This window comes from Somniosus microcephalus, chromosome 14 (assembly GCF_052327205.1).
Source record: "Somniosus microcephalus isolate GS21.2 chromosome 14, FLI_Smic_1.0, whole genome shotgun sequence".
Taxonomy (NCBI): Eukaryota; Metazoa; Chordata; class Chondrichthyes; order Squaliformes; family Somniosidae; genus Somniosus; species Somniosus microcephalus.
Window position 1 is genome coordinate 38,378,793 of NC_141000.1, and position 71,444 is coordinate 38,450,236.

Sequence of the window (71,444 nt, forward strand, 5' to 3'; positions counted from 1 at the left end):
CGCTCAAGTCCGCTGTGTCCTGGGCCTTCTTCTCTCCCGCTCAGGTCCGCTGTGTCCTGGGCCTTCTCCTCTCTCGCTCAGGTCTGCTGTGTCCTGGGCCTTCTCCTCTCCCTCTCAGGTCCGCTGTGTCCTGGGCCTTCCCCTCTGATGTGCCTCAATAAATCTGAGACTCGATGTTAGCGAAACAAAACAAGGCTTTTATTGACTTAGAAGGTAACACACAGGAGAGAGTTATCTTCCATCCAGAGCTCTGCCGTACTGGATGTGCTGCAGGCTGGGCCAGCTTACATAGGGGCCAGGTATGGGCGGAGCCCTACACATAGTACAATACAATGGTGAGGAAACGGAACAGAGCTAAGGGAAATGAAACTGAAACCAACCACAGTCACAGGCAGTGATGAATGGAATATTTCATCACATTCACCCCTTCTATAGATTTAGTCTGTTCGGGGGTTTGATAGTCCTCTGCGACCGACCTGGCTGTTGTGGTGCCGCGGGTGTCGGATGTGTGTCCCCGGTGGCCTCCTGGGTCTCTGCCGGGTGTGCCGCCAGGGTTGTTGAAGGGGTAGTTGGTGGGGGTGCTGTTGGTCGATGTTCTTCCGGGGGTGATGAAAGAGTAGTGGGTGGGTAAGTGTTGCTGTGATCGTTGTTGCTACTATTGTCATGGTTGTTGTCGTTACCGGCTGGGGCGACGTCTTTTATTAGCACGGTGTCCTCCTTTCCGTCGGCGTGCCGGACAAACGCATATTGGGGGTTGGCGTGGAATAGGTGCACTGGCTCCACGAGAGGGTCCGTCTTGTGGCCCCTCACATGCCTTCGCACGAATACCGGACCTGGGGTGGAGAGCCATGACGGCATGGATACGCCTGAGGTGGATTTCCGGGGAAAGACAAACATTCGTTCATGAGGCGTGGCATTAGTGGCAGTACACAATAGCGACCGTATCGAATGGAGCACATCTGGCTTCCTGCCAGCGGGAGATAGGGAGGCCCTTGGTCCTTAGAGCTAGAGTGACTGCTTTCCATACTGTCCCGTTCTCTTGCTCCACTTGACCGTTACCCCGGGGGTTGTAGCTGGTGGTACGGCTCGTGGCGATTCCCCTGGACAGCATGTACTGGCGTAGCTCTTCACTCATGAAGGACGCCCCCCTTTCTGTATGGATGTAGCTCGGCATACCGAACAGGCAGAACAGGCTGTTGAGGCATTTAATGACTGTGGCGCTGGTCATGTCTGGGCAGGGGAAGGCGAATGGGAACCGGGAGTATTTGTCCACAATGTTCAGGAAGTAAACATTGCGGTCGACGGACGGGAGGGGGCCCTTGAAATCTAAGCTGAGCTGCTCAAAGGGCCGTGTAGCTTTGATTAAGTGGGCTCTATCTGGGCGGTAGAACCGAGGCTTGCACTCAGCGCAAGTGCGGCAGTTCCTGGTCAGAGACCGAACTTCCTCAATCGAGTAGGGTAAGTTGCGGGACTTTATGAAGTGGAACAGCCGCGTGACCCCTGGGTGGCAGAGGTCGTTGTGGAGGGTCTGTAGCCGATCCCCGGTGGCGGTGGCACACATCCCTCGTGAGAGGGCGTCAGGGGATTCGTTAAGGGCCCCTGGCCGGTAAATGATGTCATACTCGAAGGTGGAGAGCTCGATCCGCCACTTAAGAATCTTATCATTTTTGATCTTCCCCCTCTGTTTATTATTGAACATAAATGCTACCGACCGCTGGTCGGTAAGTAGGGTGAAGCGTTTGCCGGCTAGGTAGTGGCGCCAGTGGCGCACTGCCTCCACAATGGCTTGTGCCTCCTTTTCCATGGAGGAGTGTCTGATCTCGGGCCCTTGGAGGTTCCTCGAGAAGAAAGCTACGGGCCGCCCCGCCTGGTTGAGGGTGGCCGCCAAGGCAAAGTCAGACACATCACTTTCCACTTGAAATGGAGTGTTCTCGTCCACTGCCTATAGCGTTTCCCGCTCAATATCCTGCTTAATGCTTTTGAAGGCGGCGTGGGCCTCAGCAGAGAGCGGAAAAGAGGATGCTTTCAAGAGGGGGTGGGCTTTGTCGGAGTAGTTGGGGACCCATTGGGAATAATAAGAAAATAACCCCAGGCACCTTTTCAGGGCTTTGGGAGTGTTAGGCAGGGGCAGCTCCCACAGGGGGCGCAATCGGTCGGGGTCTGGTCCGATTTCCCCATTCTCCACCACGCTGCCTAGTATGCAGAGGCGCGTGGTGTTGAAAATGCACTTGTCCTCGTTGTAGGTGAGGTTGAGTTTTTGTGCGGTTTTCAGGAACCTCTCGAGGTTCGAGTCGTGATCCTGCTGGTTGTGACCGCAGATGGTGACATTGTCGAGGTAGGGGAAGGTTGCCTGCAAGTGGTGGTCATCGACCATGCAGTCCATCTCCCTCTGGAAGACCGAGACCCCATTCGTCACCCCAAAGGGGACTCTGAGGAATTGGTAGAGGCGTCCGTTCGCCTCGAAGGCGGTGTACGGGCGGTCCTCTGGTCTGATAGGGAGCTGGTGGTACGCTGACTTGAGGTCGATGGTGGAGAACACCCGGTATTGGGCGATTTGGTTCACCATTTCTGATATGCGGGGTAGCGGGTAGGCGTCTAGTTGGGTGTACCTGTTGATCGTTTGGCTATAGTCGATCACCATCCGTTTCTTCTCGCTACCCCTTACCACTACCACTTGGGCGCGCCACGGGCTGTTGCTGCATTCAATAATGCGCTCTTTCAGGAGCCTGTCTACCTCGGTCGCGATAAACCGCCTGTCCTCCCAGCTGTACCTCTTGCTTTTGGTCGCTATTGGCCGGCAGTTAGGGGTAAGGTTCGCGAATAGCGAAGGCGGCTTTACCTTCAGGGTAGCCAGACCGCACACTGTGAGGGGCGGCTGGGACCCACCGTACTTGAGTGTGATGCTTTGGTGGTTGCACTGGAAATCCAGGCCCAAGATCACGCTCGCACATAGATTCTTCGTGAATAATACTTTAAAATTATCGTATACAGTTCCGTTAACGGACAATTGTACCGTGCAGTAACCCAGAATGGTCGATGTCTGGGTTTTATCAGCCATAGAGATGGTACCCCGAGTAGGGACCACCTTTAGGGAGAGTTGTTCTGCCAGTTCAGGGTGGATAAAACTCTCCGTGCTTCCACTGTCAATTAAACATTTAACCCCGCACCCGTTTACCTCGATGTCCACCATTGATTTGGATAGCGGGTGCGGCCTGGTCTGGTCCACTGTGACCGATGCCACTGTAGGGCCCTGATCGAGACAAGATGGCGTCCACGCTGTCTGCTCATAAGATGGCGGACCCCACAAGGTCGGGCAAGATGGCATCCAAGATGGCCGCTCCCACGGCGCACACGCAACGGTGGTGGGTTTTCCGGCGGGGTTCCCTCTGCACACCTTCCCGAAGTACCCCTTCTTACCGCACTTAAAGCAGGTGGAGCCTTTCGCCGGGCACAGGTTTCTGGTGTGCTTTGGCTGCCCGCAGAAGTAGCAGTTGGGTCCCCGACGCGTCGCGGCTGTCATAGGGCTTCTGGGGGGAGAGCGGGGCCCCGACGGTGTCGGGCTGCCGGGCGGGGAAGATGCCTTCCAAGATGGCGGCGCCCTTGGTGCACACTTGGCGGCGTGGATGGCGCGGGCTGAAGAGTAGGCATCCGAGTTTCTCTGGGCCACATCCAGGGATCGCGCTGTGTCCGCAGCCTGTTTCAGGTCCAATCCCATTTTTTCCAGCAGTCTCTGCCGGATGTAAGTGGAGCTGAGGCCTGTGATAAAGGCATCGCGAACAAGCTCATCAGTGTACACTGCGGCTTTTACATCTTGGCACTTGCAGTCTTTGCCAAGCGTTTTCAGGGTGCCTAGGAACTCCTCCACCGATTCCCCAGGTCGCTGTGCGTGAGTAGCGAGCAGATGCCTAGCATACATCTCATTCGTAGGCTGCTGGTAATGCGCCTTTAAGATGTCACAGGCGGCCGGGTACGTGTCGGCGTCTTGGATGAGGGGGTAAACCCGGTGGCTTACCCAATTCCGCAGAATTCCGAGTTTCATACTCGCAGCGTCCGTAGCGCCTTTGACGACTGCGGAATTGTCCAGGAAGAATTCCATACACATAAACCAGTGTCCGAAGCATGCCGATGCGTCCGAAGCATGCTGGTCCAAATCCAAACGTTCGGATTTCAAGAGTTGATCCATTGTGTTGAAAATTAAGTCAATAAAATTGATGTGCCTCAATAAATCCGAGACTCGATGTTAGCGAAACAAAACAAGGCTTTTATTGACTTAGAAGGCAACACACAGGAGAGAGGTATCTTCCATCCAGAGCTCTGCCATACTGGATGTGCTGCAGGCTGGGCCAGCTTACATAGGGGCCAGGTATGGGCGGAGCCCTACACATAGTACAATACAATGGTGAGGAAATGGAACATAGGTAAGGGAAATGAAACTGAAACCAACCACAGTCACAGGCAGTGATGAATGGAATGTTTCATCACACCCTCTCTCGCTCATTTCCGCTGTGTCCTGGGCCTTCTCCTCTCCCGCTCAGGTCTGCTGTGTCCTGGGCCTTCTTGTCTCCCGCTCAGGTCCGCTGTGTCCTGGGCCTTCTCCTCTCCTGCTCAGGTCCGCTGTGTCCTGGGCGTTCTCCTCTCCCACTCAGGTCCGCTGTGTCCTGGGCCTTCTCCTCTCTCGCTCAGGTCCACTGTGTCCTGGGCCTTCTCCTCTCCCGCTCAGGCCCACTGTGTCCTGGGCCTTCTCCTTTCCCTCTTGGGTCCGCTGTGTCCTGGGTCTTCTATTCTCCCGCTCAGATCTGCTGTGCCCTGGGCCTTCTCCTCTCTCGCTTAGGTCCGCTGTGTCCTGGGTCTTCTATTCTCCTGCTCAGCTCTGCTGTGTCCTGGGCTTTCTCCTCTCCAGCTCAGGTCAGCTGTGTCCTGCGCCTTCTCCTCTCTCGCTCATGTCCGCTGTGTCCTGGGCCTTCTCCTCTCCCGCTCAGGTCTGCTGTGTCCTGGGCCTTCTTGTCTCCCGCTCAGGTCCGCTGTGTCCTGGGCGTTCTCCTCTCCCACTCAGGTCCGCTGTGTCCTGGGCCTTCTCCTCTCTCGCTCAGGTCCACTGTGTCCTGGGCCTTCTCCTCTCCCGCTCAGGCCCACTGTGTCCTGGGCCTCCTCCTTTCCCTCTTGGGTCCGCTGTGTCCTGGGTCTTCTCCTCTCCCGCTCAGGTCCGCTGTGCCCTGGGCCTTCTCCTCTCCCGCTCAGGTCTGCTGTGCCCTGGGCCTTCTTCTGTCCCGCTCAGGTCTGCTTTGTCCTGGGCCTTCTCCTCTCTCGCTCAGGTCCGCTGTGTCCTGGGCTTTCTCCTCTCTTGCTCAGGTCTGCTGTGTCCTGGGCCTTCTCCTCTCCCGCTCAGGTCTGCTGTGTCCTGGGCCTTCTTGTCTCCCGCTCAGGTCCGCTGTGTCCTGGGCCTTCTCCTCTTCCGCTCAGGTCCGCTGTGTCCTGGGTCTTCTCTTCTCCCGCTCAGGTCTGCTGTGCCCTCGGCCTTCTCCTCTCTCGCTTAGGTCCGCTGTGTCCTGGGCCTTCTCCACTCCTGCTCAGCTCTGCTGTGTCCTGGGCCTTCTCCTCTCCCGCTCAGGTCCGCTGTGTCCTGGGCCTTCTATTCTCCCGCTCAGCTCTGCTGTGTCCTGGGCTTTCTCCTCTCCAGCTCAGGTCAGCTGTGTCCTGCGCCTTCTCCTCTCCTGTTCATGTCCGCTGTGTCCTGGGCCTACTCCTCTCCTGCTCAGGTCTGCTGTGTCCTGGGCCTTCTCCTCTCCAGCTCAGGTCAGCTGTGTCCTGGGCCTTCTCCTCTCTCGCTTAGGTCCGCTGTGTCCCGGGCCTTCTCCTCGCTTGCTCAGGTCCGCTGTGTCCTGGGCCTTCTCCTCGCTTGCTCAGGTCCGCTGTGTCCTGGACCTTCTCCTCTCCCGCTCAGGTCTGCTGTGTCCTGGGCCTTCTCCTCTCCCGCTCAGGTCCGCTGTGTCCTGGGCCTTCCCCTCTCTCGCTCAGGTCCGCTGTGCCCTGGGCCTTCTCCTCTCCCGCTCAGGTCCGCTGTGTCCTGGGCCTACTCCTCTCCCGCTTAGGTCCGCTGTGTCCTGGGCCTTCTCCTCTCCCGCTCTGGTCCGCATTGTTCTGGGCCTTCTCCTCTCCCGCTCAGGTCCACTGTGTCCTGGGCCTTCTCCTCTCACGCTCAGTTCCGCTGTGTCCTGGACCTTCTTGCCTGCCGCTCAGGTCCGCTGTGTCCTGGCCCTTCTCCTCTCCCGCTCAGGTCCGCTGTGTCCTGGGCCTTCTCCTCTCCCTCTCAGGTCCGCTGTATCCTGGGCCTTCTTGTCTCCCCCTCAGGTCTGCTGTGTCCTGGGCCTTCTCCTCTCCTGCTCAGGTCCGCTGTGTCCTGGGCCTTCTCCTCTCCCGCTCAGGTCCGCTATGTCCTGGGCCTTCTCCTCTCCCGCTCTGGCCCGCTGTGTCCTGGGTCTTCTCCTCTCCCGCTCAGTTCCGCTGTGTCCTGGGCCTTCTCCTCGCTTGCTCAGATCCGCTGTGTCCTGGACCTTCTCCTCTCCCGTTCAATTCCGCTGTCTCCTGGGCCAGCTCCTCTCCCGCTCAGGTCCGCTGTGTCCTGGGCCTTCTCCTCTCCCGCTCAGGTCCGCAGTGAACTGAGCCTTCTTGTCTCCCGCTCAGGTCCGTTGTGTCCTGGGCCTTCTCCTCTCCCGCTCAGGTCCGCTGTGCCCTGGACCTTCTCCTCTCCCGCTCAGGTCGGCAGTGACCTGGGCCTTCTCGTCTCCCGCTCAGGTCCACTGTGCCCTGGCCCTTCTCCTCTGCCGCTCAGGTCCGCTGTGTCCTGGGCCTTCTTCTCTCCCGCTCAGGTCCGCTGTGTCCTGGGCCTTCTCCTCTCCCGCTCAGGTCCGCTGTGTCCTGGGCCTTCTCCTCTCTCGCTCAGGTCTGCTGTGCCCTGGGCCTTCTCCACTTCTGCTCAGGTCCGCTGTGTCCTGGGCCTTCTCCTCTCTCGCTCAGGTCTGCTGTGTCCTGGGCCATCTCCTCTCCTGCTCAGGTCCGCTGTGTCCTGGGCCTTCTCCTCTCTCACTCAGGTCTGCTGTGTCCTGGGCCTACTCCTCTCCCGCTCAGGTCCGCTGTGACCTGGGCCTTCTCCTCTCCCGCTCAGGTCTGCTGTGTCCTGGGCCTTCTCCTCTCCCGCTCAGTTCTGCTGTGTCCTGGGCCTTCTCCTCTCTCGCTCAGGTCCGCTGTGTCCTGAGCCTTCTCCTCTCCTGCTCAGGTCTGCTTTGCCCTGGGCCTTCTTGTCTCCCACTCAGGTCCGCTGTGTCCTGGCACTTCTCCTCTCTCGCTCAAGTCGCTGTGTCCTGGGCCTTCTCCTCTCCCGCTCAGGTCCGCTGTGTCCTGGGCCTTCTCCTCTCTCGCTCAGGTCTGCTGTGTCCTGGGCCTTCTCCTCTCCCTCTCAGGTCCGCTGTGTCCTGGGCCTTCCCCTCTGATGTGCCTCAATAAATCCGAGACTCGATGTTAGCGAAACAAAACAAGGCTTTTATTGACTTAGAAGGTAACACACAGGAGAGAGGTATCTTCCATCCAGAGCTCTGCCGTACTGGATGTGCTGCAGGCTGGGCCAGCTTACATAGGGGCCAGGTATGGGCGGAGCCCTACACATAGTACAATACAATGGTGAGGAAACGGAACAGAAGTAAGGGAAATGAAACTGAAACCAACCACAGTCAGAGGCAGTGATGAATGGAATATTTCATCACATTCACCCCTTCTATAGATTTAGTCTGTTCGGGGGTTTGATAGTCCTCTGCGACCGACGTGGCTGTTGTGGTGCCGCGGGTGTCGGCTGTGTGTCCCCGGTGGCCTCCTGGGTCTCTGCCGGGGGTGCCGCCAGGGTTGTTGAAGGGGTAGTTGGTGGGGGTGCCGTTGGTCGATGTTCTTCCGGGGGTGATGAAAGAGTAGTGGGTGGGTAAGAGTTGCTGTGATCGTTGTTGCTACTATTGTCATGGTTGTTGTCGTTACCGGCTGGGGCGACGTCTTTTATGGACACGGTGTCCTCCCTTCCGTCGGCGTGCCGGACATACGCATATTGGGGGTTGGCGTGGAGTAGGTGCACTGGCTCCATGAGAGGGTCCGTCTTGTGGCCCCTCACAAGCCTTTGCACGAATACCGGGGTGGAGAGCCATGACGGCATGGATACGCCTGAGGTGGATTTCCGGGGAAAGACAAACATTCGTTCATGAGGCGTGGCATTAGTGGCAGTACACAATAGCGACCGTATCGAATGGAGCACATCTGGGAGGACTTCCTGCCAGCAGGAGATAGGGAGGCCCTTGGTCCTTAGAGCTAGAGTGACTGCTTTCCATACTGTCCCGTTCTCTCGCTCCACTTGACCGTTACCCCGGGGGTTGTAGCTGGTGGTACGGCTCGTGGCGATCCCCCTGGACAGCATGTACTGGCGTAGCTCTTCACTCATGAAGGACGCCCCCCTATCCGTATGGATGTAGCTCGGCATACCGAACAGGCAGAACAGGCTGTTGAGGCATTTAATGACCGTGGCGCTGGTCATGTCTGGGCAGGGGAAGGCGAATGGGAACCGGGAGTATTTGTCCACAATGTTCAGGAAGTAAACATTGCGGTCGACGGACGGGAGGGGGCCCTGGAAATCTAAGCTGAGCCGCTCAAAGGGCCGTGTAGCTTTGATTAAGTGGGCTCTATCTGGGCGGTAGAACCGAGGCTTGCACTCAGCGCAAGGGCGGCAGTTCCTGGTCAGAGACCGAACTTCCTCAATCGAGTAGGGTAAGTTGCGGGACTTTATGAAGTGGAACAGCCGCGTGACCCCTGGGTGGCAGAGGTCGTTGTGGAGGGTCTGTAGCCGATCCCCGGTGGCGCTGGCACACATCCCTCGTGAGAGGGCGTCAGGGGATTCGTTAAGGGCCCCTGGCCGGTAAATGATGTCATACTCGAAGGTGGAGAGCTCGATCCGCCACCTAAGAATCTTATAATTTTTGATCTTCCCCCTCTGTTTATTATTGAACATAAACGCTACCGACCGCTGGTCGGTAAGTAGGGTGAAGCGTTTGCCGGCTAGGTAGTGGCGCCAGTGGCGCGCTGCCTCCACGATGGCTTGGGCCTCCTTTTGCATGGAGGAGTGTCTGATCTCGGGCCCTTGGAGGGTCCTCGAGAAGAAAGCTACGGGCCGCCCCGCCTGGTTGAGGGTGGCCGCCAAGGCAAAGTCAGACGCATCACTTTCCACTTGAAATGGAGTGTTCTCGTCCACTGCCTGTAGCGTGGCCCGCTCAATATCCTGCTTAATGCTTTTGAAGGCGGCGTGGGCCTCAGCAGAGAGCAGAAAAGGGGATGCTTTCAAGAGGGGGCGGGCTTTGTCGGAGTAGTTGGGGACCCATTGGGAATAATAAGAAAATAACCCCAGGCACCTTTTCAGGGCTTTGGGAGTGTTGGGCAGGGGCAGCTCCCGTAGGGGGCGCAATCGGTCGGGGTCTGGTCCGATTTCCCCATTCTCCACCACGCTGCCTAGTATGCAGAGGCGCGTGGTGTTGAAAATGCACTTGTCCTCGTTGTAGGTGAGGTTGAGTTTTTGTGCGGTTTTCAGGAACCTCTCGAGGTTCGAGTCGTGATCCTGCTGGTTGTGACCGCAGATGGTGACATTGTCGAGGTAGGGGAAGGTTGCCTGCAAGTGGTGGTCATCGACCATGCGGTCCATCTCCCTCTGGAAGACCGAGACCCCATTCGTCACCCCAAAGGGGACTCTGAGGAATTGGTAGAGGCGTCCGTTCGCCTCGAAGGCGGTGTACGGGCGGTCCTCTGGTCTGATAGGGAGCTGGTGGTACGCTGACTTGAGGTCGATGGTGGAGAACACCCGGTATTGGGCGATTTGGTTCACCATTTCTGATATGCGGGGTACCGGGTAGGCGTCTAGTTGGGTGTACCTGTTGATCGTTTGGCTATAGTCGATCACCATCCGTTTCTTCTCACTACCCCTTACCACTACCACTTGGGCGCGCCACGGGCTGTTGCTGCATTCAATAATGCGTTCTTTCAGGAGCCTGTCTACCTCGGTCGCGATAAACCGCCTGTCCTCCCAGCTGTACCTCTTGCTTTTGGTCGCTATTGGCCGGCAGTTAGGGGTAAGGTTCGCGAATAGCGAAGGCGGCTTTACCTTCAGGGTAGCCAGACCGCACACTGTGAGGGGCGGCTGGGACCGACCGTACTTGAGCGTGATGCTTTGGTGGTTGCACTGGAAATCCAGGCCCAAGATCACGCTCGCACATAGATTCTTCATGATTAATACTTTAAAATTATCGTATACAGTTCCGTTAACGGACAATTGTACCGTGCAGTAACCCAGAATGGTCGATGTCTGGGTTTTATCAGCCATAGAGATGGTACCCCGAGTAGGGACCACCTTTAGGGAGAGTTGTTGTGCCAGTTCAGGGTGGATAAAACTCTCCGTGCTTCCACTGTCAATTAAACATTTAACCCCGCACCCGTTTGCCTCGATGTCCACCATTAATTTGGAAAGTGGGTGCGGCCTGGTCTGGTCCACTGTGACCGATGCCACTGTAGGGCCCTGATCGAGACAAGATGGCGTCCACGCTGTCTGCTCATAAGATGGCAGACCCCACAAGGTCGGGCAAGATGGCTTCCAAGATGGCCGCTCCCACGGCGCACACGCGGCGGCGGCGGGTTTTCCGGTGGGGTTCCCTCTGCACACCTTCCCGAAGTGCCCCTTCTTACTGCACTTAAAGCAGGTGGTGCCTTTCGCCGGGCACAGGTTTCTGGTGTGCTTTGGCTGCCCGCAGAAGTAGCAGTTGGGTCCCCGACGCGTCGCGGCTGTCATAGGGCTTCTGGGGGGAGAGCGGGGCCCCGACGGTGTCGGGCTGCCGGGCGGGGAAGATGCCTTCCAAGATGGCAGCGCCCTTGGTGCACACGTGGCGGCGTGGACGGCGCGGGCTGAAGAGTAGGCATCCGAGTTTCTCTGGGCCACATCCAGGGATCGCGCTGTGTCCGCAGCCTGTTTCAGGTCCAATCCCGATTTTTCCAGCAGTCTCTGCCGGATGTAAGTGGAGCTGAGGCCTGTGATAAAGGCATCGCGAACAAGCTCATCAGTGCACACTGCGGCTTTTACATCTTGGCACTTGCAGTCTTTGCCAAGCGTTTTCAGGGTGCCTAGGAACTCCTCCACCGATTCCCCAGGTCGCTGTGCGCGAGTAGCGAGCAGATGCCTAGCATACACCTCATTCGTAGGCTGCTGGTAATGCGCCTTTAAGATGTCACAGGCGGCCGGGTACATGTCGGTGTCTTGGATGAGGGGGTAAACCCGGTGGCTTACCCAATTCCGCAGAATTCCGAGTTTCATACTCGCAGCGTCCGTAGCGCCTTTGACGGCTGTGGAATTGTCCAGGAAGAATTCCATACACATAAACCAGTGTCCGAAGCGTGCCGATGCGTCCGAAGCATGCTGGTCCAAATCTAAACGTTCGGGTTTCAAGAGTTGATCCATTGTGTTGAAAATTAAGTCAATAAAATTGATGTGCCTCAATAAATCCGAGACTCGATGTTAGCGAAACAAAACAAGGCTTTTATTGACTTAGAAGGTAACACACAGGAGAGAGGTATCTTCCATCCAGAGCTCTGCCGTACTGGATGTGCTGCAGGCTGGGCCAGCTTACATAGGGGCCAGGTATGGGCGGAGCCCTACACATAGTACAATACAATGGTGAGGAAATGGAACATAGGTAAGGGAAATGAAACTGAAACCAACCACAGTCACAGGCAGTGATGAATGGAATGTTTCATCACACCCTCTCTCGCTCATGTCCGCTGTGTCCTGGGACTTCTCCTCTCCCGCTCAGGTCTGCTGTGTCCTGGGCCTTCTTGTCTCCCGCTCAGGTCCGCTGTGTCCTGGGCCTTCTCCTCTCCTGCTCAGGTCCGCTGTGTCCTGGGCGTTCTCCTCTATCACTCAGGTCCGCTGTGTCCTGGGCCTTCTCCTCTCTCGCTCAGGTCCGCTGTGTCCTGGGCCTTCTCCTCTCCCGCTCAGGCCCACTGTGTCCTGGGCCTTCTCCTTTCCCTCTCAGGTCCGCTGTGTCCTGGGTCTTCTCCTCTCCCGCTCAGGTCCGCTGTGCCCTGGGCCTTCTCCTCTCCCGCTCAGGTCTGCTGTGCCCTGGGCCTTCTTGTCTCCCGCTCAGGTCTGCTGTGTCCTGGGCCTTCTCCTCTCTCGCTCAGGTCCGCTGTGTCCTGGGCTTTCTCCTCTCTTGCTCAGGTCTGCTGTGTCCTGGGCCTTCTCCTCTCCCGCTCAGGTCCGCTGTGTCCTGGGCCTTCTTGTCTCCCGCTCAGGTCCGCTGTGTCCTGGGCCTTCTCCTCTCCCGCTCAGGTCCGCTGTGTCCTGGGCCTTCTCTTCTCCCACTCAGGTCTGCTGTGTCCTGGGCCTTCTCCTCTCTCGCTCAGGTCCGCTGTGTCCCGGGCCTTCTCCTCTCCCGCTCAGGTTCGCTGTGTCCTGGGCCTTCTCTTCTCTCGCTCAGGTCTGCTGTGCCCTGGGCCTTCTCCTCTCTCGCTTAGGTCCGCTGTGTCCTGGGCCTTCACCTCTCCTGCTCAGCTCTGCTGTGTCCTGGGCCTTCTCCTCTCTCGCTCAAGTCCGCTGTGTCCCGGGCCTTCTCCTCTCCCGCTCAGGTCCGCTGTGTCCTGGGCCTTCTCCTCTCCCGCTCAGGTCCGCTGTGCCCTGGGCCTTCTCCTCTCTCGCTCAGGTCCGCTGTGTCCTGGGTGTTCTCCTCTCCCGCTCTGGTCCGCTGTGTCCTGGGCCTTCTCCTCTCCTGCCCAGGTCTGCTGTGTCCTGGGCTTTCTCCTCTCCAGCTCAGGTCAGCTGTGTCCTGGGCCTTCTCCTCTCCTGCTCAGGTCCGCTGTGTCCTGGGCCTACTTCTCTCCTGCTCAGGTCTGCTGTGTCCTGGGCCTTCTCCTCTCTCGCTCAGGTCCGCTGTGTCCTGGGCCTTCTCCTCTCCCACTCATGTCCGCTGTGTCCTGGGCCTTCTCCTCTCCCGCTCAGGTCCGCTGTGCCCTGGGCCTTCTCCTCTGTCGCTCAGGTCCGCTGTGTCCTGGGTGTTCTCCTCTCCCGCTCTGGTCCGCTGTGTCCTTGGCCTTCTCCTCTCCTGCTCAGGTTTGCTGTGTCCTGGGCTTTCTCCTCTCCAGCTCAGGTCAGCTGTGTCCTGGGCCTTCTCCTCTCCTGCTCAGGTCTGCTGTGTCCTGGGCCTTCTCCTCTCTCGCTCAGGTCCGCTGTGTCCTGGGCCTTCTCCTCTCCCACTCAGGGCTGCTGTGTCCTGGGCCTTCTCCTCTCCCGCTCAGGTCCTGCTGTTCACTCACGATGGCAAGGTTGTGCAGCATGCAGTATACCATGACAAGTCATGAGACCCACTCAGCTGAGTACTGAAGGGCTCCTCCAGAGCAGTCCAGGCAGCAGAAGCATTGCTTCAGGGCACCAGTGGTTTGCTCTGTAATATTCCTTGTGGCAACATGACTCTCATTGTCGGCCTGCTGTGCACGTGTGTGTGGGTTGTGAACTGGAGTAACGAACCATGTCGTAAGTGTATAATCCTTGTCGCCCAGTAGCCACTCTTTGATTTGCCATGGTTGTTGAAATACAACTGGCACAGAAGACTACCGCAGAATGAACAAATCATGACTGCTGCCAGGATATGGGGCATTGACCTGCATGATGCGCTGCCTGTGGTCGGACACCAGCTGCACATTGAGGGCGTAAAATCCCTTTTGGTTCAAGTAAATCGCCGAGTTGACATGAGACACAAGCAAAGCAATATGCGTGCAGTCAATGACACCCTGCACCATGGGGAAGCCTGCAATCCTAGCAAACCATTGTACTCACTCTACCTGCTTCTCTCTTGCATGAGTGAATGAAATGAAGCTGTCTCTCTTTGTATAGAGTCTCAGTGACCTCCTTTACACAGCAGTGCACTGCAAACTGAGAGATGTTGCATATATTTCCAGCAGCAGCCGGGAAGGAGCCAGATGTATAAACGTCCATGGTCACTTTCACAGCCACAGGCAAAGTGGGGTGCCATTGACTGCACGCACATTGCTTTGCGTGCGCCTCATGTGATCTCAGCCATTTACCTGTACTGAAAGAGATTCCACTTGCTCTGAGGTTGGAGTTGCGGGTGGCAGGTTTCAGCCATGACCTCTTTAGTGAAGCTCAGATGTCTCAAGCATTTGTCGTTGCTGAAGTTCAGGTAAGAAAATTGCTCCCTAAACATTCTCTGTAGATATAGTCTCCTGTTGAGAGCCCTCCTCCTCCTCCTCCCTCTTCTAGCAGCTTGTCCTGCTCTGTGTGGCCTCTGCTCATTCTCCCAGTCATGCTCAATGCAAAGATGAAGCCCTACTAGGCCACCCATGTCTGGAAGCAAATAATTTGGGCACAAGTTTTTAAGTCACTGAAAAAGTACTGCAGCACCAATCAGACCACTCCCTGTAGACGACTGACATTTTTAACAGGAATGGAAATGTCCCCAAAACGTGTAGAATTGCAGCAACAGCCAGAAAAAATAATCTAGCAACTAACCTGTAAATAGTTGATGATCCCTTTAAATAGCGCTGGTGTGGAGGGGGGTGGGGGGGTGGGGGTCCTTCATGCTGTTGAACATGTGTTCAGCTGTGAGAGGTTAAGAGAGGATGTTGGCTGGAGTGTAGAGCTCCAAAATGCCAGCGCTTAACATCAAGTCAGCGTTACACATTGACTGACGTCATGACCTGTCTGCTCTGCATGCTGCCGGTGGACGTTAGGTGCACGTGCTAATCCCTTTACAAGGATGGCGTCCACCGCACGTCCTGTTGGAAGTGTGCATGCACTTTGCGGATGCCATTTTCATCCAAAAAAATGGACACTACAGAGCACCATATCGCCCCCTATGATTCTATATTGGTCCCCTGAACGGTGCAAATGGTGACCACTGTGGCAGGAGAAGAGGGCAGGCATCCATTCCAAGGAAGCAGCCTGGAACCCTGAAGGTGATTATTTTTAAAGCCAACCACATGCGCTCCATAACAATATTTCTGGGTCCTGGGTCACATGTTGGGATGTGGTCCCCTGTAGATTTTTTTGGGTAGAGCCTTTCAACTGACTGAAATGTTGACTTGAAATGCAGACCACCTGCTTTGGGCAGCACACTGGCCATGTGGAAGTGCCTCTCCACCAGCTTAAAGTAAGACCAAGTATATCATTCAACATCCTTAGAAGATTGGTAAAGTCAGGCACAGGTCCCTTGCAGTCAGAATCAGGGGAATTTATAATGGGGAACAAAGAAATAGCAGACCAATTAAATACATACGTTGGTTCTGTCTTCACAAAGGAGGACACAAATGACCTTCCAGAGTTGTCGGGGAACATAGGGTCTAATGAGAGGGAGGAATTGAGTTAAATCAGTATTTGTAGGGAAATGGTTTTAGGGAAATTGATGGCATTGAAGGCCGATAAATCCCCAGGGCATGATAATCTGCACCCTAGGGTACTTAAGGAAGTGGCCCTAGAAATAGTAGATGCATTGCTGGTCATCTTCCAAAATTCTATAGACTCTGGAATAGTTCCCATGGATTGGAGGGTAGCTAATGAAACCCCACTATTTAAAAAAGGTGGTAGAGAGAAAATGGGGAATTATAGACCGGTAAGCCTGACATCAGTAGTGGGGAAAATGCCAGAGTCCATTATAAAAGATGTAATAGCAGAGCACTTGGAAAACAGTGACAGGATCGGACAAAGTCAACATGGATTTACAAAAAGTAAATCAGGCTTGACTAATCTGCTGGAATTTTTTGAGAATGTAACTGATAGAATAGATAAGGGAGAACCAGTGGATGTGGTGCATTTGGACTTTCAGAAGACTTTCGATAAGGTCCCGCATAAGAGATTGGCGTGCAAAGTTAAAGCACATGGGATTGGGGGTAAGGTACTGACTTGGATAGAGAACTGGTTGGCAGACAGGAAGCAAAGAGTTGGAATAAATGGGTCTTTTTCCGAGTGGCAGGCAGTGACTAGTGGGGTACCGCAGGGATCGGTCCTAGGACCCCAGCTATTCACAATATATATTAATGATCTAGATGAGGGAACTAGATGTAATATCTCCAAGTTTGCAGATGACACAAAGCTGGGTGGGCGTGTGTGCTCTGAGGAGGATGCTCAGAACTCCAGTATGATTTGGACAGGTTGGGTGATTGGGCAGATGCATGGCAGATGCAGTATAATGTGGATAAATGCGAATTTATCGACTTTGGTGGCAGAAACAGGAAGGCAGATTATTATCTGAATGACAATAGATAGGGAAAAGGTGAAGTGCAATGAGAACTGGGTGTCATTGTGCACCAGTCGCTGAAGGCAAGCATGCAGGTGCAGCAGGCGGTTAAGAAGGCAACTGGTATGTTGGCCTTCATAGCGAGAGGATTCGAGTACAGGTGCAAGGATTTCTTGCTGCAGTTGTACAGGGCCTTGGTGAGACTACATCTTAAGTATTGTGTGCAGTTTTGGTCGCCTTATCTGAGGAAGGATGTTCTTGCCATGGAGGGAGTGCAGCGAAGATTCACTAGGGATGACAAGAATGACGTATGAAGAGAGATTGAGTGAAATTCTCTACCACAGAAGGCACGGTGGCATAGTGGTTAGCACTGTTGCCTCACAGCGCCAGGGACCCGGGTTCGAATCCGGCCTCGGGTGACTGTCTGTGTGGAGTTTGCACATTCTCCCTGTGTTTGCGTGGGTTTTCTCCGGGTGCTCCGGTTTCCTCCCACAGTCCAAAGATGTGCAGGGTTAGGTTGATTGGCTATGATAAAAATTGACCCTTAGTGTTAGGGGGATTAAATACGTGGGGTTACGGGGATAGGGTGGGATATGTGTTGGTGTAGGGGTTACGGGGATCGGGTGGGATATGTGTCGGTGCAGACTCGATGGGCCGAAATGGCCTCTATCTGTACTGTGAGGTTTCTGTGATTCTGTGAGATTCCCTGCTACCATTGGCTCTCCATAACCCACGTGATCCCAAGGGACGCTTCGAACTAACTGTGCCCCTGGAATACTGCGCGCCGGCAGTTGGAGGAGGCCCAGGATCGGAATCCCACGCGGGCCCAAAGCACAACGGCCAGCGTGCTAGGTAAGTGCAGGTCGGAGGCTTGCACCCGCGGGAAGCCTCCGACCTGAATTTCTGAGCCAATAACTTAAATTTTTGAAAAAATTAATTACAGTTTGTAGCGGGGCTAAAAATAAACTTAACTTTCTTTAAAGTATTTAAAAATAATAAACCTGTGGGAAAAATGTTTTAATTTTACTTAATTCACCACTTACCTTGTTAAAAGCAGGCTTTGCGCCTGCTTTTTAAACACGCAGCTGCTAGAGAGTTACCCTCCCGGAGAAAGCTGCAGAAAAAACAGAAGTTCCAGGCGTACGAGCTGCCTCTCCGGCTCACGCTTTTGACCTGTGAATCCCTTCCTTCAAGGGAATGGAAGTTCCAGTTTCCAGCGCATGCTCAGTGCATGCACGAAACCGACACTTTCGTTGGCCCTACGCGTGAGTACACAGCACGTACTCACCCGTGGGGACCCGAATTTCTGGCCCAAGTCTTAACTGATCATAACCCTGTGTGACCCTGTCTTTTTAAACCCCCAACATTCTGTTTCTAGTAATTAGCAAAAAATATTCAAAGCAAAAACTTAATGCAAACAAAAATATACTTTTGTCATAGTATGTGATGTAGGTTTTATCATGGATGACTTCCTTCTGACGTGTTCGCACTGCGAGGGTGACTAGTTAGCTGGAGCACAGTTAGGGTTGCCATGTTTCCTATTTTTGACTGGGCAATCTGTTGTGTCAGGGTTTGGTTTTGGGGCTGTACTTTCCCCTAATAAGTGGACGTGCTGTCATCTAGTTATCCCTCCATCTGGAACACCAAAATGCTGTGGGCCATGCAAACCCTGTTCTAAATCTTCCAATTCCTTGCAGCAGTTGCCCTTCCTGCTTCCTCACACTCTCCCTTTGCAAACCTGTGAGTCTGAAAACTGTTGAAGATGACCTTGAGTTAATTGCGAGCATTAAATTCAAGGCCGTGTGTTTCTGCTTTGATAGTGAAAGCAGGAGTTGAAGGGACTAGGGAATTAGGTTGGGATAGTTTCTAGGTAACTGCATCTAAATCTGCAGATCTTGGTGGAGTGCAGCAGGCAGCAAGAACCACTCCTGGACTCAGTCCTATTCTTGAGATTGTTGTAGGAATGGCAGGAAATTAGACGGCAGACCATGTCTTCAGTCGCTAATCACCCCACTGTAGCTCCAGAGCCACCCCTGAACCTGTTCAGGATTCTGGTTGGGAGACCGTCCAGGAAACACCACTGTTATCCCAGGGTTGGTCACATCTTCAGGAGATTGGCCCCACATTCCCACTCTGCAAAGGGGATTCCATAATATAACAAAACATTTTCTAACCTAGAAGCAATGAAAATGACAATGTGCAGCAGTTCACTCAGGAGCCTGGAGTAGTAAAGCTGATAATTCCCTCACATCATAACAAGTGAAATATTATCATAACATTCGGCTAAGAACATAAGAAATAGGAGCAGGTGTAGGCCATTCGGCCCCTCGAGCCTACTCCGCCATTCAATAAGATCATGGCTGATCTTCGACTTCAACTCCACTTTCCCGCCCGATCTCCATATCCCTTGATTCCCTTAAAATCTATCGATCTCTGTCTTGAAAATACTCAATGACTGAGCCTCCACAGCCCTCTGGGGTGGAGAATCCCAAAGACTCACCACCCTCTGAGTGAAGAAATTTCTCCTCATCTCAGTCCCAAATGGCCGACCCCTTATCCTGAGACTGCGACCCCTGGTTCTAGACTCCCCAGCCAGGGGAAACATCCTCCCTGCGTCTACCCTGTCAAGCCCTGTAAGAATTTTGTATGTTTCAATGAGATCACCTCTCGTTCTTCAAAACAAGTTAGCCTGTGATGCAGCACTCCATGACATCACATTGATAGAATCATTTCAACTCCATGGTCTTGAAATTTGATTGTGCCGCACCCACTTTTCAGGCACAAAATGGATGCTTAAGGATCCAATCTGGTGGGCTTATTATGTGCAAGAAGAATGCTGCCCGCCATATTGGTAAAGGCAGAAAAAGAGCCGACCAGGCCCAAAACAGTACATGCAAATAGGCGGCCTATCATCTGTTTGAGGCCCCCTGTATAAAATTGAGCTGCCCTGAATGTGGCTGAGGGTGGGTCAGCTGTGTTCAGGAAAACGTAGTCTACATGCAGCCTGATGCACTATCAACAACACCAAAGACTACGAGTTGAACTTATACGAAGTAGGCTTTTATTGACTAAGAACTGGAGCATGCCTCTGCTAGTGGATCCATCCTAAGAGCTCCCGGGGGAAGGGTGGTAAGTCACCTTTATACCCGGGCTTAGGGGTGGAGCCAGGGGCGGAGACATGCCCGGACCTGTACAGAGTTAACAGTGGTTTACCACACAGACATGTACAGAGTTAGCAGTGGTTTACCACACAGCCTAACCGGCAGTCCTTACCTAAATGTGGAAACAGGCAGTGCAGGAGTTCTCCTTCTGACACCACTGCAGTACTGAACGCCTTTACCGGGCCTGCTCGGCCCCTGGAAATGGCCAGCAGGCATTGGCAGCTTGCCGGGCTCATGTAAATGATGTCAGAGGCCCAATATCGGGTGCACCTCGGACCTACCCGTTCCGGTTCAGGTATTGCCGCCAACCAATTTTTAGGCCCATATGCCCCAACCCCTGACCCAAACCTGTCTGCTTTTCGACTTGGCAAACACTCTTTGTAAAGATACATCTTATTTTAATATCTTCTTGGGATGTGGACAACACAGGCAAGTTACACTTATTGCCCATCTCTAGTTGCTCTGTGATGGTACTGGTGGGCCTTCTCCTGCAGCCCTTAAGCTGATGGCACTTCCACAGTGCTGTAAGGTAGAGAATTCCAGGATATTGACCCAGCGATGGTGAATGAACGGCGATATATGTCCAAGTCAGTATGGTGTGTGACTTGCAGAGGAATTTGGAAGTGATGGTGTTCTCCAAATCCTGCTAATCTTGTTGTTTTTAGTGGTAGAGGTCACGGAGCTGGGAAATATTTTCGAAGGAAGCTTCGTGAGTTGCTGCAGTGCATCCTGTGGCTAGTACGTACTGCAGCCACAGTGTGTCACTGGTGGAATCCAGTGGCGGGACACCGTACAAGTTGTAAGATTCTCAAAATTCACAGATCCCCTAAAACTCAGAGAAAAACCCTAAAGAAAAGGACTTTGGACTCTTTTCTAACCACTTCAGGGTGATAAATTGTATTGGGCCTAACAGAGGGAGATTCAAGGTCAAAAACCAAGATTTGGCATTTAAAAAAAGGCATGTTTTGGCTTGTAAAGAAAGAAAAGGCTGCAACAGGAAATGGGATCAACCTATATAATAGACAGTTTGAGTATTGGACTTAATCAGTTAATCAAGCTGTCTGGGGAACTGTCTAACATCACTCAGCCCCTATCAGGCAATTTACATTCTAACAATAGACCCACGGAAGAACAGCCTCACCCAAAATACAGGACCCATCCAAAAACATGCATAAAACAAATCACTTCGCCAACCTACAAAGAATCTCAGGCCCCACAGGAAACTCAAAGCCTGAGGATAATTCACTACAATCAAGTAAGAGTTCAACAGCTCATGAAACCATCCTGAAACCACTTCACACATTCTTAAAACTTCAACAGCTCATGGAACCATCCCGAAATCACTTTAAACAACTTAATATTAATGAGCCCGCCAAAATCTAACAATAAACCAGGGTTGATTTGGCGCGCAGATTAGGAGGCACCAATTAGTATAATTCAAGGCCTGTTTTCTCAAGAAGTTTTCTTCAAAAGAGTCTTTCCTGGAGGAGGCAGCCAGCGGGGACAGTCTGAGTGCCATGCTGCTTCAGGAGTAGCACGGCCGGCTGAGACCGGTGGTTTACTCCTCCAGGATACTCACCGATGTGGAGAAGGGCTATTCCAACTGTGAGAGGCACCTCCTCGCCACTCACTGGGCTGTGAAAAGATCATTGATCTTCACAGGTACATCTCCCATCACCCTCCTCACCCATCACACGCCCACCCAGATGCTCCTAGATGGGAGAATTAAAGATGGGACTGTGAGCAGTGCCCGCATTTCTCGCTGGACCCTGCTTCTCTCCCAGATGGACCTAAAGGTGAAAGGTCTCTGCGAGCTGAAGCTCGTGGCCAACATGATTTACCCAGGGACAGTCCACCAGTGTTCCATTGAAGGTGTATGGGATGTCAACATAGGTTTTCGGGCCGGGATACACCCCACAGGCCGCGAAATCTATGTGGACGGTTCAAGCATAGTATCTGCTGGCAAGCGACTTACAGGGTGTGGATTTTAAGACCCGGGGCAGACATTGCCCTGGCAATTAAACTCCCCAGCACCATGAGCGCCCAGCAGGCTGAACTATCCGCGGAAGTGTACGTGGTTACACACCCCGAGAAATTCCCTACCCCGTACATGATTTGCTCGGACAGCATGTTCACATGCAATTCGTGTACGGAATACCTGGCCAACTGGTCCTGTCGCGGATATAAAAATGGAGACCAGGGACTGATGATCAGTCAGTAGGGTGAATTTCTGCCCGTGCAGATAGTGATTGAACTTCTTCACCCCCCACACCAGGCTGAGGGCCTCCCTGTCAATCTGGGCGTAGTTACGCTCGGCTGAGGTTAACGAGCGCGATGCAAAGGCTATTGGCCTCTCTGAACCGTCAAGGAATTTGTGTGACAGCACCGCTCCGATGCCGTAGGGAGATGCATCACATGCTAACCGAATCGGTAGTGTTGGATTGTAGTGGGCCAATACTTCTTTTGAAGTGATTAGGCATTTACATTTCTGAAAGGCACGCTTACACTCATCACTTCATTTCTATGTTACTCCAGTTTGCAACAGGGCGTTCATTGGGTGCAGAATTGTAGATAAATTCGGCAAGAACTTATGGTAGTAGTTCACCAACCCGAGGAACGACCTCAGTTGCGACACATTTTCCGGTGCTGGAGCCTTGACTCCAGCCTCAATCTTGTCCGGCGACTTATGCAGCCCTTCCTCATCAATCATGTGGCCACAATACGAGATTTCACAGAATCACTGAAACCCCACAGTGCAGATAGAGGCCATTTCGGCCCATCGAGCCTGCACCGACACATATCCCACCCGATCCCTGTAACCCCTACACCAACACATATCCCACCCTATCCCCGTAACCCCACATATTTAATCCCCCTAACATTAAGGGTCAATTTATCATAGCCAATCAACCTAACTCGCACATCTTTGGACTGTGGGAGGAAACCGGAGCACCTGGTTCTCCTGAAGAACTCGCATTTGGGGCGGTTGGCTCGTAGCCCATATTCCTGTAATCTCCTGAGCACCTGCTCCAGGTTGGCAAGGTGTTCACTGTCATTTTCGCCCGTAACCAGGATGTCGCCCAAATAACACTGGGTCCCCGGGATCCCTTGCAGGACTTGTTCCATCGCCCTCTGCCAAATAGCCAGGGCTGATGCTACCCCGAATACCAGTCGATTGTACTGGTAAAGGCCTTTGTGAGTGTTTATCGTGAGGTATTTCCTAGATGCTTCTTCCACCTCCATTTGTAGATACGCTTGGGCCAGATCAATCTTTGTAAAGCGTTTCCCTCCAGATAGTGAGGCGAAAGTATCTTCTATCCGTGGAAATGGATATTGTACTGTGTGCAGGACTGGGTTCACAGTTACCTTGAAGTCCCCACAGATGCGAACCTTCTTCGGTTCCCCAGGCGTGCTGCTCAATGATTTCTTCATTACAGGCATGATGGGTGTGGCCCACTCGCTCCAGTCCACCTTGGACAGCACACCCGAATGCTCCAGACTCTCCAGCTCTGCTTCAATGGCTGGGTAAGGTATTTCCACAGCTCCCCGTGCTGCTGCTTCGTAGGATACTACCACGCTGAAAGCCTGTTCTAGCGTCAGGTCCTTTTCCGAAAGTAGTCGTTTCTGTGTTCCTTCACTCTGGAGCCCGCAGACAAACTTAGCCCGTAAGCTGTCTGCCAGTCCTGCTCCGAACTGGCAGTGCTTCGATAACTTGCGTAGTTCTGTAAGATAGTCAGCATTGCTCTCATCTTTGTGCTGGTTTCTTTTATGGAACTTGAATCTTTCTGCTATCAGCAGCGGTGTAGGGTTTAGGTGTTCCTGTAAGATATTAACAATTTCTTCAAAACTTTTCTCCATTGGTTTAGCTGGGGTAATTAAATTCCGCAATAGGCCGTACGTTCTCGCGCCCATCAAATTTAATAATACCGACGCCTTCTTTCCATCGGCCACCTCATTTGCCTTGCAGTACACTTCAATTCTTTCCACATACATGGTCCAGTCTTCTACCTCGTTGTCGAAAGCAGTGATACTGCCACTTTTCGGCATCTTGGGTGATTTAAAATGGCGCCTCCCGTGCTTTTCCTTCTTCACCAATGGATTAAAATGGCGCCTCCCGCGCTTTTCCTTCTTCCCCAATGGAATAAAATGGCGCCTCCCGCGCTTTTCCTTCTTCCCCTTGCTGCCACGCTGCTCCTAGCATTCTGCAGGGTAATGGCGGCGACCCGTGGCTTCGGCGCGTCTCACTTTTCCTTCCCCTTGTTTTATTTTTGCTACGCTGCCTGGTTCTTGAGCACCGACCGCGCCCTGTGCGCACCACCCTCTGTCTCTCTCTTTTCCTTCCGACGACGCTGCACGGCCCCTTTGCAGAGCTGCTCGATCGAGCTCGAGCCCGCCACAGTCCGGAAGGGTCAGCACGATTTGCTGGAACACCTTGACTGGGGAGCCAAGCCCAGCTCTCCACAGCCTCTCCTGCAACTCTCCAAACTCCGATGGATCCTTGGGCGGTTGCCCGCGGTCGACGCCCGTTGTTCTGACTTCGACCTCCAAGAAGCTTCTTCTCAGGGAAAGATCCCCGTGAGGTGATGCAGTACTGCAGCTGAGTTCGAACCTGTTCGTCGCCAATGTAGTGTCCGAGTATAAATAATACACGGACTGCAGGAGAACAATAATAACAGGTATTTACTGAACAGATGGTAACTTAAGACTGAAAAACAGAAGCCTGCTATGGCTTTATATACAGGGGTGGTCACTGCCGGTACTGCAGTATAGAATCAGTTCTTCTCTTAAAGGTACATACACAACAGCCTACAACCCGCAACCCGCAGTCATTGGGTCATGTGGAGCGTTTAAACCGTACCATTAAAGAAAGGCTGCATAAGGAGATGGGAGACTCACCCAAGAATTGGGTAGAAGTCTTACCGTTGGTACTAATGGGGATCCGAGCCAGCCAGTCGAAAAGCACGGGGTATTCCCCACACGAGCTCATGACTGGTAGGATTATGCGGACCCCCACCCATGTGCTAGCCCCGGTGCTCATGGAAGGTCAACTTAGAGAGGTGAACCGGGACAGCTTCGTCAGGAATCTGTTTGAACACCTTAAACAGGTTCACTGGCAGGCTGCTAGCAACATGGGAAAACAGCACCGGAGTAACCGATTGCTGCTAGAACCCCGCAAGCACCACGAGTGGGACCCCAACCAACATATCCAGCGAACCCCGAAACCGCGAACCAGCCCAACTGTCAAGGATTCGTTTGGTGAGCATTATCCCTGGTCCTTTAGAGTCCAAATTAGTGAGTAAGGTGGGATTGGGAGGGGTGAGGTATTTTTCTACTGTAATTCCCTCATGTGTATTGAAGTGTTCCCCATTTTATTAGAGTGTTAAGATTATTGTGTTGTATTTTCTTTCTCAAATAAAGATCAAAGTTTTCTTGCACCAAACCCAGTTGTCTGCTGCACTTTTGTTACAACCCCCAAATAAGTCCAACGTCTAGAGCCAAGGGAGGGGGAGCGATTCGAACCGCTCATAAGTCAGAGGCAAAGCTGATCCCAAACACCACCCCCTACAAAGTGCACGGCTCTGCCCTGGACGATGTCGAGCTCCTTCAGCTGCACCCGTCCAAGCGAGTGAGATGGGCAGCACCAACAACATTCATCCCTTTGCAATTTGTTGTGTATGTACCTTTAAGAGAAGAACTGATTCTATACTGCAGTACCGGCAGTGACCACCCCTGTATATAAAGCCATAGCAGGCTTCTGTATTTCAGTCTTAAGTTACCCTCTGTTCAGCTGCAAGCACGAGCAGAGGGAGCAGCCAGACTTTGGAGAGTGGATTAAAGTGGTGGTCCCCTGACCAGGAAGAGGAGGAGTACGTTGGACCACCACCACCACCAACTCCACCATCATTACATCAACTGAGGTGCCTGGAGAGAGAGGACAGAGGAGGAGAAGGAGAAAGGAGGCCTACATCAACATCAACCAGGGGAGAGGCCTTTCTATCACTGCCTCCCCAAATTGGCCTCCACTTCAGGAGAGGGAGAGAGGGGAGAGAAACCAACTGCTTGAAAGGAGGGAAGAAAACTTCATCCGGAACATCTACAGGTGGGTGTTATTTGGGGCACTCTCCCAAGACTTTGTATTTTAGGTGGGGGGAGAAAAGAAGAAGCAAGGCCGGATCATCAAGGGGTGCAGTGTGTGTGTGTGTGTGCTCTTGTTAAAAGCTAGGCCACACACACCACTAATTAGCATCCCTTCTATTGCCTGCCCTGGGAGAGCTTGGAGCTGCCCAAGGTGAAGTCCTTAATTTAATTTAATTACATCGTTAAGACCTGTTGCAGGACTAAGCCTGGGCTTCTCCAGCTTTTCCAGGTGAAGACGTCTTCTCCCCCTGCCAGAAGACCACCATCACCAAAGACTTTTTCCATCGGAGAGTGCAACCCTGCCAACACCCACCCACCATCCTGAGTGGCAACACTGCCCTTTGCGGCCTCCCTCCTTCCCACCCCCCCACCTCTCTCTCTCTCTTTGTCTCTCTCTGCCTGTCTTTCTAAGGCACCTTAGTTTCATCTATTTTATTAATTGCCAATTGAGCAGAGGGGAGAGGGCTCCTCTCCCAATTTAAATCAATAAGGAGAGAGGTGTGTCCTCATTTTAATCAGCTCCCGCTGCTCAATAGAGGACAAAAAAATATATATATATACACCGAGGCCATTAACACCTTCAGGCCTGTGACTTGGGGTGAGTGTAGCCCTTAAAAAAAGCACCCCAGAATGGCGACTGCGTCTTCGCCGGTGGCGGGGCCAGCTGGGACCTATGCGAGAGTGGTAGCCACAGCCACAGCTGCTCCCGCTGTTCCTGCTGCCCCGTCACCTTTTCGATTAATAACAAAAAAGCTTGGGGTGAAGAGCTACACTCACCCCACTATGACCATCGAGGCCTGCGTCAAGGCCATGGCTGGGGTTGTCGGCCCCTCAGCCATCGTCGCGGCCTCGAAAATGTATGGGAAGGCTGTGTTCTTCCTGGGGTCGGAGCGGGCGGTGTCCCTGGCTGTCGCCAAGGGGCTCACCATGGGCGGGACCTTCCTGCCGGTGGATCCTCTCGAGGCCACCGCGCAGAGGATCATTATTTCCAACGTCCCACCCTATGTTCCTGGTGAGCTCCTCCTTCCCCATTTGCGACAACTTGGGGAGGTGAGGTCGGGGATCACACCCATCCCGCTCGGCTTCCGGGAGGCCAGCCTTCGCCACGTCTTCTCCTTCCGGCGCCAGCTGTTTATCCAGCTGGCGCGGGAGGAGGACACTGAAGGGGCGTTCGTCGTCCTCCACGAGGGGACCGCCTACCGCGCCTTTTGGACGTCGGACGGTGTGAGGTGCCATGCCTGCAGGGAGGTGGGGCACATCAGGAGGAACTGCCCTGCCTCCAAGGCCGCCGGATCATCTCGTGCGGCCGAGGCTGGCGCCGCCGCCGCCGCCCTTCCCCCCGGATCTGCCCGCGCGTCAAGTACGTCTGATGCGCGGTTGATGTCGGGAGCCGATGCCACCAAGGCCTCCGGCGGGGGGGAGGGAGCGTGTCCGGCCGGAAAGAAGGCGCGGGAAAAAAAGAAGCACCTTAGGGCAGGTCCCCCCGTGGATGGTGAGCCCTTGCCCCTTGAGCCCCTTACACCTGCGCTCCTCGCGGAGTTGATCAGGGCAGATGTGAGCGGGAGGGCCCCGTGCCCGGGCCTGTGGCCGCAACCGCCGCAGCGGTAATGCCAATACCTGCGGCCGGGCTCGGGCCCGAGGAACCCGACAAACCTGCTCCGCCGGAGGGAGTCGAGGAGGAGGCCTTTGCAGACATGGAGGTCTCCCTCGCTCCCTCCGTGCTAAAAAGAAGGCGCGACCCCCTGGATGAGGAGGAGGACCGGGAGGAGGAAGGTCCCTCCGAGCAGGGGGAGTCGTCGACCGCCGCGGGTACTGCGCCCCCCCCCCCCCAGCGCTGTCGTCATCACCAGCGATCGGCAGGGGTCGCCTGTCCCTCGGGAGGCTGAGGCAGATGTGTCTGTCCAGCACGTGCCTCCCGGGGATGGGGATGAGACCCTGCCCGTGGGGGGGGTTGCGGAACAACCCGCGGCAGTAATTGAAGTTGACCTTTTATCGGTGTCGTTACCCCTCGCCGGGTCGGGCAGCCTGGGGGCTGGGTCGGGCGAGCTCGAGGATAATGAGCTCGCCCAATGCGACCCGGACATCTCCCAGGGGATGCTCGTCCTGGTAGAGCTTTTAATTCAAAACCCCCCGTCCGCTGGGTCGGAGGTTGGTGGCGGGGAGGAGGATGGCCCCCTGGCTGCGTCTCTGGTGCCGGACGTACTGGAGGAGCTGGAAATTGTTCTCTCCCTGGTTTCTCCGGTCATTCCGGCGTCTGAGGCGGAGGGGAGCTCTGAACCGCCGCCGTCTTCTGGCCCGGCACCCCTAGAGGAGCCCAGGGAGAAATCCTCTGCCGCCGATCCTGGGGGTGGGATCCGGGCGGAGGCGGGGCTGGCTGGCGCGGCCGAGTCGTTCGCTTCGCACTGCGCGGCGGACGGGTCGGCCGCTGGTGACGACCCCCTGGAGGAGGATGGGGACTCGGTGATGGGCACGGAGGACGATTCGGACTCCAGCGCCGACGTGGCGATGGATGACCTCGTGCCCCTTGCCGAGTCTCCCCTCATTTCCGTAAGGGAACTCCGGGATTTTATGGCCACGTGCCTGGGTCAGCGCAATAAGGTCCGGCTGGCCCTCGACAGGTGGTCGGAGCTGGCGCTGCTCATCGATTCCGTCCGCGCCGCCGTTAAGATCTTGGGCGCGGACGAGGGTGTGAACCCGCTCGAGCTGCGTCGGCTCACAACGTTTCTCACTGGGCTGCTGAGGAAGTGGCGGCGGACCAGCGGCTGCGCTTCCTCCCCCCGTTAGGTGTAGGTAGAGGTTGCACTATGCTTCTGACATGAAGATAACCATAGCCAGCCTCAACATCAACGGCAGCAGGGAGGCGCGCCGCAGATTCAATAGCTTCTCGGTCCTTCGGGACGGGAAGTATGCGGTGTGCTTCCTGCAAGAAACCCACACCGTTCCGGGAGACGAAGCCACGTGGCTCCTGGAGTGGCAAGGAGGGGTCAGCATGAGTCACCTCTCCAACAATTCCAGCGGGGTGGCTATCTTGCTGGCCCCGCATTTTCAGCCGGAGATCTTGGGGGTCAAGGAGCACGTGCCGGGCCGCTTGCTCCAGGTCACTGTTCGCCTGTGGGGCGTGCCGCTCCATCTAGTGAACGTGTACGCCCCTCAGACCAGTGCGCAGCAAGTGCGCTTCTTCGAAGAAGTGTCCGCTCTCTTGGGCTCCATCGACGTGGGCGAGTGCGTCATCCTCGGGGGGAATTTTAACTGCACCCTCGAGGTGAGGGACCGTTCGGGTCCCCCGCGAAGCCCGGCGGCGATGGAGAAGTTGAGGGACCTGGTTGGGTCCTTCGACTTGGTGGACGTCTGGCGAAATCTCCACCCCGACTCCAGCGCCTTCACTAGCGTGAGGTCTGGGGGAGGAAGGTCCAGAATCGACCGCCTCTACATTTCCCGGGCGTACGTCTCCTGCATTCCGGCAGCTTCCATGCGGCCGGTGCCGTGCACGGACCACCACCTGGTGTGGGCGGAGCTCGCTCCGCTGCGCGCGCGGGGGGAGTCCATGTACTGGCATTTTAACAACCTGCTGCTGGAGGACGCACGGTTCCGGGATTCGTTTCGTCGATTCTGGGCCGACTGGAGAAGGAAGCAGGGGGGCTTCCCCTCCTTGAGGCTATGGTGGGATGTGGGCAAGGCTCACATCCGTCTCTTCTGTCAGGAGTACGCGAAGGGGTCGACCAAGAGGCGGGAGGCCCGGGTCGGGCGGTTGGAGAAGGAGGTGCTCGACCTGGAGTCCCGTCTCGGTCAGGTCGTTGAGGACCCGGCCCTGCGGAAGGTGTACGAAGAGAAGAAGGGTGCGCTGAAGGACCTGCAGCTCGTCGGGTCCCGAGGCGCGTACGTGAGGTCGCGGATCCAGCTCCTGTGGGACCTGGACCGCGGCTCCCCCTTCTTCTACTCGCTGGAAAAAAGACGGGGGGTCCGTAAGCAGCTCTTGGGGCTGCTGGCCGACGACGGATCTCTGGTCTCGGATCCGGAGGGAATCAGCGCGGAGACCCGCGCCTATTACGGGGCTCTGTTCTCTCCGGATCTGTCCAGCGAGGATGCGCGCAGAGTTTTGTGGGAGGACCTGACGAAGGTTGGCCCGGAGGGCGCCGAAAAATTGGACGCTCCGCTAAGTCTGGCGGAGCTGACCGGCGCCCTCCGCCAGCTCTCTAGGGGAAAGTCCCCGAGGCTGGACGGGCTGACCGTGGAGTTCCACAGGGCGTTCTGGGACATCTTGGGGGGCGACTACGTGCGGGTCCTGGGGGAAAGTTTGGCGACCGGGGAGATGCCCCTCTCTTGGCGCAGGGCGGTCATTGTCCTGCTGCCTAAGAAGGGCGATCTCCGCCTCCTTAAGAACTGGCGCCCGGTCTCCCTCCTCAGCATGGACTATAAAATCTTTGCCAGGGCCATGTCTGCTCGCCTTGGCACCGTGCTGGCCCACATGATCCACCCCGACCAGTCCTACACGGTCCCGGGCCGGACCATCCACGATAACATCCATCTGGTCCGGGACCTGGTCCACCACTCCCAGAGGGCTGGTCTGTCGGTCGCCTTCCTTTCCCTGGATCAGGAGAAGGCGTTCGACAGGGTGGATCACAAGTATCTCTTCGGGACTCTGCGCGCATTCGGGTTCGGGACGCATATCGTCGCCCGGATCCGACTTCTGTACGCCGCCGCGGAGTGTCTGATTAAAGTTAACGGGTCCTTGACGGTGCCCCTTCGCTTCGGGAGGTGGGTGCGTCAGGGATGCCCCATGTCCGGTCAGTTATATGCCATTTGCGTGGAGCCTTTCCTGCGCCTCTTGCGGAAGAGGTTGACGGGACTGGCTCTGCAAGGGCCGGGCGTGGAGGTGGTCCTCTCGGCTTACGCCGATGACGTGCTCCTCATGGTCACAGATCCCGCTGACTTGCGGAGGATGCGGGAATGCCAGCAGATTTACTCGGACGCATCCTCCGCCAAGATCAACTGGGAGAAATGTTCCAGACTCCTGGTGGGTCAGTGGCGGGTGGACTCCCTGCCAGAGGAGTTCAGGCCTTTCGCCTGGAGCACCGCGCACCTCCTCTATTTGGGAGTCTACCTTAGCCCTGCCGAGGACGCTTGGCCGGCGAACTGGCATGAGCTGGAGGCCAAAGTCACCGCTCGCCCAGGACGCTGGACAGGACTGCTCCGAGTGTTGTCCTACAGGGGTCGAGCGCTGGTCATAAACCAGCTGGTGGCCACCATGTTGTGGTACCGGTTGGTCACTTTGATCCCTCCCCCTGCGTTTGTCGCCAAGATTCAGAAGAAGCTCATCGACTTCTTCTGGGACAAAAGGAAGCACTGGGTCTCTGCCGCGGTTCTGTGTCTCCCGCTTAGGGAGGGCGGTCAGGCGCTGGTGTGCCTTCGCACCCAGGCTGCGACTTTCCATCTTCAGACGCTGCAGAGATACCTGTACGTCGAGAATCCTCCGAGATGGTGTGCGCTGGCGACGTTTTTCTTCCGCCAGCTGCATAGCCTCAATTACGACACGCAGCTCCTGTTTGCGAAAGTGGGCAGCAGGCATGCTGGCCTGCGGGAGCTGCCTGTCTTCTACCAGGAACTACTATGGGTTTGGAACTACGTCGCTTCCAGGCGGAGCTCTCCCCCGCCAGGAGCGGCGGCTCTCCTTCGGGAGCCGCTGCTCAGGAATCCGCACCTCCACGAACACGGGTTCGGGCGGCTGGCGGAGGGTAGGGCTGTGGCTGGCAAGGTGACCAGAGTTGGGGACCTGCTCGATGGCGGAGGAGCGGGCTGGATGGCGCCGGAGGAGCTGGCGCGGCGCCTGTCCTGGGCCAACGTCCAGCTCGCGGTCGAAACCATCGAATCGGTAAAAGCGGCACTGGGCCCCGAATCCACTAGGTGTATCGAGGCGGCTCAAGCACGTGGGGCGATCCCGTCCGAGCTTACCCCCGTTCGGACGGAATTCCTCATCGGCGCCCGGCCCCGAAACTCCCCTCGGGAACCGGCGCCTCACAACTTGAGCCGTCTCGAGGAAATACCCTCTGTGCCTTTTCATTCCGCGCGGAGGGGTTTCCTGTACGGGCTGCTCCTGCACACTCTCCACTTTGCCATCTTCGTCTACCGTCCGGACACGCCTTGGCGTGGCGTTTTGCCGACCGGCGGTAGCGGAGGTCCCCAATGGAGGGCTCTCTATGCGGGAGTCCTCCCTTGTTCCATCGGGGACTTGGCCTGGAGGGTGTTGCACGGAGCGGTCCCGTGCAATAAGGTTTTAAGTAGGTTCACGGACTCCCAGGCCGCCTGCATTTTTTGCAGCCTGGAGGAGTCCGTGTTTCACGTTTATATGGATTGTGAGAGGTTGCAGCCCCTCTTTCACTACTTGAAGGGGCTGCTCCTCCATTTTTGGTTGCACTTCAGTCCCACGCTCTTGATCTACGGTCACCCGGTGCGGAGGGGAGCGGACAGGTTGGAGGACCTCCTTGTGGGCCTGCTCCTGGGCCTGGCTAAAAGAGCCATCAATTGGTCCAGGCAGCGGGCGGTCGAGGGGGTCGTCCAGCCGGATTGCCTGCATCTCTTCCGCGGCCATGTTCGCGCCCGGGTGGCCCTGGAGATGGGGCATGCGGTGTCCGCCGGTGCGCTTGAGTATTTCCGCGACCGGTGGGCGCCGTGGGGACTGGAGTGCATCATCAACACGGAAAACCAAATTTTAATTTGATTTGTTAAGCTTTAGTTGAACTTTTGTTTATTTACAGTCGAATTGGTTTTTTTTGGGTCCAAATAAAAGAATACCCTCTGTTCAGTAAATACCTGTTATTATTGTTCTCCTGCAGTCCGTGTATTATTTATACTCGGACACGACATTGGCGACGAACAGGTTCGAACTCACCTGCAGTACTGCATCACCTCACGGGGATCTTTCCCTGAGAAGAAGCTTCTTGGAGGTCGAAGTCAGAACAACGGGCGTCGACCGCGGGCAACCGCCCAAGGATCCATCGGAGTTCGGAGCATTGCAGGACAGGCTGTGGAGAGCTGGGCTTGGTTCCCCAGTCAAGGTGTTCCAGCAAATCGTGCTGGTAGCAGGCAGTGCGCTGACCCTTCCGGACTGCGGCGGGCTCGAGCTCGATCGAGCGGCTCTGCAAAGGGGCCGTGCAGCGTCATCGGGAGGAGAAGAGAGAGAGAGAGAGGGTGGTGCGCACAGGGCGCGGTCGGTGCTCAAGAACCGGGCAGCGTAGCAAAAATAAAACAAGGGGAAGGAAAAGTGAGACGCGCCGAAGCCGCGGGTCGCCGCCATTACCCTGCAGAACGCTAGGAGCAGCATGGCAGCAAGGGGAAGAAGGAAAAGCGCGGGAGGCGCCATTTTATTCCATTGGGGAAGAAGGAAAAGCGCGGGAGGCGCCATTTTAATCCATTGGTGAAGGAGGAAAAGCGCGGGAGGCGCCATTTTAAATCACCCAAGATGCCGAAAAGTGGCAGTATCACTGCTTTCGACAACGAGGTAGAAGACTGGACCACGTATGTGGAAAGAATTGAAGTGTACTGCAAGGCAAATGAGGTGGCCGATGGAAAGAAGGCGTCGGTATTATTAAATTTGATGGGCGCGAGAACGTACGGCCTATTGCGGAATTTAATTACCCCAGCTAAACCAATGGAGAAAAGTTTTGAAGAAATTGTTAATATCTTACAGGAACACCTAAACCCTACACCGCTGCTGATAGCAGAAAGATTCAAGTTCCATAAAAGAAACCAGCACAAAGATGAGAGCAATGCTGACTATCTTACAGAACTACGCAAGTTATCGAAGCACTGCCAGTTCGGAGCAGGACTGGCAGACAGCTTACTGGCTAAGTTTGTCTGCGGGCTCCAGAGTGAAGGAACACAGAAACGATTACTTTCGGAAAAGGACCTGACGCTAGAACAGGCTTTCAGCGTGGCAGCATCCTACGAAGCAGCAGCACGGGGAACTGTGGAAATACAACAGAAACCACAAGGATACAGCGCTAACGAAATGGCGTATGGAGCAAAAAAGTGCTATCGCTGCGGCAGAACAACCCATGATCAGAAGGACTGCTGGTTTAAGTATGCAGGCAATGTGGGAAAATGGGACACATAGCAAGATTCTGCAAGTCGGGAAAGTAAACCAACACTACAAGAACTACTAAGGAAAAGTACAAGAAAGTGACGAAATTGACAGACAGTAGTTCGGAAGATCAGGAGAGTGATAAGGACTCCGGGAGCAGGAGACTAAGTTGTCTAAAGTTACACAATGTGATCGCAAAGGAGGATCACCGAAACATTTGGGTCACCCTCATGATAGCAGGGTCCCCAGTAAAGATGGAATTGGACACAGGATCAGCCCTAATTGTCATGAATCGACAAGACTATGAGCGTCTATTCGCACACATACCCTTGAAGGACACGTCCATTGTATTGAAGACATACACGGGGCAAAAAGTCTACCCCAGAGGAAAAATAAGGGTGCCAGTCGAATACAATGGCAAGGAAACACAGAAACTGTATCTATATATACTACCAGATGGAGGACCACCATTATTGGGACGTGAATGGATCCGAAAAATACAATTGGATTGGCATTCCATTCAGGCGCTAACTGTGACTGATAAAAAGGATGATGACGTCACACCTGGACGACTGTCAAAAATTCTAACTGACGCGAAAGAGGTGTTCCAACAAGGACTTGGGACTCTAAAAGGAGTAACGGCAACGATAACAATCGAAGATAACGCAAACACAAAATTTTTTAAGACCTTACGTGATCCGCCCAGCCGTTGAAGCTGAGCTGGAGAGTCTGGAGTGTTTGGGTGTGCTGTCCAAGGTGGACTGGAGCGAGTGGGCCACACCAATTGTTCCTGTAATGAAGAAATCATTGAGCAGCACGCCCTGGGAACTGAAGAAGGTTCGCATCTGTGGGGACTTCAAGGTAACTGTGAACCCAGTCCTGCACACAGTGCAATATCCACTTCCACGGATGGAAGATACTTTCGCCTCACTATCTGGAGGGAAACGCTTTACAAAGATTGATCTGGCCCAAGCGTATCTAAAAATGGAGGTGGAAGAAGCATCTAGGAAATACCTCACGATAAACACTCACAAAGGCCTTTACCAGTACAATCGACTGGTATTCAGGGTAGCATCAGCCCCGGCTATTTGGCAGAGGGCAATGGAACAAGTCCTGCAAGGGATCCCGGGGACCCAGTGTTATTTGGACGACATCCTGGTTACGGGCGAAAATGACAGTGAACACCTTGCCAACCTGGAGCAGGTGCTCAGGAGATTACAGGAATATGGGCTATGAGCCAACCGCCCCAAATGCGAGTTCTTCAGGAGACAAATCTCATATTGTGGCCACATGATTGATGAGGAAGAGTTGCATAAATCGCTGGACAAGATTGAGGCTGTAGTCAAGGCTCCAGCACCGGAAAATGTCTCGCAACTGAGGTCGTTCCTCGGGTTGGTGAACTACTACCATAAGTTCTTGTCGAATTTATCTACAATTCTGCACCCACTGAACGCCCTGCTGCAAACTGGAGTAACATGGAAATGGAGTGATGAGTGTAAGCGTGCCTTTCAGAAATGTAAATGCCTAATCACTTCAAAAGAAGTATTGACCCAGTACAATCCAACACTACTGATTCGGTTAGCATGTGATGCATCTCCCTACGGCATCGGAGCGGTGCTGTCACACAAATTCCTTGATGGTTCAGAGAGGCCAATAGCCTTTGCATCGCGCTCGTTAACCTCAGCCGAGCGTAACTACGCCCAGATTGACAGGGAGGCCCTCAGCCTGGTGTGGGGGGTGAAGAAGTTCAATCACTATCTGCACGGGCGGAAATTCACCCTACTGACTGATCATCAGTCCCTGGCCTCCATTTTTAACCCAAAGAAGGGCGTTCCGATGATGACGGCTGCAAAGATGGCCACTTTTTCTAGGGACACATCAGTACGACATAGAGTACAAAGGTACGAAACAGCATGGAAACGCTGATGGGCTGTCGCGCCTACCGTTGCCTATGGTAGAGGAAGCACCTGCAGTGGACCCTGTTGAGATATTCCATGCGACCATAGTCGAATGTCTACCTGTTACAAACTCAAGTATAGAGAAGGAAACCCGAAATGACCCGACACACTCTCGGGTCTATGATTTGACGGTGAAGGGATGGCCAGCACATGGCGACTCACTGTTGCCAGCATTCTCGCCAAGGAGAGAACAGCTGTCAGTGTGCCGGGGGACCTTGATGTGTGGATCCCGAGTGGTAATTCCACCCAAGTTGAGAGATAGAGTGCTCAATGAGCTTCATGAGGGTCATCTGGGAGGGGTAAAAATGAAGAGCCTAGCCAGGGCGTTTGTGTGGTGGCCGGGAATCGATAAAGAAATTGAGGATATGACCAAGAGATGCACAGGATGCCAGAAGGTCCCAAACGCTCCACCACAGGCCCCGCTACATCCATGGGAGTGGCCCTCATCTCCATGGCAACGGGTACACGTTGATTTTGCTGGTCCATTTATGGACTCAATGTTCCTAATCGCTGTGGACGCCCATTCAAAATGGCCAGAGGTCATCAAAATGTCCTCCACCACCACGGAGAAAACTATTGCAGTCCTACGGACCATCTTCGCCAGGAATGGCTTGCCAGAACAGATTTGCTCCGACAATGGGCCACAGTTTGTGTCCGAGGATTTCCGGAGGTTTCTGAGGAATAATGGGGTGAAACATTACACATCTGCCCCATATCATCCAGCCACAAATGGATTGGCTGAGAGGTTTGTTCAGACCTTTAAAAAGGCAATAAAGGCAATGTATAATGACGACATACCACTACAACACAAGGTGGATAATTTCTTGTTTGCTTACCGGAATGCGACACATGCAGTCACCAACCAAGCTCCAGCCATAATGTTCTTCAACCGAAGGCTAATATATCGCCTGGATTTGCTCAAACCAAACATAAGATGAGATGTTGAGGATAAGCAATTCCAGCACATAAATGAGAAGCCAACCAGGAGCTTCAAGATAGGGCAACCAGTCTTGGCCCGCGACTACCGAACAGAAAAATGGCAGCCAGGAACGATATGCACACAGCAGGGACCACTAATGTACACAGTGGACGTTGGAGAGAGCATCGTGAGACGCCATGCTGACCAGATTCTAGAGTCACAGGAACAAGCCAAACCTATACCACGAGCAGGTGCACCTGGTAATTAACCCGAAGTACAGATTGCGTCTACCTCAGAAACAGTGGTATTGGAAGCTGACGAACCAACCAATGACAATGAGCCAGAATCAACTCCGCCGCAAGAACAGGATACTCGAGAAAGGCGCTATCCAGTCAGGATCAGGAAGCCTCCTCAAAGACTGAACTTATAAATGATTATTTCAGTTGATGTATATAGTACAGAGAAAATTGTAATTGTAATTAGTTATTATTTAGTTGTTAAATGAATGTTATGTACTGTTTATCTAAAAGGGGAGGAATTGTTGTGTATGTACCTTTAAGAGAAGAACTGATTCTATACTGCAGTACCGGCAGTGACCACCCCTGTATATAAAGCCATAGCAGGCTTCTGTATTTCAGTCTATTGTTCTCCTGCAGTCCGTGTATTATTTATACTCAGACACTATACAATTTACAGCAATTTCTTGGAAGATTGCCTTTAGCATCCAACTTGGATCAGCTGACAGAGTGCATAGTGTTGGCAAGCTTGGCCTGTGCCCACATCGATTGCTGGAAACCAAACAAGGAGCTGCATTTTTCTTTTGGAGAACCACACAGTGACATGAAACAAAACGGAAGCACATTTATGTCAGACATTACGTTGAATAAGGATTAGAGCTAGAGGACTGGGACAAATATTTAACACCTTCTTAATCAATCAAATGGCGACTAAAGCTATTGGCATGGCAGCCTGTAATGTTGATTTGCAATCCATGAATCCATGGATTAGCATAACCATTCATCAAAGAGGATTTCTTAACATATTGCAGAGCCACTACAGGCTGATACTGTGTTTAAACAGATCAACACCACCACCCCTTTTAGGCTGGATTATCATTGCCCTTTAAAACAATATTCATCGTATTTTATTTCTGTTACATGTAAATTACATTTAATTATTTACTGAACAGCAGAAAAATCCCGTGGTCCTTCTTCACAGATTTATTATGAATGTTTTCACAAAAGGGGCAGTGATGGACTACAATGTGGCGGAGCCACTAAAGGACTCAGATCGTTTGTATATAATTCCCTTTAACAACATGTTAGCTACAGCCTGAGTCTGTATCTTTATTAATACTGTTTACTTGTACAGAGCGTGATTACTTTAACAGCGCGGGTAAACGCGATGATGTCACGCCGTACATCATGTGATCCCCCACTGGCGGGAAGAACGTGATGATGTCATGACGTCAACCACGGGACCAGCCAGCAGTCCTCGTGGAGCCTCTGAACTGAACAGACCTACACTCGATGTTCACAGAAATCACAGAATCACAGAAACCCCACAGTGCAGATAGAGGCCATTTTGGCCCATCGAGCCTGCACCAACACATATCCTACCCGATCCCTGTAACCCCTACACCAACACATATCCCACCCTATCCCCCTAACGGTCAATTTATCATAGCCAATCAACCTAAGCCGCACATCTTTGGACTGTGGGAGGAAACCGGAGCCCCCGGAGAAAACCCACGCAAACACGGGGAGAATGTGCAAACTCCACACAGACAGTCACCAGAGGCCGGATTCGAACCTGGGTCCCTGGCTCTGTGAGGCAACCGTGCTAACCACTATGCCACCGTGCTGCCCAAAGGGATTGTTGATGAAGTGCTGTGACCTGATCAACGTTCCCTCCATTATCTTTTTTTCATTTTGAACTTTGCAGCGAGCATTGATTCGGACAACAACTAAATTAGCACAATTTATGGCAGTGGTGGGATTCGAACCCACGTCCCCGAAGAGACTGGAGCCTAAATCCAGCGCCTTAGACCGCTCGGCCACGCTACCACTACCTTCTCCTGCAGTTACTTGTTTAAACCTGTTAGTTTCCATTAAACTTCATTTTGTTTGAGCGCCTGAGTGGACCTCAGTCTTTGGATAGGAACTAGACATTTCTACATTGGTGACCCCGACTTTTGCGAAAGGTTTTCGCAGAAGATACTCAACATGGAAGCGAACGCCGTTACCTTGAAGCTACCGCAGTTCTGGGAGCAACAACCAGCCGCGTGGTTCATCCAGGCTGAAGCCCAATTCGCCATCAGGGACATCGTTGCGGATCAGACCCATTATTATTACGTGATCTCCGCCCTCGACAGCGCCACAGCCTCGCGGATCGTCAGCCTACTCGGTAGTCCGCCTACTGATCGCAAATATGACACATTAAAGGCGCGGTTGCTGCAGGTCTTCGGGCTCACGAAGTCGGAGCACGCCCGACGGCTGCTCGCTATGCCCGGCCTCGGGGACTCCAAGCCGTCCGATCTCATGAGCCAGATGCTCATGCTCCTCGGTTCCGAGCCGGAATGCTTCCTCTTCAAGGAGCTATTCCTCAGCCTACTCCCGGAGCAAGTTCAGGCCGCCCTAGCCAGGTCCGAAGTCACAGACTGCGCGGAGCTTGCTGCCGAAGCGGACAAGATTTTTGCGGTGACACAACAGCACTGCGCGGCCATGAGGTGTCCATCCCCCACAGACGCTGCTCCAGCTCCTCAGTCAGCGGGGTTGTGCTTTTACCACACCTGTTTTGGCGCGAAAGCAAGATGCTGCCGCCCTCCCTGCAGTTTTTCGCACAAAAAACCCCATCTACAGCCACCCTGGCGAAAGAGGACCGGGTCTAACAAGCACCCCGCGGCTGCGATGGCCATTGGAGATTCAGGGAAGCTTTTCTTCATCACCGACTCCCTATCTGGTCGACGTTTCCTTTGCGACACCGGGGCGCAGTGTAGCATCCTACCTGCGTCAAATCTCGATATACTAGCTGGGGGCCACGGCCCCGCCCTCGTGGCGGTTAATGGCGCAGCCGTTTGGACTTTCGGAAGGCGGCGGGTCCAGGTGTGTTTCGGCGGCCAGCGCTTCCACTGGGAATTCATCACAACCAAAATCACGCAGGCCATCCTTGGGGCGGATTTTTTGTGCACCAATGGCATCCTGGTCGACGTCAGGCACCGCCGGTTGATCAATGAGGCCACGTTCTACTCCATCCTGTGCCACCGCGGTAACGCATGCCGCGCACTGTCTTCTGTGCGTTCCCACCTCCAGACGACTTCACTCGGCTCCTCGGAGAGTTCCCAGATCTGACCAGGCCCACTTTCTCCTCCTCTGCCACTAAACATGGTGTAGAACATCTCATCACCACCACCGGCCCCCCGGTTTACGCACGGGCCCGACGACTCGAACCCGGCAAACTCACGGCTGCAAAAGCGGAGTTCGACGCGATGGAGCGGCTGGGGATTATTCGCCGGTCGAATAGTCCCTGGTCTTCGCCTCTCCACATTGTTCCGAAACCCGGCGGCGGATGGTGGCCATGCGGTGACTACCGACGCCTGAATGACGCCACTACTACTGATCGGTACCCGATCCCGCATATCCAAGATTTCTCGGCCCATTTGGTGGGAAATACCTTTTTTTCAAAAGTCAACCTCGTCCGTGGTTACCACCAGGTCCCCATGCACCCGCAAGACGTCCCGAAAACCGCAGTCATCACCCCATTCGGCCTGTTTGAATTTCTGCGGATGCCGTTTGGCTTGAAGAACGCTGCACAGGCTTTCCAGTGCTTGATGGACTCCGTGCTTCGGGACCTAAAATTCCTCTTCGTCTACCTCAACGACATCCTCATCGCCAACCCTAGCAAAGAGGAGCACTTCTGCCATTTGCGCACCCTCTTCACACGCCTCAGTCAACACGGTTTGATTATCAACCCGGCCAAGTGCCAGTTCGGCCTGCAGTGGATTGATTTCTTGGGCCACCGGATCACATCAGACGGTGCAATTCCCTTACAGATGAAGGTCGAGGCGGTTACATCTTTCCCGCGCCCGCAGACCGTCAAGGCCCTACAGGAGTTCCTCGGGATGGCCAATTTTTATCACCGGTTCGTCCCTAAGGCGGCTCTGCTTATGCAGCCCTTGTACGAGGCCCTCAAGGCCAAGTCCGGTAAGGATCCGATCAGCTGGACGGCCGAGATGGACCGGGCGTTCGTCGACACCAAAGGCGCCTTGGCCAAAGCAACCATACTGGCACACCCGCTTCCAGGTGCCACCATTGCCCTTACCACCGACGCGTCGGACTACGCAATCGGCGCAGTGCAGGAACAGTGGGTGAATGGGACGTGGCAACCGTTGGCGTTTTTCAGCCGTCAACTATGGCGAAACGAAAGAAAGTACAGCACTTTCGACCGGGAGTTGCTGGCCCTTTTTCTAGCCATCTGCCATTTACGGTTCTTACTAGAGGGACGTCTGTTCATGGCTTATGTGGACCACAAGCCACTAACATATGCTATGGTCAAGACCGCCGAACTGTGGTCAGCTCGGCAACAACATCACCTGACGTTCATTTCAGAATTCACCACGGACATTCAGCATTTGTCCGGCAAAGACAACCTGGTGGCGGATTGCCTCTCCCGTGCGACTGTTCACGCAGTCCAACTTGGAATCGACTATGCCCTCATGGCTGTGGATCAAGCCTCGGACCAAGAGGTCCAAGCATACAGGACCAGTCCCTCTAGCTTCCAAGCGGCCGACGTCAAATTCCATGCCACAGGCACCACGCTACTTTGCGACGTCTCCATGGGAGCTCCCCGCCCTATCGTTCCAGTCGCCTGGCGCCGAAAGGTGTTCGACGCCATACACGGGTTGTCACACCCTGGCATGAAGGCCTCGCAAAGTCTGATGTCATCAAAATTCATCTGGAGGGGTATGCACATGGATGTCCGCGACTGGGCCAACACCCGCGTGGTCTGCCGAAAGGCCAAGGTACAGCATCATGTAAAAGCTCCATTGGCCACTTTTGCTGTTCCGGAGCATCGATTCGACCACATGAATGTGGACCGCGTTGGGCCGCTTCCACCTTCTCAAGGTTTTACACACATCCTCACAATGGTAGACCGCACCACTAGATGGCCAGAGGCAGTTCCTTTGGTTTCCACCACTTTGGCAGACGTGGCCAGAGCTTTCATCTCCTCTTGGGTTGCTCGTTTCGGAGTACCGGCGGACATCTCTTCCGATCATGGAACGCAGTTTTCCTCTGAGCTCTGGAACGCTGTGGCTCAGGGGCTCGGCACCAAACTACATCGCACCACCGCCTATCATCCACAGGTGAACGGCCTGTGCGAGCGATTCCACAGGTCACTCAAAGCCGCTCTGCGGGCCAGTCTTCAAGGAGCGGAATGGGTGGACAGACTTCCCTGGGTCCTTTTGGGTCTTCATACGGCGCCCAAAGAAGATTTACAATCATCCTCGGCAGAACTCGTATATGGCCAGCCACTATGAGTACCAGGGGATTTCCTCCCATCTCCAACAGAGCCATGGTCCGCATCCCAGCAACTCGTCAGCCACCAGGAAGCGGCCAGATGTTTCGCTCCAGTGCCTACGTCGCATCACGGCTTACAGAGCTCGCACGTCCCAACTGAGCTGAAAAGCGCCGAGTACGTGTTTATCCGCCACGACGCTCATCGGGACCCGCTCAAGCCTCCTTACACTGGTCCCTTCTGCGTCATAGAGCCGGGAGACAAAACCTTTTCAGTCGATATCTGAGGTAAACCGGACCACATATCGGTTGACCGGCTGAAGCCGGCACACTTAGACCTGGACCACCCAGTCGAAATCGCTCAACCGCCAAATCGGGGCCGGCCGCCCACAGTCGCCATGCCAGATCCACCACAACTGCCCACCAGCTCGACCACCGTCCATCAGCTTCCACTTCAGGGTTACAGAAGTTGCTCGGACAGGCTTGTTAGGCCTCCTCGCCGTCTCACTTTTGCTGTTAAAGACAATTCTGGGGGGGCGCATGTGGCGGAGCCACTAAAGGACTCAGATTGTTTGTATATAATTCCCTTTAACAACATGTTAGCTACAGCCTGAGTCTGTATCTTTATTTATACTGTTTACTTGTACAGAGCGTGATTACTTTAACAGCGCGGGTAAACGCAATGACGTCATGCCGTACATCACGTGATCCCCCATTGGCGGGAAGAACGTGATGACATCATGATGTCAACCACGGGACCAGCCAGCAGTCCTCGTGGAGCCTCTGAACTGAACAGACCTACACTCGATGTTCTCCTGCAGTTACTTGTTTAAACCTGTTAGTTTCCATTAAACTTCGTTTTGTTTGAGCGCCTGAGTGGACCTCAGTCTTTGGATAGGAACTAGACATTCCTACAACAACACACATTGTTACACACACAATGCACATGCCTTGGTCCATCATTGCAAATGCCCAGCTGTGGGTCGTCTTGAAATGAAGTATGAGTGCTTTCTCTGAGATCTACTAGCAGGCAGTATCTATAACCATCCATGTAAACTCTACAGAGCTTCAAAAGTGGCCAAGGTGCATGCAAAGACTTTCAGCATGCAGAGGAACTACTTAACAAAGGAAACCAGAGAGGATTGTGGTGCTAATGAGAGTGGTAGGATAAGAAAGAAAGACTTTTCGCAACCTTGGTGTTATATTTGACCCGAGATCAGCTTGCAACCACATATCCATGCCATCGCTAAGACCGCCTATTTCCACCTCCGTAACATCGCCTGACTCCACCACTGCCTCAGCTCATCTGCTGCTGAAACCCTCATCCATGCTTTTATTACCTCTAGACTTGACGGTTCCAATGCACTCCTGGCCAGCCTCCCACATTCGACCTCCGTAAACCTGAGGTCATCCAAAACTCTGCTGCCTGTGTCCTAACTTGCACCAAGTCCCGTTCACCCATCTGTCCTGTGCTCGCTGACCTACATTGGCTCCCGGTTAAGCAGCATCTCGATTTCAACATTCTCATCCTTGTTATCAAATCCCTCCATGGCCTCGCCCCTCCCTATTTCTGTAATCTCCTCCAGCCCTACAACCCTCTGAGATATCTGCACTCCTCTAATTCTGGCCTCTTGAGCATCCCCGATTTTAATCGCTCCACTATTGGTGGCCGTGCCTTCAGCTGCCAAAGCCCTAAGCTCTGGAATTCCCTCCCTAACCCTCTCCACCTCTTTCCCTCTCTTTCCTCCTTTAAGATACTTTTTAAAACCTACCTCTTTGACCAAGCCTTTGGTCATCTGCACTAATATCTCCTTATGTGGCTCAGTGCCAAATTTTGTTTGACAACGTTTCTGTGAAGTGCCTTGGGGTGTTTTACTACCTTAAAGGCGCTATATAAATACAAGTTGTTGTTGTTCTTTATATTGCGCCTTTCACGGCCTCCGGATGTCCCAAAGCCAATGAAGTACTTTTGAAGTGTAGTCACTGTTGTACTGTAGGAAATCATACATAATAGGACAATCACACAGGAGCAGTGGCACAAAGCTGAAGCATGGCACTGGATCAACATGCTAAATGCTTGTTCTTCCTTTCTATGCAGGAGAGGCTGGCAGTCAAGAGGAAAGGGCATTGAGGCTGCCATTAGCCAACAATCTCCACTAAACCCCTGTGATAAAAATGAAGCAGTTCTTTCTTCATATAGCTTTGCAGAGGTTCCTTCAATGGACAGTGTGAGCAGTCAATGAGTAAGCGAGGTCACCCAGAAACCATCCATCCACTCGTTGTTTGCTCCTGAAGAGGCCTGGCAGACATGATAGTTTGAGGATGAATGTGTCATGGATTACCAGTGGTCACATGTATGATTTTCATGAGTATGGGCTACCACTTGAACATTAATGGAAACATTTTCCTTTACATCCATGAATGGCTACATGGGTATAATCAATCACACCTTAAAGCTTGAACAAGCCATTATTGAGGAAAAACACCCTTTATGCGCCTGAAGCTGATAGACCTGGATGTAGATGGCTGAATGTGCAGAAAATACACCTGTGATATCCCTCATGGAGCATCGCAGATTGGTCCAGGCGAGATACTTCTTCTGGCATGGACTGGGAACTCCCCATTATGTAGACATCTGGTGTGGTAATGCCTGTAAGTGCCAGTAGGACATCAGTTTTAAAAGCACATCTTCATTTGGCAGTTCTGTTCATGCAACAAGTTTATCCTTGGCCGTCTGGCATATTTACACACATATATCCTTGTGTGAATTTGTGGTTCAAAGTGTCACTCTCATCGCTGTGTCAGAAGGTTGTGGGTCTAAGTTCACTGTGATTATTTGCACAAACATCTTTGCGGTCTTCTGCGCATGTGGGGAGTTTTCCGGAGCCATGCCACGCATGCACAGTACCCAACAGTTGTGGCCTGAACCTTGGGCCACGCTCTCCTTGGCTCCGTTGGTGGTCAGGGGTGGGGGGAGGGGGAGAGAGAGGATCGAAAGGGGAGAGAGGAGATTGGAGGAAGAGAGAGAGTGAATGGGAGTGGGGAGAGAGAGGAGGGGGAGAGAGAGAGAATTGGAGGGGAGAGAGAGAGAGGATCGGAGGGGGAGAGAGAGAGGGAATCGGAGGGGGAGAGAGAGAGAGGATTGGAGGGGGGAGAGAGAGAGGATCAGAGGGGGAGAGTGAGAGAGGATCAGAGGGGGAGAGAGAGAGAGGATTGGAGGGGAGAGAGAGAGGATCGGAGGGGGAGAGAGAGAAAGCATCGGAGGGGGAGAGAGAGAGAGCATCGGAGGGGGAGAGAGAGAGAGAGGATCGGAGAGGGGAGAGAGAGAGGATCAGAGGGGGAGAGTGAGAGAGGATCAGAGGGGGAGAGTGAGAGAGGATCAGAGGGGGAGAGAGAGAGAGGATCAGAGGGGGAGAGTGAGAGAGGATCAGAGGGGGAGAGAGAGAGAGGATTGGAGGGGAGAGAGAGAGGATCGGAGGGGGAGAGAGAGAAAGCATCGGAGGGGGAGAGAGAGAGAGCATCGGAGGGGGAGAGAGAGAGAGAGGATCGGAGAGGGGAGAGAGAGAGGATCAGAGGGGGAGAGAGAGGGGATCAGAGGGGGAGACAGAGAGAGGAGATCGGAGGGGGGAGAGAGAGGAAGGGTCGGAGGGGAGAGAGAGAGGAGATCGGAGGAGGAGAGAGAGGAGATCGGAGGGAGAGAGAGGGGAGATCGGAGGGGGAGAGAGAGGGGATGGGAAGGGGAGAGTGAGAGAGGATCGGAGGGGGAGAGAGAGGGGAGATCGGAGGGGGAGAGAGAGTGGGGAGAGAGATGTGGGGGAGAGAGAGAGGTGGGAAGAGAGAGAGGGGAGAGAGGGAATCAGAGGGGAGAGAGAGGCAATCGGAGGGGGCGAGAGAGGAGAGGGAGGAGAGAGAGAGGAGTTGAGAATGAGAGAGAGGAGGAGAGAGTGAAGGAATTGGAGGGAGGAGAGAGCGGGAATCAGGGGGGAGAGAGAGAAGAAGGGGGAAAGAGAGAGGAGGGGAGAGTAAGAGAGAGGAGGGGAAGAGAGAGGAGGGGGAGAGAAAGAGAGAGGGGGAGAGAGGGAGGGGGGAGAGAGAGAGAGGGAGAGAGGGAGGGAATTGGAGGGGGAGAGAGAGAGAGAATTGGAAGGGGAGAGAGGGAGAAGAGAAAGAAGGGGAGAGAGGAGGGGGAGAGGAAGGGTAGAGAGAAGCAAAAGGAAAGAGAGGATCGACGGGGGAAGAGATTGGGGATCGGAGGGCAGGGGAGAGGAGGTCAGAAACTCGGGGAGAGAGAAGGTCAGGAACTCTGGGGGTGTAAAGAGCACGGAGCGCACAGTGGAGCTGGGGAAAGAACATGATCCAGCTCTTAAAGGAAGAGGGGCATGAGAGCTAGAGTGTGATCCAAATGGTAAGATGGATCATGTCCTTCCAACCCCACCCCCTTTATACCCGCACTACATTCTCCCTCTCCTCCCTCTAGACCTGGTTGATTTCTCGGAAAGCTGCTTGGTGCGTGTGTGGCAAGTGACATCATTGGATTGGATTACTTGCCTGGATGAGTGCAGCTCCAACAATACTGAAGAAGCTTGACACCATCCAGGACAAAGCAGCCTGCTTGATTAGCACCCCATCCACCACCTTAAACATTCAATCCTTCCACCACCGGTGTACCATCGCTGCAGTGTGTACCATCTACAAGATGCACTGCAACAACTCGCCAAGGCTTCTTCGGCAGCACCTCCCAAACCCACGACCTCTTCCAACTAGAAGGACAAGGATAGCAGGCACATGGGAACACCACCACCTCCAGGTTCCCTTCCAAGTCACACACCATTCTAACTTAGAAGTATATCTTCCAATCCTTCATCGTCGCTGGGTCAAAATCCTGGAACTCCCTACCTTCACCACACAGACTGCAGCGGTTCAAGGAAGCAGCTCACCACCCCCTTCTCAAGGACAATTAGGGATGGGCAATAAATGCTGGCCTTGCCAGCAATGCCCACATCCCATAAACAAATAATTTTTAAAAATCCGGAAGTCATGACACTGTCACTACTCACTTCATACCCAATAAACTTGTTAACAACCTGTGACCCACACGCAATGCTCCATCTATGGGGGAGAAGGTCAGGAACTTGGGGGGAAAGGTCAGGAACTTGTTGGGGAGGGAAAAGGTTGCAAGCTCGGGGGGTGGGAGGAAGGTTAGGAACTTTTTGGGGGGTGCAGGAACCTGTTTGGGGGGTGGGAGAAGGTCTTAACCTGTGAAGGTGAGCCCTGTCTGTTCTATGTGAGCTCTATTCTCTCTGGAGCTTGGCAGTCAGAATGGCTCACATTACACTTTGCAAAGTACTTGATTACTTAGGCAGGCAGGATCTAATTACACATTCCAGATAAACTGCTGGGTGTGTCTTGTCCTCCAAGGGGACCAATCAGAAATAAGGTCTTGTCCTCCAAGGCGACTAGTCAGAAATCTGGTGCTGGAAATAAACGCAGCCATCTAAGCTCCACTCCATAGACCTGAGCGCATAATGTAGGCTGACACTTCAGTGTCACACACCAGACCCCATTTTGGTGAGGGCGTTAGCGTCGGCACCGGGGGAGTGCACTGGACGAATGCAGAGTAGGCAGATTGTGACGTCAACCAGTGTGGAATGCTGATTTGACGCCATCACTACCATTTTCAATCACAACGCTGGAGCTAACACCCTGTCTTAACCTTGCACAGCTGAACATGCGTTCAGCATCAGGAAGGAAACTCACCAGTGATATTTAAAGGGATTATTACCTACTTACAGGTTAGTTGCTGATTGATTTCAAGTAGCTGTTGCTGAGTTTGTATGAGTATTTGATGCTTTCCAGACTTCTTTAAAGTTGGCAAACTCTACAAGGCATGGTGTGGCATGTGCTCAAGGACTTGGTCTGACTTGCAAAGGGGTTTGCTCAGACCGAAACGGGTGCAATAGTTAATGTCCCCCTTGGTCTGCAGCATGACAGGGATTTTGAGCAGAGGCAACACAGAGCAGGACAAGCTGCTAGAAGAGGCAGGAGGAGGAGGGGGTGAAGAGCAGGAGGCCATATCCACCCAGGGTCTTCAGGAAACAATTCCTCCCTCAGTCTCAGTGAGGAACAGTGTGTGTGACGTTTCCTTTTTACTAAGGAGGTGCTCAGAGAAATCTGTCACTAGCTGCAGGCTGACTTGCGGCCTCAGTCCAGGGCGAGAATGGCATTGCCAGTGGATGTAAAGGGGACCATGGCATTGAACTTCTTCACGTCGGGCTCCTTCCAGCCTGGAGCAGGCGACATCTGTAGCATCTCCCAGTTCGCCATCCAGTCCTGTATAAGGGAGATGAGTGAGGCTCTGTATGCAAAGAGAGCTGAATACATTTCATTCTCTCTTGCCAGAGAAAAACAGGCTTCGCCAGGATAGCAGGCTTCCCCATGGTGCAGGGTGCCATTGACTGCACACACATCGCTTTGCGAGACCCGCATCTCAATTCGCAGATGTACCACAACCAGAAGGGATTCCACTCCCTCAATGTCAGCATGCATATAACAAAAGCCATGCTGCCACACGGAATGCGATAGAGCAGACCACTGGCACCCTTAAACAACGTTTCTGCTGCCTGGACCGCTCTGGAGGAGCCCTGCATTGCTCTCTAGAGCACATCTCAAGATTCGTGGTCTGCTGCATTCTCCACAACCTCGCCATCATGAGGCAAACAGCGACCAGCTGAGGAGACTGAGGAGGCTGAGGAGGAGAAAGCAGAAGACAAGGAGGAGGAAGAGGAGGGAGGAGGCAACCCATACAACCCCTTTCTGCCCAGGCTGTCTGTGATCTAATCATCTGACTGTGGTACCAGTGAACACAATCACAATTGCCCATTCAACAATAGTCCCACATCTTACCTTCCCTCTGTTACTGAGTAAAGTGGGTGACGTAAGAAAACTACTAGGCACTTGGTCTAAGCATTAAACAAAGCTTTAATCAACTGTTTTACAACATGGAGGTCTAGTTGTGTCCTTTACTAGTTCCTGTTAAGAATGTCCTGCGCAAGCTGGGCCTGTGCCTGAGTATTTATGACAGCGCCACCTGTAGGCCACTCAGTATTATTTCATAAGTCTTTCTTTCATGAATGATTGATTCATGCCAGTGGGGTGGTGAATTGAGCAGTGTGTGAGTCTAGTGGTTCAGTTGTAAGGATATGGCATTTGAAGATGAATTCACTGACCTTGACCATGTGTGTGAGGTCATCAAACTTCTTGTGGCACTGCACCCAGGTCCTTGGGGCTACACTGTTTGCATTGACTGCAACGGCTATCTGGTCCCTTCTCACAGTTTGTCTGCCGGGCCTCCTGGCCCTCTGTGGATAAAGGGCCTCTCCTCCTGTCCACCTCCCGCACCAAGGCCTCTAGTGCTGCAAGTGAAAACCAGGGAGCGCTCTCTTTCTCTGTCACATTGCACCCACTCAGTTTTCTTGCTCCTCAGTCTGCTTCCCAGCCACTTCCACTACCTGCTGAAGCCAGAATGCACCTCCCCTTTAAGAAGTGCAGGCTGCCTTTAAGAAGGGGTGCTAGCCTCGCACAAACTTGGGCCCCCTGCTGAGGCGCTAAGCTACTGAATGCTGCAATCATTTTAATTAGCAGACAGCACAAAGTTTGCGTGCTGGCTGCATCAGACTCAATGGACTAACCTGCGCCAGTTTTCGGGCCTTATCCAATTTCTAGCCAAAGCTGTTTCTTTCTTTCTCTCTAACCCTGTATGTGCTTTTTTCCCCCCTCTCTGGCCTGGATAGTAACAGAAGCGGGTTACGTGGCAGGGGGTGGGGGAGCAGGTTAAATCAGAGGCTGCCAGCCTCCTTAAAATATTTAAATTGCCAACCTGCCTCCTGGTGTCGGAATCTCAGCTCAGGGTCAAATACGACGCTGAGGTTGTGAACAGTCTGGTTCAACCGTAGACAGTGGCTGGGGAGGGGGATGGTATTGGTGGCTAGGAAACGGAATTTGTGGCGGGGGCCGAAGACAATGGGCTGGATTTTGATAATGGAGGTGTGTAGGAGGCGGGACTACAACTTTCGGGGTTGTAGTCCCGCCTCCATCGAGTTGTGGCCTATCCATGCGATTTTCACTTGATTGACCTTGTTGAGCCGCCCAGTGGGCTCAGCAGGCTAATTAAGGACCACCCGGCAACAGGTGACGTCACAGATTTTTGACAGATGAAATATCAGCGTTTGACAGCTCCTTGAAGCTGTCAAACACTGACAATCTGTACACCAAGTTAATTCCTTCCTCTCAGGCTGATTTAGAGATCTCTCCGGAACAGAAAGCTGAATGCTGCAACTTTTGACAGCTTGCGGCCATTCTGCTTTCTGTGCCGGTGAGATGAGGGACTCCCGAGACCTGAAGGAAGGAAGGCTGTAAAGGTAAGTAAAGGTAAATAAAACTTCTTTAAACACTTTACACACACCAAACACACTTACCTCTGCACTCATGCACCCATCACTCACCTGAACACCGGACATCTCGAACCCTCCAAGCCCTTCAGCCCGACAGTCCACCTCGCTAACTTGGCGTGGTTTGGAGCCGTCGGGAATCCCACACTTCAAGAATAAAAAAAGGGATTAGACTAAAAACTGCCTGTTAACTACCTGTTAACAGGCAGTTAATTGGCACTAATCCCCTTCCCGCCTCGGGGAGGCGGGTCCCAGCACATGTCGGGTATCCGCCGCCTTTGAAACTGGCATGGAGGTGGGTTGGGGGCGGGATGGGTTTGTGCCCCCCGATTTTGAGATTTTAACCTCCCACACGCCTCCAATCCCGCCTCCACGGCCCAATGAAAATCCTGCCCAATGGCTTTGGTCTTCCCAATATTTAATTGGAGGGAATTTCTGCTCCTCAGGACTGGATGTCAGGCAACCAGCGTGACAAATCAGAAGCAGTGGAGGGGTCAAGAGAGGTGGTGGTCACACCAATTTACATGGATCCATCAACCTAGTATATGGTGTTCGCTGCTCATGATGCGGTCTCCTCTATGACAGGGAGACCAAACGATGATTGGTTGACAGCTTTGGTGAACACCTCCATTCAGTCCGCAGTTGTGACCCAAAGCTCCGTGTCACTTGCTACTTCCATGCCCTGTCCCAGTCCCACTCTGACCTCTCTGCCTTTGGCCTTTTACACTGTTTTGACGTGAGCTCAAAGAACAGCACATTATCTTTCTACGAGGCACTTTGCAGCCCTCAAGATTTGCTGTATTTTCAGCATATTCCCTTTATGTTTCATATTTCCAGCATCGGCAGTTTTTTGACTTTTATGCCCACCAATAGTTGTGCAGAAATATTAACACTTCCCCTAGCCTAAAGCCCTTGGAACTTAAGCTGCAAAAACAAGTTCAGTAAGGAGACAGCAGTAGTCAGCAGGGAGAGAAAAGCATTTCGCTTGGAAATTTGCAAAAAAATAATGCAAGTTTTGTAAAGTCTGTGGGTTGTGCAGTAAATAAATACACAGACTTTTGAAGTACAAACAAACAGGTCTTTACTATTCAGAGGTCAGGGCGAATCTGCCCTAGTTATCCTGTAACATCACTTATATACTGGTGTGGTCACTGTCGGTATTACCGTATACAGAAGCCAATCAAATAGTGCCACACCTAAAGTAGTTCTCTTAAAGGTGAACGGTTACACTCAATCGTTCCCTTAAAGGTAGACGGGTACATACACTACAATCCTCCCTTTTTAGCTTATTACTTACAGGGTCCCCGTTAAACATACATATCTTCAACTTCACATAACAATTTACAGATATACTCTCGGTGGAGAACAAACAATTTACAGAGATAATTCCGGTGGAGTCAACGTCATATAAAACAGTTTACAGATATACTTTCGGTGGGAACAGTTCACAGGTTCAGTCTCTGCGGAAACAGTTCATAGATTCAGTCTCTGATCTTGACTCATTCCGAACAGCATCTCTTTGGTGTAGCCGGTTCACATGGCTAGCGTGACTCCTCCATAGCCTTTTTCTTAACGTAACAGCTTGACCTTCCGTCCTGTTGAACCAGCAGTGCGGACTTTTACAACCAACTGGCTGTCTTGATAATTTTCGGGTTTTCAACTAATTTAGCTCCTTTCATGGTGTCCCGCCTGAGATGATAGTATTTTAGACAGTTATTATCTCCTGCTTCTTCTTTTTCTTTTCTGCCTTTTTGAAACTCTCGGAGCTCCTTTCTCTGCGGCCATCTGTAGCGCCACCAACTCTCTATGTTCCTTAGACCTTAAGTGCTTCATGCGGATTTCTGTACTTTGGGAGTTTTCATCACAAACTGGGCAGACCAGATCCTAGTAATATTCAGTGTCACTCAATAGGTCATGATAGTATTCGGGGTCGTCCTGAGTTAGGCCAGTGAGGGGCCCTTCTACTTCCTTCTTATCCAACTGGACGTTAGCCGACGGTGGTTCCTTCTCTGACCATCTTTCTTGAAAAGACTTCTTCAAGCATTCATATTCATCCCGCTCTTCCTGGGATGTCTGCCATTCCTTCACGCCTGGCCTCATTTGTGAGTTCAATACCTTCCCTTCCATCGGGGATTCCGTTATCAGGCTATTTAATCCTTCTACTGAAGTAGCTGTTTCCGCATTCTTCTGTTCCCCTTGACGTAATTCAGCATACTTTTGACATCCATGTGCAAGCTGTGTTGCCCCCTCAGCTCTCTCCGTGACTTTTGGAAGCTCCGAATTCTTTCCCTTTGAAACCTGAAACTCGTGTTCCCATTTTGGAGTCTTGTCCCTCAGCGTGTATAAGAGTTGGCTGGCCGTTAACTCTTCTACGGGGACACTGTGGATTAGCGCCTTCTCCATTTCATCCACCTTTCCCTCCAATGTTTTCACCTTCCTTTCCTCCGGTCCTTTGGTTTTAAGCGCTCGAAGAAATTGCGCCTTGGTGTTCTCTAACTCCTGATCAGGGGCCATTCCTACAGTCTCTGTGTTCCTTCCATTGGCCTTTCCTTCCACTGCCCGGATTCCGAGTTGAATATGTTCTTCAAGTTGTTGGACCTCTGCCATTGCTGCCTCATATTTGTCTTGGGTTTCCTTCAATAATTTAACGAGTTCTTGGACATCTTGAATTTCACGTTCTGCTATGTCTTCCACCTCTAATTTTCCATCTACGGATGGAATCTCTACCGATGAATCTGTCTTGGCCTGGAGCTCGTCAAACATTTCCTGCAGCCTTTGTAATTCTCGCTCATGTTCAAACTTTAGTTGTTCATATGCTTTCACTAAAACTAGCTTTTCGGAGGTTGCCGAGTTAACCCCTTCCAGGATTGTAGTCTGGGCCCGTTCATACTGTTCCTTCAACTTGTTACACTCTGCTTGCAACGAGTCGTAGAGATGAACTGGGATAAAATCCTGGCTTCCTGAAGATTCCTCTTCCTTTAGGTCGTTCTGTAAATAGTCTAGTTCCTGAACAGTTTCAGGGAGATGTGATCGGTACTTGGCCACGATGGCTCTATGGTCGCTCTTTTCTCGAGCTAGCTGTCTCTGTTGTCTTTCCAGGTTCTCCCATTCAGTGTCCCAGAACTTTTCCATATTTTTCATCTCTTGTACGAGACGGTCACTCCACTGTTCTAATTGTTGTCGTACTTTGACATAAGTTTGAGTCCGAGCTCGGTGTTCTTCCGTCGTGGATGAATCCTTAGCTTGAACAGGCTCAGAATTCTCTGTCAACCTGGAGTTCTGCTCTGTAACTTTATTCTTCTTGGTGACATAAGTCTTTCTGCATGTCTTTGTTTCCTTCCCCATCGTCGGCAAGTCCCCTTTAGCCTTGTCATGCATATTTGAATTGGTCTTATCGTCATCCATCTCAGAATCTGAGCTGATAGCTTGCACCGAATCCTCCTTCCTTATGGCTTTTAGGTAGTGCCATTCCATGTCTATTTTCTTAATCCACTCCCGTCCTAGAAGTGGTGGTCCTCCCTCAGGTAATACGTACAAATTCATTCTTGGGTGTTCTTTCCCTCTATCTCTCACCTTGACTCTTATTTTCCCCATGGGGTATACATTATGCCCCGTGTATGTCTGTAATATGAACTTGGTATTTCTCAAAGGTATGTGAGAGAACAGCCGATGGTAGTCCCTTCGGTTGATGACTGATAGAGCTGATCCAGTGTCCAGCGCCATTCGTACTTGGACTCCAGCTATTTTTAGTACGACCCAAATCGTTTGTAGATCAGTTTCTTTCCCCACATTGTGGATCTTCAGACTACCCAGCTCCTGGTTGTTTGGGTCTGAGTCTGAATTCTGTTCGTCTGAACTCTTTTCAGCCACCTTGTGTACCTTGTTGTACTTTTCTTGTGGTGGCTTCCGTTGATTGTTGGTCTTTTTCCCGGACCTGCATACCTTCGCGATGTGACCCAGTTTGCCACATTTCCGACACTCTTGGTTCTTAAACCAGCAGTGATTCTGGACGTGCGTGGTCTTCCCACAACGGTAGCATTTTGTTGTGCTCGAAGTAATTTGGTCCACCCCGAGTGCCGCCGCCTTTAGCTGCATTTCGGCCGTTCCTTTCGCTGCGGCTTCGTGTGATGCAGCTATGAGGACAGCCCTGTCCAGTGTGAGGTCGTTTTCTTCCAGTAGTCGCTTCTGCGTTCCTTCTTTGGACAATCCGCATATGAACTTGTCCCGCAGTGCCTCTGTCAGATTCCCTCCGAACTGGCAGTATTTCGCTAGCCTACGCAGTTCGACCAAGTATTCCGCATTGCTTTCGTCTTTCCTCTGCGTTCTTGCGTAGAATTTGAATCGCTCAGCCAGCATCAACGGTGTGGGGTTCAAGTGGTCCTTCAGCACAGCCACAATTTCTTCGAAGGTCTGATCCGCTGGTTTAGCTGGTGCTATTAGATGCTTCAAGAGCCCATATGTTTTTGCCCCCATCGAGTTTAGCAATGTTATCGCCTTGTCGTCTTCCTCTATTTTGTTGGCTTCGCAATAGATCTCTATGCGTTCCACGTACGTGGCCCAGTCTTCTATTTCAGAATTAAAATCATTAATATTCCCTCGCTTAGGCATCTTTCTTTCTTTGAAGCAGCACAGTATTTCTTTAAGTATTATTTATTATCTTTTTTTTTTCTAAAATGGCGGTTTTCCTGCGAAAATGGCGGTTTCCCGCTCTTCCCTTCTCTCTCTCTCTCTCTCTCTCTGCCCACTTCAATGGCAGTTAAGATGGCGGTTCTTTTCCCGCGAAAATGGCGGTTTCCCGCTCTTCCTTTCTCTCACCGCCCACTTCAATGGCGGTTTCCCGCCTCTGTCGTCTTCTCCGCCTAATGGCGGCTTTCCGCGTTTCTCCCCGGTGTAAGGGGTACGCTTTCCCCACAGCAGACAGGTTCAGCCGCTGGGCTGGCCCTCGCACAGCTCCCCTTACTCGGCTCTGTCTTTTCCTCCCGCCCGCACGGCTCTACCGGCGCTGGGTACACCCCGTTAACGGAGGACAGTTCAGCCGCTGGACTGGCTCTCGCGCAGTCTCTCTCTCCCCGTGCTCGGCTCTGTCTCTCCCTCTCCTGCACGTTCGGTTCTACCGGCTCTGGGTACTCCGTAGGTGGAGAACAGTTCAGCCGCTGGACTGGCTCTCGCGCAGTCTCTCTCCCCGTTCTCGGCTCCTGTTCGCTCTCCCACTCCCGCACGTTCGGTTTTGCCGGCTCTGAGTACCCCGTTGGTGGAGAACAGCTCAGCCGCTGGACTGGCTCCTCGCAGTCTCTCACTCCACACCCGGCTCTCACCCGCACGGTTCCCGTTCACCTCCCCAGCCCTGTCGCAGACCGGTGTTTCCCTCCCTGGCTGCGGCTGAGTTTCTCCTCCCGCGCCTACTCGCAGGTTCAGCGCTTCGTGGCTGCGGTCGCTGCCCGGATTTTTCCCGCCGATCGCGGTCCGGCTGTCACCCGACGCCGTTGGACCCGACTTTTGGCCGGTACAGCTCCCCCTCGACCGAGGTCGAGTGCTCTGCCCTTCTCCTCCGGATACTTCTACCCCTTCCCCTACTCACAGTCTCTTCGGCCGCCTTGTTTCTTGCTGGTCGGCTCACTCCACACCGTGGTAGCAGGGTAATCAGTGCCTGTTGCTGATGAAGCTTTTGTTGCTAGTCTTCCAGCTTCTGTAAAGTACCACACTTTCTGTTGTTGTAGCCTCGTGTTTTCTTTTGGTAGCACGACGAGGGCGGTTGCCTCTCTTCGACGCTCTTTGTTACTTTGCTATTCTTGCCGCAGGGTACGATCGGACTCGTCGCCACTGTAAAGTCTGTGGGTTGTGCAGTAAATAAATACACAGACTTTTGAAGTACAAACAAACAGGTCTTTACTATTCAGAGGTCAGGGCGAATCTGCCCTAGTTATCCTGTAACATCACTTATATACTGGTGTGGTCACTGTCGGTATTACCGTATACAGAAGCCAATCAAATAGTGCCACACCTAAAGTAGTTCTCTTAAAGGTGAACGGTTACACTCAATCGTTCCCTTAAAGGTAGACGGGTACATACACTACAAGTTTGTTCCAGGATACCCATCCTCTGTGATATACATGGCTAACAGTCTTTCTACTTCTGCCTAATGCTTCTATGGCACTGTATCTGTGAGTCAGGATCAGTACGCCCAGTGGCAGTGAACGAGATGTGTGCTGAGCATTCTCCTGCAATGTCCTCGTGCTTTCAAACTGCCAAGGTCTTCTGCAGCACTCTATTCATGTTGGTGCTGGCTGCTCCCCTCATGCTCACGCAGCCATGGAAAAACCTGTCACCCAAACTGGCTTGCTGCTGAGTTCTGCCTCTCAGCTCCAGTACAAACGTACACAGATCCAGCACTAATTCTTATTTGAAGAGCAATGTGGAATAAATGTAACCAGTGTAAGGTTGCAGAATTATGCCTGCACTTCCTTTAACTGCCACTTTAACAGCACTTAACAAGACAAGCAAACGTTGGTTCAGCAACAAACAGCAACAACAACTCGTATTTATATAGCGCATTTAAAATATTAAAACATCCCAGGGCACTTCACAGGAGCGTTATCAAACAAAATTTGACACCAAACCAAATAAGGAGAAATTAGGGCAGATGACCAAAAGCTTGGTCAAAGAGGTAGGTTTTAAGGAGCATATTAAAGGAGGAGAGAGAGGTTAAGGGAGGGAGTTCCAGAGCTTAGGGCCTCTGCAGCTGAAGGCACCAATAGTGGATCGATTAAAATCGGAAATACTCAAGAGGGCAGAATTAGAGGAGCTCAGATATCTCAGAGGGTTGTGGGGCTGGAGGAGATTATGACGATAGGGAGGGGCAAGGCCATCGAGGGATTTGAAAACAAGAAAAACTTCAATACACACATGACAACTGGTCAATTTGTTTACCTCCCGGCTTGTCCTTTCCCAGCCTCTCCTCACCAACTCCGAAGCTCCACCCTGCACAAAACCTAACAAGGAAATATTGATAGCCCCCTGGCTCCCAATACATTGATTTTAAAATCCTTGTCATCATTTTCAAATCCCTCCGTGGCCTTGTCCTACCCACTCTCTGTAATTTCCTCCCGCCCTATGTCTCAGCCTGTATCTTCTGGTCCTCTGACCTCCTGTGCATCCCAACCCCATCAGTGGCAGAGATCCTTCAGCTGCTGTATTGATTTCTTTGTGGGTTCAATGATGAGACATTTATGAAAGAGTTTGGCCTAGAAATTAGCTATAGCCCCGCCAGCTCGCTGGCGGCCAGAATTTACCGCTGGGCGCAGAGCCACTCGCGCCCAGCCGATATTCAGTTTCAGCGCCCAAAGTCGAGGACAGCCGCTGTTCAAGGGTGTGGCCGCCCCCGCTTGGGGCGCTGAAACTAAATATCGGTGCGCTAGTGGCCGCAGCGCCACCCGCAGCGGAGCGGCAGGCTGCGGTACTGCAGGCCTTCCTCCCTCTCTTAAGGGGGAGGTGCCTGCAGCAGCCGGAGCCCCGATTGCGAGTGCCGGCAAAAGAGCCCGGCACAATGGAGAAGTGCCGGGCTCCCAGAAACCAGCCGGCAATGCCGCGGGGGGGGGGTGGAGGAGGCCGGGGAAAGAGGTGCGGGCAGGCGGCCGCCGAAAAAGCGGCCGGCCGCACCTCCACCTTAAAGCGCCCCACTAAGGCTGCTGTACGGACCCGGTCTCCGAATGTTATTAGCGGCCACCACGGAAGAGGCGGCCGCTACTGAAGATGGGGGTCGGGGCGGTACCGGGGCGCTGCACACACCGATGACGTCATCGGTGGCGGCGCAGCGCTAACGGCTACCGCCGCAATTAGCGCGTCAATGAAGTTCGCCCGAAGTTTGCAGACTGGCGCCGAAGCCCTCTTTGGGCAGTAACTGGGCGCAAAGCCCACTGAATTTCTAGGCCAATGTCTTTTAATCTAAAGTCTGTTCAACTCTTTATACAGCATTTCAGGAGACATCATGCTAGTGATGCATCTTGAATGAAACTGAAACTAAACCCAAACTGCTTGTCTCTCACATGACCTCTGCTGGTCAGGCATAAGTAATCAATACCTGCAAACATGCTATTAAGGCATCATAATCGAACAGGCAAATACCATCTCTATTTGCTGATATCATTACATCTCCTTTATTACAGCTGCCTCCACACCTTCTCTCGGAAATGCACTCCCTAAAACTCTAACACTTGCTACTCTCTGCCAACCTTCAAGCGCTTCCTCAAAACCAGCCTCTCCGACTACACCTTTGGTCAGTCCCTCTAGCTTTCCTCCTTCAGCTGCACAGCATCTGTTTCTCTCCTGTGATCTGCCTTGGGAAGTTTGCTGCATGAAAGGTACTATGTAAATGCAAATTGTTGTTGTTGAACTTTCCTTTGTCATGAAATTCTACCATAACTCACCGGTAGCACGCAAATAATTTGAATCCTCACTGTAATGACCAGTCATTTTGCCGCATTACAATATAATTGCACATAAAATAGAAGGATTTATTTGACTCAAATTGCCTCGCTCAGCAGGATACAGTCTTGCTAAGCAAGCCTAATTGTGTGCATTGTTGAGTTTGATGGCCCGGTTGTACTGATTGATTGCCTATTTTCCGTGTCTCAGTAAACTCCTTGGGGCTGAAGTTGGTTTTGGGCAGTTGTGCGAAGTGGATGATAGCGAATTGGCAGCCTGTTTTACACCCATTGAAGTTAATATCCCTCATCTTGCACTAACCCCCAGGACTAATTTCACCCCCCTTTTGTTTTATTCAACTGTGTCCATCACTGCTTCTAAATTTGGCAGTGAAAAGGATGGGGAGAATCAGTCTTTGAGTGTTCCTATTGAGTTCATCATGTTTAATCCCAGAGAACAAAAATGTTAGAAACCTATTCAGTCGAGCAACTGAAACAGTTTGAAGTAAGGGGAGGTAAACAATTCTCTGATGCATCAAGTTGGCGCCATCATCTGTGCTCTGTTAATGTGATATATTCCATTATGTAATAATGAAGCCCAGGAGATTCTACTTTCTCCTTTACATCAAATGAATTCATTAGGTCCGAAGTAAGCAGCCTTGTTCAATTGATTAGAATTTCCTCACAAGAGGATTCCTGAGTAACAGAATATATTGATAGTCAAGGTCTTTGGTTTCTCCTTTATCTCCCTCATCTGTATGCCTCTCCTAATGATGGTTAGGTATAAAAGAGATCATTTAATCTCTCAGGTAAGACTTAAGTAATCATTTTGCAAGGCTTTACTCCCAGCTTGAAAAAAAAGACTTACATTTATATAGCACCTTTCATGACCTCAGGACGTCCCAAAGCACTTCACAGTCAATGAAGTATTTTTGAATGTAGTCACTGTTGTAATGTAGGAAACACAGCAGCCAATTTGTGCACATCAATCTCCCACAGACAGCAATGTGATACTGACCAGATAATCTGTTTTAGTGATGTTCATTGAGGGATAAATATTGGCCAGGACACCAGGGAGAACTCTCCTGCTCTTCTTCAAATAGTGCCATGGGATATTTTTACGTGCATCTGAGAGGGCAGATGGGGCCTCGCTTTAACATCTCATCCGAAAGACACTGACTCAGTACTTCACTGGAGTGTCAGTGTGGATTTTTGTGCTCAAGTCGCATGGAATGGGGCTTGACACCACAACCTTCTGACTCAGGTGAGAGCGCTAGCCCACTGAGCCACTGCTGACACCTAAAGCCACACTAAACAGGAATTCAGGTCAGAGATCGGTCCGTAACACTACGGGATCAATTCTGGAAGCTGCCCTCCCGTCTAGCAAGGCTTCACGCTGGGAACATTGCTTCACAAAGTGGGTATGTGAAGGATGTCAGTTTATTCTTTAATAGTTGGTCATTTATTTAAAATGACTCCTAGGTTGTTTATTCTCACTGTATTCACATACCTTATAATTCAGCGTGGAATCGATGCTGCTTGGATTGCCAGTTGTCGGTGCAATTACAAAGGCTGAATTTATTTGTGTAAATAGGTTATTTTAAGGTCATGCGATTTGCTGGCAGCTGTCCAGCCCAGTACATGGCCTTTGAAGCAGCCTAAAGCATCCCAGGTGTCCCGCAGTGCAGCTTCTATTGCTGTTTCATTCAGAGCTGTCAGGACTGGAAATGTTAGGTGAGAGATTTTTCAGTCATAAGCTGTACACCTGAGATGTTGCCTCACATCAGAGACATCAAATTGGTTAAAAGTGGCAAGCTGCACCCGTCACAAGGGCCGCAGGGGACTTTATTAATGTATTCTTCCCTCTTATCCACTATTCACTGCATTTCTCTTATTTTCCTTTTTTGTGGTGTCTCTCCCTTTTTCCTAGTTCCCTCTCTCTCTTCAAAACCTGCCTGGCTGTAGGATTTGCGAGCGGTTGGAGGGGAGCATATCCTATCATCCAGAATGACAGTGAAAGCCCTCTGTTAAAACCTTTGGGCCTGCAGATTTAATGAAGGGCTTTCCTTACACCTTAAGTGACAGGAATCAAAAGAAGTGGCAAGAATTACTGACACAGTTCTTTCTAAAATTGATATGAATTCATAGAATTATTTAGAGATAATGTTTATGTCTGTTGTATTGTTTAAACTGTGCAAGAGCTGGAATAGACTGGATGTTGGGCGGTTCTTCATTTCCCAAAGAGCAGTGAGCCTCTGGAATACATCACCAGCTGGTGTGCTGAGTGCTGACTCTCTGCCTTCAAGAGGGAGCTGGACCAGTTCTTGACTGGGGCAGCGATCGCATCATATAGAAGGTAAGTGTCTTTATATATAACACTCGGTCTGTGTGATCTCCTGGAATGCATTTGATCGCCTGAGGGGGTTGGAGAGAAATTTTCCAGAATATTTTTCCCCTTATTGGCCCTGGTTTTTATCTGTTTTTTTAGCCTCTCCCAGGAGATTACATGGCTAGGGGTTAGGAGTGCAGTGTCCAGCCATGATGCTCCAACCGTCATGAGATTTTGAGGTATGTAGGGAAGGCTTGATGGACCAGCTGGTCTTTTCCTGGCCATCAATTTTGTCCGTTTGTGTCTAGATATAGCTTGGTTCAGTTGGTAGCTCACTCGCCTCTGAGTCAGACAGTTGCGGTTCAAGCCCCACTCTAGAACTTGAGCACAAAATCCAAGCTGACACTTTAGTGCAGTACTAAGGGAGTGCTGCATTGCTGGAGATACAAGGCTAGAAATTCAGCTCCATAGCACCTGGTTTTTCGGTGCTACGGATGCCGCTTTGTGTCCAAAATGGCTTCCACAGTTCTGGTGTGGACTGCACCGGACACCATCTTGGAAAAGGCCAAAGAAGAGGCGTCTGTGATATCTTGGGACACAGTATATACTATATATCAGCATAACATGACTTCCGGCAAGAACTGTGCTTCACATGGCTTTATTATTATATACACATCAGTAGTACACCTGGTGGCCCTTTTACTCTTCTCCCTCCTTATTGAAGAATAGCAAATATTCATTGTACATGGCTTGCATGGTATACATTTCTCAAATGGAACCCATTTTATGTTTCCAAATTCTACTATAGAATTCTGTAACACAAACAAAAGATATGAACTTATTTTCCATATTAACGGATTAAACTTAACCACTGGTTTTCTGTTTCGAAGAGGATACCTTCTTTCTTGAACAGAACTTTCAGATCTTGTTGTAGGACTTTGACTCATTCTAGGCTGAGTATGCGGAGAATTTTTCTCCAAGGGCTGACCTTTATCTACATGTGGACTCTCTACACTTTCAGACTTTGTCTTGGACTTGTTTCTGGTACGTCTGATGTAGGATTTGCTACTGGTACTCTACTTGTAACAAGACTATCTGACTCATCAGAGTAAATTGAATCATCCCAGCTTTCAACTCCTTCCACATCTGTAGGTAAGATGTGATCAATGTAAACAAACTTAACCTTTCCATGATCAAACATCTTGACCAAATATGTGCGAGGGCCACATATCTTCACTACTCTTCCTGGTAACCACTTTAATCATTTATGGTGATGGTTCTTCATTCTAACCTTCTGGTTCAACTTCACACTTCTCTCTCTAACTCTACCTTTATCATGACTCTCTTTCTGCCTTGATTGTTTCTCTTCTACGGACTGTGCCAAGTTTGGCTTTAACAACGAGAACCTGGTTCATGGTTGTCGTTTGAGAAACAACTCTGCTGCTTTTCTACCGGTAGTGGTATGAGGAGTATTCCGATAGGTAATCAGAAAATTTGCTAGTTTGTGGTCAAACAACAATTGACATTTTTTGGGATTTGGATCCAAATTTGCTTGATGAGGGCATGTTTGACAATTTGTACCGTGCGCTGTGCTGCACTATTTGAAGCAGGGTGGTACGGTGGAACTTTGGTATGTTTCACACCATTTCTGCTCATGAACTCTGTGAACACTTCTGAAACAAATTGCGGCCCATTATCAGATACAATTTCTTCTGGGAGGCCATATGAAGGAAGCAATCTTCACAAATTGTCGAGTGTTTTGCTTGTTGTTATTATCTGCATCAGAAACACGTCTACCCACTTCGAGTAACTACCTACCACTATGAACAATTGCTGTCCTTCTAACTCAACATGTAAGACAGACCTCTGGGGAGATGTGATCGGCAGAGAGTGGGTAGGGAAAGCCAACTCCAACGGTATCCTCCTCCTGAAGAAATGCTTAGAACATGGCCTTGTCATAACCAACAACTTGCTCCGTCAGAGAGACAAGTGCAAGGCTTCATGGCAACACCCTCTCTCCAAGCACTTGCATCTGCTGGACTACTTCATCATCCGAGCGAGGGACCGCAAGGACGTCTGCATCACCTGCACCATGACAGGAGCTGATGACTGCTGGACAGACCACCGCCTAATCCGCTCTGTCATCTCCATCAATGTAGCCCCAAATCAGCGGCGGCAACAGAAGCAATGCTGCAGGAAAATCAACGCTGGAGCACTCAAAGACCCTGCTAAGAGAGCCCTATTCAGCCTGCACCTCACAACCAACCTGATGACTCCCAGTGATTCAGAGACACAGAGTGTCCACAGAGCCTGGTCTGCACTCAAGGCCTCCATAATCAGCACCTGTGAAGAGACGCTCGGTCACTCGACCAGGAAACACCAAGACTGGTTCAACAAGAACGACCAGGAGATCTGGGAACAAATAAGTCGCAAGCGTAAGGCATTCCTGATCTGGAAACACCAACACAACTCAAGAGTAAGAAAGCAGCTCTACAGACGCCTGAAGGCCAAAGTCCAGCAAAAAACTCACGACCTAAAGAACAGATGGTGGGTGGAGAAAGCGCAGGAGATCCAGCAGCTAGCTGACAACCATGACATGCGTGGATTCTTCAGCGCAGTCAGGACCATCTACGGCCCAAGCGCCCAAGGTCCTACCCCACTGCGGGCCAAGAATGGAGAGGTACTCATCAGTGCCCGCTGGAAGGAGCACTTTGAAGATCTCCTTAACTGAGACTCTGTCTTTGACGCGAGTGTCATCAACTCCATCCCACAGCATGCTACCCGCCACCACCTCAGCACAACCCCAGCCCGGTATGAGGTTGAAAAGGCCATCCGACAATTGAAGAACGACAAGGCCTCAGTAGCAGGTGGAATCCCTGCCGAGGCGCTAAAACATGGCGGAGAAGCACTATTGGCGTGAATACCGCACAAAGTGGAGGAGAAGCATCCGGAAAGGCGCCGAACACCTTGGGCTGGATTTTGCCAGCCCTGGGGAGGTGGGTTTGGAGGCGGGACTGCCGGGAAAATGGCAGAATTTGGGGGCGGGTGCCCAACCCGCCCCCAGCCCACCTCCATGCTATCTTGCCAGGAGGCGGGTAGCCGACCCACGCTGAGTCCCACCTCCTCGAGGCGGGAAGGGGATTAATGCCAATTAACTGCCTGTTAACAGGTAGTTAACAGGCACTTTTTTGGCTAATCCCTATTTTGAGCCCTGAAGTGTGGGCTTCCCGACGGCTCTGAACCTCGCCAGGGTCAGCGAGGCGGGCCGTCGGTCTGCGGGGGTTGGAGGGGCCGAGATGTCCAGTGTGCAGGTGAATAATGGGTGCATGTGTGCAGAGGTAAGTGTGTGAGGTGTGTGTAAAGTGTTTTAATAAGTTTTACTTACCTTTACTTCTTCCTGCAGGCTTCCTCCCTTCAGGTCTCGGGAGTCCCTCAGCTCACCGGCACAGAAAGCAGAATGGCCGCTGAACTGTCAAAAGCTGCAGCCTTCTGCTTTCTGGTTGTTATGTTCATAAATAACTAAACATTATCATTATGAACAGCTAGCTTGAGCTAGTCACTTTATTCAGCCATGTGGACTGATGTACAGCATCCATCTTGACTACTGCCTTGCGGGTAGCCTAGTGCATCGTGGGTAGCCCACTCTTATATATACATACAGCTCCACCTAGTGTACCATTCTAGAATGACATGTTACTGATCATTACATCCCCCTTTCTTTGAGGTTAAACAAAATCAGTATCAATCAATATCAATCAATCATAACGATATGAACATCTTCACAACAGTCAATACATTTTCAATATAGTTTTCTTTGTATTCAAAGATTAAGTCTATCAGGCTTTTTTACTTCACGTGTGGATCTTCTCAGCACCGGTAAGTCTGATGTGTTTTCAAGAGAGCCTGTATGTGTGTTTGTGTTAGATTATTCTGGTGATGAGTCACAAGATTCAGTTGCGACATTGTCATCGATTTGCTCTTGGATAGTTTCTTGTGTTTTGGTGTTTCTGACATGTCTCACATATGCCTACCATGTTCTCAATGTCCTTATTTATGCCAGGCCAATAAACAGTGTCTCTTGCTCTCCTTTTGCATTTTTCAATTCCGAGGTGTCCCTCATGAATCCTTTTGAGCATGTCTTGACGTAGAGCCTGTGGAATGACTATTCTGTTCTGTTTTAGTAATAGTCCACTTGCGACACTCAATTCTGACCTGATGTGAAAGTACTTTGGACAGGAACCTTTTGGCCAACCATGATGAATGTTCTCTATTACTGTTTGTAACACTGTGGCCTAGAAATTGGGTACAGCCCCGCTTGGGGCATTAGAATTGGCACAGCGCAAAGTTTATAGCCAGACACAACTTATCGCCACCTGGCGCGATATTGGGTTGCATCGCCCCTAAAGGTGATTGAGGCGTGAATTCAGGCATTACACGGGACTCCTAAGGCGCTAAACTTTTGGCGCAACCCAATATCGGAGCGGACGGGCGCAGCGCAGGTGCTCTCAATTACCGATGACCACGAGACTTCCAGGCGCCGGCCAGCTCTTAAAGGGGTGGGTCAGTCAGCTTCAGCATCCACACTCTGCGCCTTGCAGGCCTCAGAATCGGTGCAGGCCCTTCTCTGGCGCTAAAAACTTGGACCAGATGGAGAAGGTGAGACAGAGAGCAGAGCGCTTCACCAATGAGGCTCTGGAGCAATTGATGGCCGCAGTGGAGCGCCGGCGAGATGTTCTCTACCCAGACAATGGCAGGAGGCCGAATCATAAGGACTACCGACGAGCTTGGAGGGATGTATGCCAGAGGGTCAACTCCAGCAGCATGGTGACCAGGAGACCTGTCCAATGCAGAAAGAAATTCAACAACCTCACTCGGGTCGTGAGGGTGGGTGTTGTTTCTGCAAACTTCTGCATCCCTTCATTTGCACCTGACTTTATGGCTACAGGGTGGCCTGTGCCCCATTGGCCATCTGCCAGCAAGCACCCATGGCCCTTTCTGGGCACACACATGCACATTTGACTCAAGGCGTCATGTAAGGGCTCTTGCACCATGGGGGGCATGAGATGATCACTCAGGGCATCATGTAAGGGCTCTTGCACCATGGGGGGCATGAGATGATCACTCAGGGCATCATGTAAGGGCTCTTGCACCATGGGGGGCATGAGATGATCACTCAGGGCATCAGGTAACATAACTTCCCCTCCTTTCCCCTGCAGTCCAAGCTGGCGAGGATTGGCAAAGACCAGCTTCGCACCGGTGGAGGACCTCCACAAGTGGTCACTCTCACGGATCTCGAGGAGAGAGTCCAACAGATTCTTGGAGGACGTCTGAGTGGTCCTGTAACGACTGCAGCTGCCGATCCCATTGTCGACAGCGATGGTAAGGTTCTCACCTTTTACAAATGTCTCCTTCCACTTGTTCCCCCCGCCAGCATGCTTTCTCACTGTGGACCCATGTCATAGCCTTGCCGCAATCTGGCATCCCTTGCTGCCAAGCTGTCCTTTTGCTAAAGCCACTCTTCCACCTCCCTGCTTTCAGATGCTGCATCACCAGCTCGGGAGCCGGGCCCTCAAGCTGCCAGTGCCAGTGCCTCCAAAGGCTCAATGAGAAAAGTACTGTTCAACAGAAGGTCAGCAACTCTCTCCAGCAATGATCAGAATGGCCAGCCCAAATGGCTCCAGCTTTTATACAATGCTGTCCCCTTTAAATAGCGCCCCCGAGTCCGAGAAGGGCCTGGGAACGCTCCATCCAACTGTCACTAATAGCACCAGGCGGAAAGGTTGCGGGCGCTACGGAATATCCGGTCCGGGGCGCCAAAAAGGCGTTGCACACTGAAATGACGTCATGATCTGCCTGTGCCCGCGGGCGCGCGCAAAGAGTTAGCGCCGGCGCTAAAAGGATACTCAATATGGGAGGTGGCGCTATATTCACTGTGCCTGCCTGAAAATTGGGTAACGCCCCAATTCTCGGGCTCTTTAGGCGCTAATCGCTGGCGTTACCAACTGAATTTCTAGGCCTGTATCTTTTACTGTTTCTTCTGCTATTTGCTTTGATTTTGTGTCTGACATGGGCAGCGCAGCAGTGACCATACTCACATGAACATCCACGTCTTCTTCAGTAGAGCTCACATGACTCATTGTGGGTGCTCGGGATAGTGCACCTGCTAACACTATGGCCTAGAAATTCAGTATAGCCACTTTTGGGGCGCTAAAGTCGGGCGGCCGATAAAGTTTGCGCCCGGCGCAAAGTCGCGCCCCCTTCGCCAATATTCAGTCGCATCGCCCCAAGAGGTTGCTGCTGCGCTAAAACAGGCGATGCACGACTATCTTTAGGCGCTAAGCCGGCGGTGCTGAGCGATACCCCCGAGGCCGGGCGCAGCGCCAGTGCGGCGAGTTCTTGATTGACGGCAGACACTCTGGCGCCGGTCAGCTCTTAAAGGGGGAGGGTCGATTTGTTTGCCTGCCACGCCCTGCACACTGCAGCCCTCAACCTAGGCCTGACCACTTCAGCTTCACCTGCACAACGCCCAGGGCTATGGAGAAGGCCAGGGAGAGAGCGCAGCACTTCAGCGATGGTGACCTGAGGCTGCTGGTTGGCGGAGTGGAGCGCAGGCGCCATGTTCTGTTCCCAGAAGGTGGCAAGAGGCCGCTGCCCAGCGCCTACCGGAAAGCCTGGAGGGAGGTCTCCAACAGGGTGTCTTCCAACAGCGTGGTTGCCAGGACTCCTGTGCAATGCCGGAAGAAGTTCAACGACCTCACTCGGGTTGTCAGGGTGAGTACCCTTTCCAGTGTCCTCCTCATCCTTGCATGTGCACCTCACTTTATGGGCAAAGGGACCTGAAAGCCCTAATGGCCAGCCCTCATCCAGCAGCTATGGGACTGGCATGAAAATCACTTGCACATTCAGCACTTTACACACTGTACAAGCTCTTCGACCATGGGAGGCATTGCAGACAAGATCCGGGCTACACACTGTACAAGCTCTTCGCCCATGGGAGGCATTGCAGACAAGATCAGGGCTACACACTGTACAAGCTCTTCGACCATGGGAAGCAGTGCAGACAAGATCAGGGCTACACACTGTACAAGCTCTTCGACCATGGGAAGCAGTGCAGACAAGATCAGGACTTCACACTGTACTTAGAGGCCGTCCTTTCTCTTGCAGGCCAAGGTGGTGCACAACCGGCGCAACCGAACTGAGACCGGGGGAGGCCGTCCTGACCTCAAAGAGCTCTCCGACCTCGACCAGCGTGTGGAGCGCATTATGTCAGGCCGGCTGATTGGCCCCGTCGCCAGTGGAGATGCCGACCCTGTTCTGGGCACCAATGGTAAGGGCATCACCTTTTGGACCTCTCTCGTTCCACTTGCGCATGAGATCAGCATCCTTTGCCACTGTCCGACCAATGCGGTGAATGGCAGCACTCATGCCTCCCTCGCTGCCGCCCTGTCCTCACTCTAAAGCTACTCTTGTGCCTTCCTGCTTTCAGATGGTGAATCGCCAGGTGAGGAGGCGGGCCCTCAAGCTGCCACTGTCAGCGCTTCGGAATACGAGGAGGAGGAAGAGGAAGCCGGCCCATCAGTGCCACCCTCAGCCGCGCCAGCCCATGGCGATGTAGGGGACATGTCTTCCCTGGAGGGGAGCCGGGGGGAAGGGTCGGAGGAGAGTAAAGCTCCGGGGCCCAGCGGCCTGCAGCAACGCGGGAGGGGTGGGGAAGCTCAGCGGACTTCTCCCCAGAGGGTGAGTGCGGCCTCCAGTCCTGCGACGGTGAGAGCAGAGGAGGTGCGCCTCCTAGAGGAAATGGCCGTCCAGGCTGAGCGCAGGCACACTGGGCTCATGGCTGCAGTGGCAAGGATGCCTGACTCCATAGAGTCTCTGTCAAGGAGCGTGCAGCAATTCAGAGCAGCACAGGCCAGGAGTCTGCAACAATTCAGTGCAGCACAGGCCAGGAGTCTGGAACAATTCAGTGCAGCACAGGCCAGGAGTCTGGAACAATTCAGTGCAGCACAGGCCAGGAGTCTGGAACAATTCAGTGCAGCACAGGCCAGGAGTCTGGAACAATTCAGTGCAGCACAGGCCAGGAGTCTGGAACAATTCAGTGCAGCACAGGCCAGGAGTCTGCAGGACTTCGCGGCAGCACAGTCGGCTTCTAGCCAAGTGCTCAGTCGTGCCGTCCATTCACTGGCTGGTGTCATGCGGACACAGACCAGGGCCACACGGGCACTAACTGCTGCCACCCTCGCTGGATCAGCCAGGCATCGCCAGGGCACTCGCCGCGCAGCAGCAGCCCAGCAGTCTGTTCTGCAGCTGTTTGCTGCGCATGCTGCAGTGCTGGCCCGTGCGAGTGCCAATGTCTCAGGCGACCAGTGAGCACCTGCAATCTGCCAGGTTGCCACCATTCCTGCAGCCGACACTGCCACTCCGCCATTGCAGCTGCCATGAGCCGCTGGACAGACTGCTGCCGCCCAGCCAGAGTTGGAGCAGTCAGCAGCCGGCCACTCCAAGGCCAGAGCTGGTGCAGGCCGACCCCCATGGGCATCTGCCGTCTCGCCATCTGCCCCTCAGCAGCCTTCCCCCAGCCTTGCTGCAGCCACTGGGCTCCCATTGAGGAGGAGCTGCAGGGCGGGCAGGGGCCAGGCAAGGACGCGCAAGGCATCGCCCTCGCAGGGCAAAAAGTAGAGGTATGCACAAATGCCTGGTGCTTGTTGTAAGGCCGAGACTGGTGCAGTTGTGTTTGTGTAAGGCCGAGACTGGTGTCTTTCTTTCTTTCTGTAAGGCCGAGGCTGGTGTCTTTCTTTCTTTTTGTAAGGCCGAGACTGGTGTCTTTCTTTCTTTTTGTAAGGCCGAGACTGGTAGTTTTGTGTTTTTGGAGGGGGCTTCTCCACATGAGGATGTAATGTGGGAAGGGCAGAGGTTTGCAATAAATTATTGTTGTTAAATTGCAGTGTGCATGTTTTTTTTGTTAAGTCCTGGTTGCCCTGCTCGGCTGAGGGCTTGTGGAGTGGCTACATTCATCTGCTGACATTGGCACAAGCCATTCCCTGAGAGGGGGCCTAGAACCGACGTTCAATAAGCCGGCGACGGGCGGCCCTTGCACTTTGTGCCTCCCTCCTGTGCTGGTCCTTCTCCTCCTCCTCCTCCTCCTCCTCCTCCTGAGGTGGTCCTCCAATCTCTGGTGGCAGTGCCTGCGTCCTGCGGATAGCCAGGTTGTGCAGCATGCAGCAAATGACCACGAAATGGGAGACTTGCTCCGGCGAATACTGTAGGGCTCCACCGGAACGATCCAGACAGTGGAACCGTTGCTTCAGGACGCCGATTGTTTGTTCGATGATGTTCCTGGTCGCTTGATGGCTCTCGTTGTATCCCTCTTCAGCAGGGGTGCTGGGCGCATGGAGCGGGGTCATCAGCCAGGTACACAAAGGATAGCCTTTGTCCCCGATAAGCCATCCTCGTGGCTGGAACATGTCTGCCACAGAAGTCTGTCGCAGGATGAAGGCATCGTGGCTGCTGCCTGGAAAGCGGGCATTGACAGCTAGGATGAGCTGCCTGTGGTCACACACCAGCTGGACGTTCAGCGAATGGTAGCCCTTCCGGTTGCGGCATTCTCCAGAGGTGCTCGCAAAGCCACATGCGTGCAGTCAATGGCGCCCTGCACCATGGGGAAGCCCGCAAATGCTGCAAAGCCCATTGCACGCTGTTGCTGCTTGGCAAGGGCCATGGAGAAGGAGATGAACTGACGTCTCCTTTTGAAAAGGGCATTGGTCACCTGGCGGATGCAGCAATGCACGGCGAACTGGGAGATGTTGGCAATGTCCCCAGTAGCGGATTGGAAGGAGCCGGTGGCATAGAAGTTGAGAGCCACCGTCACCTTCACTTCCACCGACAGAGACGTCCTGCTCCTCAGCTGTGGCTGCAGATCACCGCCAAGCAGCTGGCAGATCTCTGTGGCCACGTCCCTTCTGAATCGCAGCCTCCGAACACACTGCTCGTCAGACATGTTGAGATAGGAGAACAGCTGGCGGTATACCCTGGGTGGGTAAGGCCTCCTTTCCCGATGCCTGTTGCCCCCTCTCCATCTAGCCAGGGCTGCCACTCTCTCATGGCGTCTGTGAGCCCTTTGGATGTAATTAAGAAAGCCAGCGTTGACACCCATTGCAGCCCCCATAATATGCTGGCAA

General features: G+C 52.5%; 1 non-coding gene across 1 annotated transcript; it reads right to left on the reverse strand.

The window, feature by feature from the left end:
• Positions 1-38,544: 38,544 nt before the first annotated feature.
• trnal-uag (transfer RNA leucine (anticodon UAG)) lies at positions 38,545-38,626 on the reverse strand. The gene has a single exon. It is a non-coding gene; the product is annotated as a tRNA-Leu (tRNA).
• Between the last annotated feature and the right edge of the window lie 32,818 nt (positions 38,627-71,444).